General features: G+C 41.8%; 1 long non-coding RNA gene across 18 annotated transcripts; it reads right to left on the bottom strand.

The window, feature by feature from the left end:
- Positions 1–25,611: 25,611 nt before the first annotated feature.
- Positions 25,612–58,966, bottom strand: LOC126928110 (uncharacterized). 18 transcript variants are annotated; one of them, XR_007716318.1, is made up of 3 exons: positions 58,847–58,966; positions 55,876–56,316; positions 25,612–26,071 (listed from the first exon to the last, which is right to left on the bottom strand). It is a non-coding gene; the product is annotated as an uncharacterized LOC126928110 (long non-coding RNA). The 18 variants fall into 18 exon arrangements; XR_007716316.1 differs by lacking the exon at positions 55,876–56,316 and adding an exon at positions 38,470–38,910 and having other exon boundaries at positions 58,847–58,963; XR_007716319.1 differs by lacking the exons at positions 55,876–56,316; positions 58,847–58,966 and adding exons at positions 50,395–50,835; positions 53,366–53,485.
- Positions 58,967–72,089: the final 13,123 nt, after the last annotated feature.

Genomic DNA, 72,089 nt, shown 5'->3' with positions numbered 1-72,089 from the left:
ATGTGCCAAAACCGTTGGTTTGTGACGCACCTTTACGCGTGCCTCGCCCGCTGCGCTCGCTCGAAAACTATAGCTTAACCTAAGACCAATCCCCCTTGCGTTCGTTATTCGATAAGGAGGCGACTTATTTTAAATTTTCGAACGTGTAGGATCGGTTGTGTGGTTGGACTAGATTTTTTACGAGCGAGCGGAGCGAGCGAGCAACGATTACAATTTCCAAGCTATATATATACCTTATATTGCCTTGCATATAATTCCTGTTATTACCTAATTTTGTCTGCAATTTCGGACCTCACGTTGCACTGTACTATGTGGAAATATTACTATTTATGTAAAATTATTGATAAACTGTAATCTTTTGTCAGTACGCAGTTCGATAAAGACTTCCGGCTCCTGGGGCTGTTGCGAATATTTCAATGTCTCTATTTGCCCAAAACGTTGGTTTGTGACACACCTTTACGCGTCCCTCGCTCGCTGCGCTCGCTCGAAAATTATAGCCTAACCTAAAACCAATACCTCTTGCGTTCGTTATTCGATACGGAGGCGACTTATTTCAAATTTGCGAACGTGTCGGATCGATTGTGAGGTTGGACTAGATTTTTACGAGCGAGCGGAGCGAACGAGCAACGATTACAATTTCCTAGCTATACATATACCTTATATTGCCTTGCATCTATTTCCTGTTATTGCCTAATTCTGTCAGCGATTTCGGACCACACGTTTCACTGTACTATGTGGAAATATTACTATTTATGTAATACTATTGATAAAATGTAAACTTTTGTCAGTACGCAGTTCGATAAAGACTTCCGGCTCCTGGGGCTGTTGCGAATATTTCAATGTCCCTATGTGCCCAAACGTTGGTTTGTGACACACCTTTATGCGTCCCGCGCTCGCTGCGCTCGCTCGAAAACTATAGCCTAACCTAAAACCAATACCTCTTGCGTTCGTTATTCGATACGGAGGCGACTTATTTCAAATTTGCGAACGTGTCGGATCGATTGTCAGGTTGGACTAGATTTTTACGAGCGAGCGGAGCGAGCGAGCAACGCTTACAATTTCCAAGCTATACATATACCTTATATTGACTTGCATGTATTTCTTGTTATTACCTAATTTTGTCTGCGATTTCGGACCTCACGTTGCACTGTACTATGTGGAAATATTACTATTTATGTAAAACAATTGATAAACTGTAAACTTTTGTCAGTACGCAGTTCGATAAAGACTTCCGGCTCCTCGGACTGGTGCGAATATTTCAATGTCCCTATGTGCCAAACCGTTGGTTTGTGACACACCTTTACGCGTGCCTCGCTCGCTGCGCTCGCTCGAAAACTATAGCCTAACCTAAAACCAATCCCCCTTGCGTTCGTTATTCGATAAGGAGGCGACTTATTTTAAATTTTCGAACGTGTCGGGTCGGTTGTGAGGTTGGACTAGATTTTTACGAGCGAGCGGAGCGAGCGAGCGGAGAGAGCGAGCAACGATTACAATTTCCAAGCTATACATATACCTTATATTGCCTTGCATATATTTCCTGTTGTTGCCTAATTCTGTCAGCGATTTCGGACCACACGTTTCACTGTACTATGTGGAAATATTACTATTTATGTAAAACTATTGATAAACTGTAAACTTTTGTCAGTACGCAGTTCGATAAAGACTTCCGGCTCCTGGGGCTGTTGCGAATATTTCAATGTCCCTATGTGCCCAAACGTTGGTTTGTGACACATCTTTACGCGTCCCTCGCTCGCTGCGCTCGCTCGAAAACTATAGCCTATCCTAAAACAATCCCTCTTGCGTTCGTTATTACATAAGGAGGCGACTTATTTCAAATTTGCGAACGTGTCGGATCGATTGTGAGGTTGGACTAGATTTTTACGAGCGAGCGGAGCGAGCGAGCAACGCTTACAATTTCCAAGCTATACATATACCTTATATTGCCTTGCATATATTTCCTGTTATTACCTAATTTTATCTGCGATTTCGGACCTCACGTTGCGCTGTACTATGTGGAAATATTACTATTTATGTAAAACTATTGGTAAACTGTAAACTTTTGTCAGTACGCAGTTCGATGAAGACTTCCGGCTCCTCGGACTGGTGCGAATATTTCAATGGCCCTATGTGCCAAACCGTTGGTTTGTGACACACCTTTACGCGTCCCTCGCTCGCTGCGCTCGCTCGAAAATTATAGCCTAACCTAAAACCAATCCCCCTTGCGTTCGTTATTCGATACGGAGGCGACTTATTTCAAATTTGCGAACGTGTCGGATCGATTGTGAGGTTGGACTAGATTTTTACGAGCGAGCGGAGCGAACAAGCAACGCTTACAATTTCCAAGCTATACATATACCTTATATTGCCTTGCATATATTTCCTGTTATTACCTAATTTTGTCTGCGATTTCGGACCTCACGTTGCACTGTACTATGTGAAAATATTACTATTTATGTAAAACTATTGATAAACTGTAAACTTTCGTCAGTACGCAGATCGATAAAGACTTCCGGCTCCTCGGACTGGTGCGAATATTTCAATGTCCCTATGTGCCAAACCGTTGGTTTGTGACGCACCTTTACGCGTGCCTCGCCCGCTGCGCTCGCTCGAAAACTATAGCTTAACCTAAGACCAATCCCCCTTGCGTTCGTTATTCGATAAGGAGGCGACTTATTTTAAATTTTCGAACGTGTAGGATCGGTTGTGTGGTTGGACTAGATTTTTACGAGCGAGCGGAGCGAGCGAGCAACGATTACACTTTCCAAGCTATACATATACCTTATATTGCCTTGCATATATTTCCTGTTATTGCCTAATTCTGTCAGCGATTTCGGACCACACGTTTCACTGTACTATGTAGAAATGTTACAATTTATGTAAAACTATTGATAAAATGTAAACCTTTGTCAGTACGCAGTTCGATAAAGACTTCCGGCTCCTGGGGCTGTTGCGAATATTTCAATGTCCCTATGAGCCCAAACGTTGGTTTGTGACACACCTTTACGCGTCCCTCGGTCGCTGCGCTCGCTCGAAAACTATAGCCTAACCTAAAACCAATACCTCTTGCGTTCGTTATTCGATACGGAGGCGACTTATTTCAAATTTGCGAACGTGTCGGATCGATTGTGAGGTTGGACTAGATTTTTACGAGCGAGCGGAGCGAACAAGCAACGCTTACAATTTCCAAGCTATACATATACCTTATATTGCCTTGCATATATTTCCTGTTATTACCTAATTTTGTCTGCGATTTCGGACCTCACGTTGCACTGTACTATGTGGAAATATTACTATTTATGTAAAACTATTGATAAACTGTAAACTTTCGTCAGTACGCAGATCGATAAAGACTTCCGGCTCCTCGGACTGGTGCGAATATTTCAATGTCCCTATGTGCCAAACCGTTGGTTTGTGACGCACCTTTACGCGTGCCTCGCCCGCTGCGTTCGCTCGAAAACTATAGCTTAACCTAAGACCAATCCCCCTTGCGTTCGTTATTCGATAAGGAGGCGACTTATTTTAAATTTTCGAACGTGTAGGATCGGTTGTGTGGTTGGACTAGATTTTTACGAGCGAGCGGAGCGAGCGAGCAACGATTACAATTTCCAAGCTATATATATACCTTATATTGCCTTGCATATAATTCCTGTTATTACCTAATTTTGTCTGCAATTTCGGACCTCACGTTGCACTGTACTATGTGGAAATATTACTATTTATGTAAAATTATTGATAAACTGTAATCTTTTGTCAGTACGCAGTTCGATAAAGACTTCCGGCTCCTGGGGCTGTTGCGAATATTTCAATGTCTCTATTTGCCCAAACGTTGGTTTGTCACACACCTTTACGCGTCCCTCGCTCGCTGCGCTCGCTCGAAAATTATAGCCTAACCTAAAACCAATACCTCTTGCGTTCGTTATTCGATACGGAGGCGACTTATTTCAAATTTGCGAACGCGTCGGATCGATTGTGAGGTTGGACTAGATTTTTACGAGCGAGCGGAGCGAACGAGCAACGATTACAATTTCCTAGCTATACATATACCTTATATTGCCTTGCATATATTTCCTGTTATTACCTAATTTTGTCTGCGATTTCGGACCTCACGTTGCACTGTACTATGTGGAAATATTACTATTTATGTAAAATTATTGATAAACTGTAATCTTTTGTCAGTACGCAGTTCGATAAAGACTTCCGGCTCCTGGGGCTGTTGCGAATATTTCAATGTCCCTATGTGCCCAAACGTTGGTTTGTGACACACCTTTATGCGTCCCGCGCTCGCAGCGCTCGCTCGAAAACTATAGCCTAATCTAAAACCAATACCTCTTGCGTTCGTTATTCGATACGGAGGCGACTTATTTCAAATTTGCGAACGTGTCGGATCGATTGTGAGGTTGGACTAGATTTTTACGAGCGAGCGGAGCGAGCGAGCAACGCTTACAATTTCCAAGCGATACATATACCTTATATTGCCTTGCATATATTTCCTGTTATTACCTAATTTTGTCTGCGATTTCGGACCTCACGTTGCACTTTACTATGTGGAAATATTACTATTTATGTAAAACTATTGATAAACTGTAAACTTTTGTCAGTACGCAGTTCGATAAAGACTTCCGGCTCCTCGGACTGGTGCGAATATTTCAATGTCCCTATGTGCCAAACCGTTGGTTTGTGACACACCTTTACGCGTCCCTCGCTCGCTGCGCTCGCTCGAAAATTATAGCCTAACCTAACACCAATACCTCTTGCGTTCGTTATTCTATACGGAGGCGACTTATTTCAAATTTGCGAACGTGTCGGATCGATTGTGAGGTTGGATTATATTTTTACGAGCGAGCGGAGCGAGCGAGCGGAGGGAGCGAGCAACGATTACAATTTCCAAGCTATACATATACCTTACATTGCCTTGCATATATTTCCTGTTATTGCCTAATTCTGTCAGCGATTTCGGTCCACACGTTTCACTGTACTATGTGGAAATATTACTATGTATGTAAAACTATTGATAAACTGTAAACTTTTGTCAGTACGCAGTTCGATAAAGACTTCCGGCTCCTGGGGCTGTTGCGAATATTTCAATGTCCCTATGTGCCCAAACGTTGGTTTGTGACACACCTTTACGCGTCTCTCGCTCGCTGCGCTCGCTCGAAAACTATAGCCTAACCTAAAACAATCCCTCTTGCGTTCGTTATTAGATAAGGAGGCGACTTATTTCAAATTTGCGAACGTGTCGGATCGATTGCGAGGTTGGACTAGATTTTTACGAGCGAGCGGAGCGAACGAGCAACGCTTACAATTTCCAAGCTATAAATATACCTTATATTGCCTTGCATATATTTCCTGTTATTACCTAATTTTGTCTGCGATTTCGGACCTCACGTTGCACTTTACTATGTGGAAATATTACTATTTATGTAAAACTATTGATAAACTGTAAACTTTTGTCAGTACGCAGTTCGATAAAGACATCCGGCTCCTCGGACTGGTGCGAATATTTCAATGTCCCTATGTGCCAAACCGTTGGTTTGTGACACACCTTTACGCGTCCCTCGCTCGCTAAGCTCGCTCGAAAACTATAGCCTAACCTAAAACAATCCCTCTTGCGTTCGTTATTAGATAAGGAGGCGACTTATTTCAAATTTGCGAACGTGTCGGATCGATTGTGAGGTTGGACTAGATTTTTACGAGGGAGCGGAGCGAGCGATCAACGATTACAATTTCCAAGCTATACATATACCTTATATTGCCTTGCATATATTTCCTGTTATTGCCTAATTCTGTCAGCGATTTCGGACCACACGTTTCACTGTACTATGTGGAAATATTACTATTTATGTAAAACTATTGATAAACTGTAAACTTTGGTCAGTACGCAATTCGATAAAGACTTCCGGCTACTGGGGCTGTTGCGAATATTTCAATGTCCCTATGTGCCCAAACGTTGGTTTGTGACACACCTTTATGCGTCCCGCGCTCGCTGCGCTCGCTCGAGAACTATAGCCTAACCTAAAACCAATACCTCTTGCGTTCGTTATTCGATACGGAGGCGACTTATTTCAAATTTGCGAACGTGTCGGATCGATTGTGAGGTTGGACTAGATTTTTACGAGCGAGCGGAGCGAGCGAGCAACGCTTACAATTTCCAAGCTATACATATACCTTATATTGCCTTGCATCTATTTCCTGTTATTGCCTAATTCTGTCAGCGATTTCGGACCACACGTTTCACTGTACTATGTGGAAATATTACTATTTATGTAATACTATTGATAAAATGTAAACTTTTGTCAGTACGCAGTTCGATAAAGACTTCCGGCTCCTGGGGCTGTTGCGAATATTTCAATGTCCCTATGTGCCCAAACGTTGGTTTGTGACACACCTTTATGCGTCCCGCGCTCGCTGCGCTCGCTCGAAAACTATAGCCTAACCTAAAACCAATACCTCTTGCGTTCGTTATTCGATACGGAGGCGACTTATTTCAAATTTGCGAACGTGTCGGATCGATTGTGAGGTTGGACTAGATTTTTACGAGCGAGCGCAGCGAGCGAGCAACGCTTACAATTTCCAAGCTATACATATACCTTATATTGACTTGCATGTATTTCTTGTTATTACCTAATTTTGTCTGCGATTTCGGACCTCACGTTGCACTGTACTATGTGGAAATATTACTATTTATGTAAAACAATTGATGAACTGTAAACTTTTGTCAGTACGCAGTTCGATAAAGACTTCCGGCTCCTCGGACTGGTGCGAATATTTCAATGTCCCTATGTGCCAAACCGTTGGTTTGTGACACACCTTTACGCGTGCCTCGCTCGCTGCGCTCGCTCGAAAACTATAGCCTAACCTAAAACCAATCCCCCTTGCGTTCGTTATTCGATAAGGAGGCGACTTATTTTAAATTTTCGAACGTGTCGGGTCGGTTGTGAGGTTGGACTAGATTTTTACGAGCGAGCGGAGCGAGCGAGCGGAGAGAGCGAGCAACGATTACAATTTCCAAGCTATACATATACCTTATATTGCCTTGCATATATTTCCTGTTATTGCCTAATTCTGTCAGCGATTTCGGACCACACGTTTCACTGTACTATGTGGAAATATTACTATTTATGTAAAACTATTGATAAACTGTAAACTTTTGTCAGTACGCAGTTCGATAAAGACTTCCGGCTCCTGGGGCTGTTGCGAATATTTCAATGTCCCTATGTGCCCAAACGTTGGTTTGTGACACATCTTTACGCGTCCCTCGCTCGCTGCGCTCGCTCGAAAACTATAGCCTATCCTAAAACAATCCCTCTTGCGTTCGTTATTACATAAGGAGGCGACTTATTTCAAATTTGCGAACGTGTCGGATCGATTGTGAGGTTGGACTAGATTTTTACGAGCGAGCGGAGCGAGCGAGCAACGCTTACAATTTCCAAACTATACATATACCTTATATTGCCTTGCATATATTTCCTGTTATTACCTAATTTTATCTGCGATTTCGGACCTCACGTTGCACTGTACTATGTGGAAATATTACTATTTATGTAAAACTATTGGTAAACTGTAAACTTTTGTCAGTACGCAGTTCGATGAAGACTTCCGGCTCCTCGGACTGGTGCGAATATTTCAATGTCCCTATGTGCCAAACCGTTGGTTTGTGACACACCTTTACGCGTCCCTCGCTCGCTGCGCTCGCTCGAAAATTATAGCCTAACCTAAAACCAATCCCCCTTGCGTTCGTTATTCGATAAGGTGGCGACTTATTTTAAATTTTCGAACGTGTCGGATCGGTTGTGAGGTTGGACTAGATTTTTACGAGCGAGCGGAGCGAGCGAGCAACGATTACAATTTCCAAGCTATACATATACCTTATATTGCCTTGCATATATTTCCTGTTATTGCCTAATTCTGTCAGCGATTTCGGACCACACGTTTCACTGTACTATGTAGAAATGTTACAATTTATGTAAAACTATTGATAAAATGTAAACTTTTGTCAGTACGCAGTTCGATAAAGACTTCCGGCTCCTGGGGCTGTTGCGAATATTTCAATGTCCCTATGAGCCCAAACGTTGGTTTGTGACACACCTTTACGCGTCCCTCGCTCGCTGCGCTCGCTCGAAAACTATAGCCTAACCTAAAACCAATACCTCTTGCGTTCGTTATTCGATACGGAGGCGACTTATTTCAAATTTGCGAACGTGTCGGATCGATTGTGAGGTTGGACTAGATTTTTACGAGCGAGCGGAGCGAACAAGCAACGCTTACAATTTCCAAGCTATACATATACCTTATATTGCCTTGCATATATTTCCTGTTATTACCTAATTTTGTCTGCGATTTCGGACCTCACGTTGCACTGTACTATGTGGAAATATTACTATTTATGTAAAACTATTGATAAACTGTAAACTTTCGTCAGTACGCAGATCGATAAAGACTTCCGGCTCCTCGGACTGTTGCGAATATTTCAATGTCCCTATGTGCCAAACCGTTGGTTTGTGACGCACCTTTACGCGTGCCTCGCCCGCTGCGCTCGCTCGAAAACTATAGCTTAACCTAAGACCAATCCCCCTTGCGTTCGTTATTCTATAAGGAGGCGACTTATTTTAAATTTTCGAACGTGTAGGATCGGTTGTGAGGTTGGACTATATTTTTACGAGCGAGCGGAGCGAGCGAGCAACGATTACAATTTCCAAGCTATACATATACCTTATATTGCCTTGCATATATTTCCTGTTATTGCCTAATTCTGTCAGCGATTTCGGACCACACGTTTCACTGTACTATGTAGAAATGTTACAATTTATGTAAAACTATTGATAAAATGTAAACCTTTGTCAGTACGCAGTTCGATAAAGACTTCCGGCTCCTGGGGCTGTTGCGAATATTTCAATGTCCCTATGAGCCCAAACGTTGGTTTGTGACACAACTTTACGCGTCCCTCGCTCGCTGCGCTCGCTCGAAAACTATAGCCTAACCTAAAACCAATACCTCTTGCGTTCGTTATTCGATACGGAGGCGACTTATTTTAAATTTTCGAACGTGTCGGATCGATTGTGAGGTTGGATTATATTTTTACGAGCGAGCGGAGCGAGCGAGCGGAGGGAGCGAGCAACGATTACAATTTCCAAGCTATACATATACCTTACATTGCCTTGCATATATTTCCTGTTATTGCCTAATTCTGTCAGCGATTTCGGTCCACACGTTTCACTGTACTATGTGGAAATATTACTATGTATGTAAAACTATTGATAAACTGTAAACTTTTGTCAGTACGCAGTTCGATAAAGACTTCCGGCTCCTGGGGCTGTTGCGAATATTTCAATGTCCCTATGTGCCCAAACGTTGGTTTGTGACACACCTTTACGCGTATCTCGCTCGCTGCGCTCGCTCGAAAACTATAGCCTAACCTAAAACAATCCCTCTTGCGTTCGTTATTAGATAAGGAGGCGACTTATTTCAAATTTGCGAACGTGTCGGATCGATTGTGAGGTTGGACTAGATTTTTACGAGGGAGCGGAGCGAGCGATCAACGATTACAATTTCCAAGCTATACATATACCTTATATTGCCTTGCATATATTTCCTGTTATTGCCTAATTCTGTCAGCGATTTCGGACCACACGTTTCACTGTACTATGTGGAAATATTACTATTTATGTAAAACTATTGATAAACTGTAAACTTTGGTCAGTACGCAATTCGATAAAGACTTCTGGCTACTGGGGCTGTTGCGAATATTTCAATGTCCCTATGTGCCCAAACGTTGGTTTGTGACACACCTTTATGCGTCCCGCGCTCGCTGCGCTCGCTCGAGAACTATAGCCTAACCTAAAACCAATACCTCTTGCGTTCGTTATTCGATACGGAGGCGACTTATTTCAAATTTGCGAACGTGTCGGATCGATTGTGAGGTTGGACTAGATTTTTACGAGCGAGCGGAGCGAGCGAGCAACGCTTACAATTTCCAAGCTATACATATACCTTATATTGCCTTGCATCTATTTCCTGTTATTGCCTAATTCTGTCAGCGATTTCGGACCACACGTTTCACTGTACTATGTGGAAATATTACTATTTATGTAATACTATTGATAAAATGTAAACTTTTGTCAGTACGCAGTTCGATAAAGACTTCCGGCTCCTGGGGCTGTTGCGAATATTTCAATGTCCCTATGTGCCCAAACGTTGGTTTGTGACACACCTTTATGCGTCCCGCGCTCGCTGCGCTCGCTCGAAAACTATAGCCTAACCTAAAACCAATACCTCTTGCGTTCGTTATTCGATACGGAGGCGACTTATTTCAAATTTGCGAACGTGTCGGATCGATTGTGAGGTTGGACTAGATTTTTACGAGCGAGCGGAGCGAGCGAGCAACGCTTACAATTTCCAAGCTATACATATACCTTATATTGACTTGCATGTATTTCTTGTTATTACCTAATTTTGTCTGCGATTTCGGACCTCACGTTGCACTGTACTATGTGGAAATATTACTATTTATGTAAAACAATTGATAAACTGTAAACTTTTGTCAGTACGCAGTTCGATAAAGACTTCCGGCTCCTCGGACTGGTGCGAATATTTCAATGTCCCTATGTGCCAAACCGTTGGTTTGTGACACACCTTTACGCGTGCCTCGCTCGCTGCGCTCGCTCGAAAACTATAGCCTAACCTAAAACCAATCCCCCTTGCGTTCGTTATTCGATAAGGAGGCGACTTATTTTAAATTTTCGAACGTGTCGGGTCGGTTGTGAGGTTGGACTAGATTTTTACGAGCGAGCGGAGCGAGCGAGCGGAGAGAGCGAGCAACGATTACAATTTCCAAGCTATACATATACCTTATATTGCCTTGCATATATTTCCTGTTATTGCCTAATTCTGTCAGCGATTTCGGACCACACGTTTCACTGTACTATGTGGAAATATTACTATTTATGTAAAACTATTGATAAACTGTAAACTTTTGTCAGTACGCAGTTCGATAAAGACTTCCGGCTCCTGGGGCTGTTGCGAATATTTCAATGTCCCTATGTGCCCAAACGTTGGTTTGTGACACATCTTTACGCGTCCCTCGCTCGCTGCGCTCGCTCGAAAACTATAGCCTATCCTAAAACAATCCCTCTTGCGTTCGTTATTACATAAGGAGGCGACTTATTTCAAATTTGCGAACGTGTCGGATCGATTGTGAGGTTGGACTAGATTTTTACGAGCGAGCGGAGCGAGCGAGCAACGCTTACAATTTCCAAGCTATACATATACCTTATATTGCCTTGCATATATTTCCTGTTATTACCTAATTTTATCTGCGATTTCGGACCTCACGTTGCACTGTACTATGTGGAAATATTACTATTTATGTAAAACTATTGGTAAACTGTAAACTTTTGTCAGTACGCAGTTCGATGAAGACTTCCGGCTCCTCGGACTGGTGCGAATATTTCAATGGCCCTATGTGCCAAACCGTTGGTTTGTGACACACCTTTACGCGTCCCTCGCTCGCTGCGCTCGCTCGAAAATTATAGCCTAACCTAAAACCAATCCCCCTTGCGTTCGTTATTCGATAAGGTGGCGACTTATTTTAAATTTTCGAACGTGTCGGATCGGTTGTGAGGTTGGACTAGATTTTTACGAGCGAGCGGAGCGAGCGAGCAACGATTACAATTTCCAAGCTATACATATACCTTATATTGCCTTGCATATATTTCCTGTTATTGCCTAATTCTGTCAGCGATTTCGGACCACACGTTTCACTGTACTATGTAGAAATGTTACAATTTATGTAAAACTATTGATAAAATGTAAACTTTTGTCAGTACGCAGTTCGATAAAGACTTCCGGCTCCTGGGGCTGTTGCGAATATTTCAATGTCCCTATGAGCCCAAACGTTGGTTTGTGACACACCTTTACGCGTCCCTCGCTCGCTGCGCTCGCTCGAAAACTATAGCCTAACCTAAAACCAATACCTCTTGCGTTCGTTATTCGATACGGAGGCGACTTATTTCAAATTTGCGAACGTGTCGGATCGATTGTGAGGTTGGACTAGATTTTTACGAGCGAGCGGAGCGAACAAGCAACGCTTACAATTTCCAAGCTATACATATACCTTATATTGCCTTGCATATATTTCCTGTTATTACCTAATTTTGTCTGCGATTTCGGACCTCACGTTGCACTGTACTATGTGGAAATATTACTATTTATGTAAAACTATTGATAAACTGTAAACTTTCGTCAGTACGCAGATCGATAAAGACTTCCGGCTCCTCGGACTGGTGCGAATATTTCAATGTCCCTATGTGCCAAACCGTTGGTTTGTGACGCACCTTTACGCGTGCCTCGCCCGCTGCGCTCGCTCGAAAACTATAGCTTAACCTAAGACCAATCCCCCTTGCGTTCGTTATTCTATAAGGAGGCGACTTATTTTAAATTTTCGAACGTGTAGGATCGGTTGTGAGGTTGGACTATATTTTTACGAGCGAGCGGAGCGAGCGAGCAACGATTACAATTTCCAAGCTATACATATACCTTATATTGCCTTGCATATATTTCCTGTTATTGCCTAATTCTGTCAGCGATTTCGGACCACACGTTTCACTGTACTATGTAGAAATGTTACAATTTATGTAAAACTATTGATAAACTGTAAACTTTTGTCAGTACGCAGTTCGATAAAGACTTCCGGCTCCTGGGGCTGTTGCGAATATTTCAATGTCCCTATGTGCCCAAACGTTGGTTTGTGACACACCTTTACGCGTCTCTCGCTCGCTGCGCTCGCTCGAAAACTATAGCCTAACCTAAAACAATCCCTCTTGCGTTCGTTATTAGATAAGGAGGCGACTTATTTCAAATTTGCGAACGTGTCGGATCGATTGCGAGGTTGGACTAGATTTTTACGAGCGAGCGGAGCGAACGAGCAACGCTTACAATTTCCAAGCTATACATATACCTTATATTGCCTTGCATATATTTCCTGTTATTACCTAATTTTGTCTGCGATTTCGGACCTCACGTTGCACTTTACTATGTGGAAATATTACTATTTATGTAAAACTATTGATAAACTGTAAACTTTTGTCAGTACGCAGTTCGATAAAGACTTCCGGCTCCTCGGACTGGTGCGAATATTTCAATGTCCCTATGTGCCAAACCGTTGGTTTGTGACACACCTTTACGCGTCCCTCGCTCGCTAAGCTCGCTCGAAAACTATAGCCTAACCTAAAACAATCCCTCTTGCGTTCGTTATTAGATAAGGAGGCGACTTATTTCAAATTTGCGAACGTGTCGGATCGATTGTGAGGTTGGACTAGATTTTTACGAGGGAGCGGAGCGAGCGATCAACGATTACAATTTCCAAGCTATACATATACCTTATATTGCCTTGCATATATTTCCTGTTATTGCCTAATTCTGTCAGCGATTTCGGACCACACGTTTCACTGTACTATGTGGAAATATTACTATTTATGTAAAACTATTGATAAACTGTAAACTTTGGTCAGTACGCAATTCGATAAAGACTTCTGGCTACTGGGGCTGTTGCGAATATTTCAATGTCCCTATGTGCCCAAACGTTGGTTTGTGACACACCTTTATGCGTCCCGCGCTCGCTGCGCTCGCTCGAGAACTATAGCCTAACCTAAAACCAATACCTCTTGCGTTCGTTATTCGATACGGAGGCGACTTATTTCAAATTTGCGAACGTGTCGGATCGATTGTGAGGTTGGACTAGATTTTTACGAGCGAGCGGAGCGAGCGAGCAACGCTTACAATTTCCAAGCTATACATATACCTTATATTGCCTTGCATCTATTTCCTGTTATTGCCTAATTCTGTCAGCGATTTCGGACCACACGTTTCACTGTACTATGTGGAAATATTACTATTTATGTAATACTATTGATAAAATGTAAACTTTTGTCAGTACGCAGTTCGATAAAGACTTCCGGCTCCTGGGGCTGTTGCGAATATTTCAATGTCCCTATGTGCCCAAACGTTGGTTTGTGACACACCTTTATGCGTCCCGCGCTCGCTGCGCTCGCTCGAAAACTATAGCCTAACCTAAAACCAATACCTCTTGCGTTCGTTATTACATAAGGAGGCGACTTATTTTAAATTTTCGAACGTGTAGGATCGGTTGTGTGGTTGGACTAGATTTTTACGAGCGAGCGGAGCGAGCGAGCAACGATTACAATTTCCAAGCTATATATATACCTTATATTGCCTTGCATATAATTCCTGTTATTACCTAATTTTGTCTGCAATTTCGGACCTCGCGTTGCACTGTACTATGTGGAAATATTACTATTTATGTAAAATTATTGATAAACTGTAATCTTTTGTCAGTACGCAGTTCGATAAAGACTTCCGGCTCCTGGGGCTGTTGCGAATATTTCAATGTCTCTATTTGCCCAAACGTTGGTTTGTGACACACCTTTACGCGTCCCTCGCTCGCTGCGCTCGCTCGAAAATTATAGCCTAACCTAAAACCAATACCTCTTGCGTTCGTTATTCGATACGGAGGCGACTTATTTCAAATTTGCGAACGTGTCGGATCGATTGTGAGGTTGGACTAGATTTTTACGAGCGAGCGGAGCGAACGAGCAACGATTACAATTTCCTAGCTATACATATACCTTATATTGCCTTGCATATATTTCCTGTTATTACCTAATTTTGTCTGCGATTTCGGACCTCACGTTGCACTGTACTATGTGGAAATATTACTATTTATGTAAAATTATTGATAAACTGTAATCTTTTGTCAGTACGCAGTTCGATAAAGACTTCCGGCTCCTGGGGCTGTTGCGAATATTTCAATGTCCCTATGTGCCCAAACGTTGGTGTGTGACACACCTTTATGCGTCCCGCGCTCGCTGCGCTCGCTCGAAAACTATAGCCTAACCTAAAACCAATACCTCTTGCGTTCGTTATTCGATACGGAGGCGACTTATTTCAAATTTGCGAAAGTGTCGGATCGATTGTGAGGTTGGACTAGATTTTTACGAGCGAGCGGAGCGAGCGAGCCACGCTTACAATTTCCAAGCGATACATATACCTTATATTGCCTTGCATATATTTCCTGTTATTACCTAATTTTGTCTGCGATTTCGGACCTCACGTTGTACTGTACTATGTGGAAATATTACTATTTATGTAAAACTATTGATAAACTGTAAACTTTTGTCAGTACGCAGTTCGATAAAGACTTCCGGCTCCTCGGACTGGTGCGAATATTTCAATGTCCCTATGTGCCAAAACCGTTGGTTTGTGACACGCCTTTACGCGTCCCTCGCTCGCTGCGCTCGCTCGAAAATTATAGCCTAACCTAAAACCAATACCTCTTGCATTCGTTATTCGATACGGAGGCGACTTATTTCAAATTTGCGAACGTGTCGGATCGATTGTGAGGTTGGACTAGATTTTTACGAGCGAGCGGAGCGAACGAGCAACGCTTACAATTTCCATGCTATACATATACCTTATATTGCCTTGCATATATTTCCTGTTATTACCTAATTTTGTCTGCGATTTCGGATCTCACTTTGCACTGTACTATGTGGAAATATTACTATTTATGTAAAACTATTGATAAACTGTAAACTTTTGTCAGTACGCAGTTCGATAAAGACTTCCGGCTCCTCGGACTGGTGCGAATATTTCACTGTTCCTATGTGCCAAACCGTTGGTTTGTGACACACCTTTACGCGTCCCTCGCTCGCTGCGCCCGCTCGAAAACTATAGCCTAACCTAAAACCAATCCCCCTTGCGTTCGTTATTCGATAAGGAGGCGACTTATTTTAAATTTTCGAACGTGTCTGATCGGTTGTGAGGTTGGACTAGATTTTTACGAGCGAGCGGAGCGAGCGAGCGGAGAGAGCGAGCAACGATTACAATTTCCAAGCTATACATATACCTTATATTGCCTTGCATATATTTCCTGTTATTGCCTAATTCTGTCAGCGATTTCGGACCACACGTTTCACTGCACTATGTGGAAATATTACTATTTATGTAAAACTATTGATAAACTGTAAACTTTTGTCAGTACGCAGTTCGATAAAGACTTCCGGCTCCTCGGACTGGTGCGAATATTTCAATGGCCCTATGTGCCAAACCGTTGGTTTGTGACACACCTTTACGCGTCCCTCGCTCGCTGCGCTCGCTCGAAAATTATAGCCTAACCTAAAACCAATCCCCCTTGCGTTCGTTATTCGATAAGGAGGCGACTTATTTTAAATTCTCGAACGTGTCGGATCGGTTGTGAGGTTGGACTAGAGTTTTACGAGCGAGCGGAGCGAGCGAGCAACGATTACAATTTCCAAGCTATAAATATACCTTATATTGCCTTGCATATATTTCCTGTTATTGCCTAATTCTGTCAGCGATTTCGGACCACACGTTTCACTGTACTATGTGGAAATATTACTATGTATGTAAAACTATTGATAAACTGTAAACATTTGTCAGTACACAGTTCGATAAAGACTTCCGGCTCCTGGGGCAGTTGGGAATATTTCAATGTCCCTATGTGCCAAACGGTTGGTTTGTGACACACCTTTACGCGTCCCTCGCTCGCTGCGCTCGCTCGAAAATTATAGCCTAACCTAAAACTAATACCTCTTGCGTTCGTTATTCGATACGGAGGCGACTTATTTCAAATTTGCGAACGTGTCGGATCGATTGTGAGGTTAGACTAGATTTTTACGAGCGAGCGGAGCGAACGAGCAACGCTTACAATTTCCAAGCTATACATATACCTTATATTGCCTTGCATATATTTCCTGTTATTACCTAATTTTGTCTGCGATTTCGGACCGCACGTTGCACTGTACTATGTGGAAATATCACTATTTATGTAAAACTATTGATAAACTGTAAACTTCTGTCAGTACGCAGTTCGATAAAGACTTCCGGCTCCTCGGACTGGTGCGAATATTTCAATGTCCCTATGTACCAAACCGTTGGTTTGTGACACACCTTTACGCGTCCCTCGCTCGCAAGGCTCGCCCGAAAATTATAGCCTAACCTAAAACCAATACCTCTTGCGTTCGTTATTCGATACGGAGGCGACTTATTTCAAATTTTCGAACGTGTCGGATCGGTTGTGAGGTTGGACTAGAGTTTTACGAGCCAGCGGAGCGAGCGAGCAACGATTACAATTTCCAAGCTATAAATATACCTTATATTGCCTTGCATATATTTCCTGTTATTGCCTAATTCTGTCAGCGATTTCGGACCACACGTTTCACTGTACTATGTAGAAATGTTACAATTTATGTAAAACTATTGATAAAATGTAAACTTTTGTCAGTACGCAGTTCGATAAAGACTTCCGGCTCCTGGGGCTGTTGCGAATATTTCAATGTCCCTATGAGCCCAAACGTTGGTTTGTGACACACCTTTACGCGTCCCTCGCTCGCTGCGCTCGCTCGAAAACTATAGCCTAACCTAAAACCAATACCTCTTGCGTTCGTTATTCGATGCGGAGGCGACTTATTTCAAATTTGCGAACGTGTCGGATCGATTGTGAGGTTGGACTAGATTTTTACGAGCGCGCGGAGCGAACAAGCAACGCTTACAATTTCCAAGCTATACATATACCTTATAATGCCTTGCATATATTTCCTGTTATTACCTAATTTTGTCTGCGATATCGGACCTCACGTTGCACTGTACTATGTGGAAATATTACTATTTATGTAAAACTATTGATAAACTGTAAACTTTCGTCAGTACGCAGATCGATAAAGACTTCCGGCTTCTCGGACTGGTGCGAATATTTCAATGTCCCTATGTGCCAAACCGTTGGTTTGTGACCCACCTTTACGCGTGCCTCGCCCGCTGCGCTTGCTCGAAAACTATAGCTTACCCTAAGACCAATCCCCCTTGCGTTCGTTATTCGATAAGGAGGCGACTTATTTTAAGTTTTCGAACGTGTAGGATCGGTTGTGTGGTTGGACTAGACTTTTACGAGCGAGCGGAGCGAGCGAGCAACGATTACAATTTCCAAGCTATATATATACCTTATATTGCCTTGCATATATTTCCTGTTATTACCTAATTTTGTCTGCGATTTCGGACCTCACGTTGCACTGTACTATGTGGAAATATTACTATTTATGTAAAACTATTGATAAACTGTAAACTTTTGTCAGTACGCAGTTCGATAAAGACTTCCGGCTCCTCGGTCTGGTGCGAATATTTCAATGTCCCTATGTGCCAAACCGTTGGTTTGTGACACACCTTTACGCGTCCCTCCCTCGCTAAGCTCGCTCGAAAACTATAGCCTAACCTAAAACCAATCCCCCTTGCGTTCGTTATTCGATAAGGAGGCGACTTATTTTAAATTTTCGAACGTGTCGGATCGGTTGTGAGGTTGGACTAGATTTTTACGAGCGAGCGGAGCGAGAGAGCGGAGAGAGCGAGCAACGATTACAATTTCCAAGCTATACATATAACTTATATTGCCTTGCATATATTTCCTGTTATTGCCTAATTCTGTCAGCGATTTCGGACCACACGTTTCACTGTACTATGTGGAAATATTACTATTTATGTAAAACTATTGATAAACTGTAAACTTTGGTCAGTACGCAATTCGATAAAGACTTCCGGCTACTGGGGCTGTTGCGAATATTTCAATGTCCCTATGTGCCCAAACGTTGGTTTGTGACACACCTTTATGCGTCCCGCGCTCGCTGCGCTCGCTCGAGAACTATAGCCTAACCTAAAACCAATACCTCTTGCGTTCGTTATTCGATACGGAGGCGACTTATTTCAAATTTGCGAACGTGTCGGATCGATTGTGAGGTTGGACTAGATTTTTACGAGCGAGCGGAGCGAGCGAGCAACGCTTACAATTTCCAAGCTATACATATACCTTATATTGCCTTGCATCTATTTCCTGTTATTGCCTAATTCTGTCAGCGATTTCGGACCACACGTTTCACTGTACTATGTGGAAATATTACTATTTATGTAATACTATTGATAAAATGTAAACTTTTGTCAGTACGCAGTTCGATAAAGACTTCCGGCTCCTGGGGCTGTTGCGAATATTTCAATGTCCCTATGTGCCCAATCGTTGGTTTGTGACACACCTTTATGCGTCCCGCGCTCGCTGCGCTCGCTCGAAAACTATAGCCTAACCTAAAACCAATACCCCTTGCGTTCGTTATTCGATACGGAGACGACTTATTTCAAATTTGCGAACGTGTCGGATCGATTGTGAGGTTGGACTAGATTTTTACGAGCGAGCGGAGCGAGCGAGCAACGCTTACAATTTCCAAGCTATACATATACCTTAAATTGACTTGCATGTATTTCCTGTTATTACCTAATTTTGTCTGCGATTTCGGACCTCACGTTGCACTGTACTATGTGGAAATATTACTATTTATGTAAAACTATTGATAAACTGTAAACTTTTGTCAGTACGCAGTTCGATAAAGACTTCCGGTTCCTCGGGCTGGTGCGAATATTTCAATGTCCCTATGTGCCAAACCGTTGATTTGTGACACACCTTTACGCGTCCCTCGCTCGCTGCGCTCGCTCGAGAACTATAGCCTAACCTAAAACAATCCCTCTTGCGTTCGTTATTCGATACGGAGGCGACTTATTTCAAATTTGCGAACGTGTCGGATCGATTGTGAGGTTGGACTAGATTTTTACGAGCGAGCGGAGCGAGCGAGCAACGCTTACAATTTCCAAGCTATACATATACCTTAAATTGACTTGCATGTATTTCCTGTTATTACCTAATTTTGTCTGCGATTTCGGACCTCACGTTGCACTGTACTATGTGGAAATATTACTATTTATGTAAAACTATTGATAAACTGTAAACTTTCGTCAGTACGCAGTTCGATAAAGACTTCCGGCTCCTCGGACTGGTGCGAATATTTCAATGTCCCTATGTGCCAAACCGTTGGTTTGTGACACACCTTTACGCGTGCCTCGCTCGCTGCGCCCGCTCGAAAACTATAGCCTAACCTAAAACCAATCCCCCTTGCGTTCGTTATTCGATAAGGAGGCGACTTATTTTAAATTTTCGAACGTGTCGGATCGGTTGTGAGGTTGGACTAGATTTTTACGAGCGAGCGGAGAGAGCGAGCAACGATTACAATTTCCAAGCTATACATATACCTTATATTGACTTGCATATATTTCCTGTTATTGCCTAATTCTGTCAGCGATTTCGGACCACACGTTTCACTGTACTATGTGGATATATTACTATTTATGTAAAGCTATTGATAAACTGTAAACTTTTGTCAGTACGCAGTTCGATAAAGACTTCCGACTCCTCGGACTGGTGCGAATATTTCAATGTCCCTATGTGCCAAACCGTTGATTTGTGACACACCTTTACGCGTCCCTCGCTCGCTGCGCTCGCTCGAGAACTATAGCCTAACCTAAAACAATCCCTCTTGCGTTCGTTATTAGATAAGGAGGCGACTTATTTCAAATTTTCGAACGTGTCGGATCGGTTGTGAGGTTGGACTAGATTTTTACGAGCGAGCGGAGAGAGCGAGCAACGATTACAATTTCCAAGCTATACATATACCTTATATTGACTTGCATATATTTCCTGTTATTGCCTAATTCTGTCAGCGATTTCGGACCACACGTTGCACTGTACTATGTGGAAATATTACTATTTATGTAAAACTATTGATAAACTGTAAACTTTCGTCAGTACGCAGTTCGATAAAGACTTCCGTCTCCTCGGACTGGTGCGAATATTTCAATGTCCCTATGTGCCAAACCGTTGGTTTGTGACACACCTTTACGCGTGCCTCGCTCGCTGCGCCCGCTCGAAAACTATAGCCTAACCTAAAACCAATCCCCCTTGCGTTCGTTATTCGATAAGGAGGCGACTTATTTTAAATTTTCGAACGTGTCGGATCGGTTGTGAGGTTGGACTAGATTTTTACGAGCGAGCGGAGCGAGCGAGCGGAGAGAGCGAGCAACGATTACAATTTCCAAGCTATACATATACCTTATATTGACTTGCATATATTTCCTGTTATTGCCTAATTCTGTCAGCGATTTCGGACCACACGTTTCACTGTACTATGTGGATATATTACTATTTATGTAAAACTATTGATAAACTGTAAACTTTTGTCAGTACGCAGTTCGATAAAGACTTCCGGTTCCTCGGGCTGGTGCGAATATTTCAATGTCCCTATGTGCCAAACGGTTGGTTTGTGACACACCTTTACGCGTCCCTCGCTCGCTGCGCTCGCTCGACAACTATAGCCTAACCTAAAACCAATACCTCTTGCGTTCGTTATTCGATACGGAGGCGACTTATTTCAAATTTGCGAACGTGTCGGATCGATTGTGAGGTTGGACTAGATTTTTACGAGCGAGCGGAACGAGCGAGCAACGCTTACAATTTCCTAGCTATACATATACCTTATATTGCCTTGCATATATTTCCTGTTATTACCTAATTTTGTCTGCGATTTCGGACCTCACGTTGCACTGTACTATGTGGAAATATTACTATTTATGTAAAATTATTGATAAACTGTAATCTTTTGTCAGTACGCAGTTCGATAAAGACTTCCGGCTCCTGGGGCTGTTGCGAATATTTCAATGTCTCTATTTGCCCAAACGTTGGTTTGTGACACACCTTTACGCGTACCTCGCTCGCTGCGCTCGCTCGAAAATTATAGCCTAACCTAAAACCAATACCTCTTGCGTTCGTTATTCGATACGGAGGCGACTTATTTCAAATTTGCGAACGTGTCGGATCGATTGTGAGGTTGGACTAGATTTTTACGAGCGAGCGGAGCGAACAAGCAACGCTTAGAATTTCCAAGCTATACATATACCTTATATTGCCTTGCATATATTTCCTGTTATTACCTAATTTTGTCTGCGATTTCGGACCTCACGTTGCACTGTACTATGTGGAAATATTACTATTTATGTAAAACTATTGATAAACTGTAAACTTTCGTCAGTACGCAGTTCGATAAAGACTTCCGGCTCCTCGGACTGGTGCGAATATTTCAATGTCCCTATGTGCCAAACCGTTGGTTTGTGATACACCTTTACGCGTGCCTCGCTCGCTGCGCCCGCTCGAAAACTATAGCCTAACCTAAAACCAATCCCCCTTGCGTTCGTTATTCGATAAGGAGGCGACTTATTTTAAATTTTCGAACGTGTCGGATCGGTTGTGAGGTTGGACTAGATTTTTACGAGCGAGCGGAGCGAGCGAGCGGAGAGAGCGAGCAACGATTACAATTTCCAAGCTATACATATACCTTATATTGACTTGCATATATTTCCTGTTATTGCCTAATTCTGTCAGCGATTTCGGACCACACGCTTCACTGTACTATGTGGATATATTACTATTTATGTAAAACTATTGATAAACTGCAAACTTCTGTCAGTACGCAGTTCGATAAAGACTTCCGGCTCCTCGGACTGGTGCGAATATTTCAATGTCCCTATGTGCCAAACCGTTGGTTTGTGACACACCTTTACGCGTCCCTCGCTCGCAAGGCTCGCCCGAAAATTATAGCCTAACCTAAAACCAATCCCCCTTGCGTTCGTTATTCGATAAGGAGGCGACTTATTTTAAATTTTCGAACGTGTCTGATCGGTTGTGAGATTGGACTAGATTTTTACGAGCGAGCGGAGCGAGCGAGCGGAGAGAGCGAGCAACGATTACAATTTCCAAGCTATACATATACCTTATATTGCCTTGCATATATTTCCTGTTATTGCCTAATTCTGTCAGCGATTTCGGACCACACGTTTCACTGTACTATGTGGAAATATTACTATTTATGTAAAACTATTGATAAACTGTAAACTTTTGTCAGTACGCAGTTCGATAAAGACTTCCGGCTCCTGGGGCTGTTGCGAATATTTCAATGTCCCTATGTGCCCAAACGTTGGTTTGTGACACATCTTTACGCGTCCCTCGCTCGCTGCGCTCGCTCGAAAACTATAGCCTATCCTAAAACAATCCCTCTTGCGTTCGTTATTACATAAGGAGGCGACTTATTTTAAATTTGCGAACGTGTCGGATCGATTGTGAGGTTGGACTAGATTTTTACGAGCGAGCGGAGCGAACGAGCAACGCCTACAATTTCCAAGCTATACATATACCTTATATTGCCTTGCATATATTTCCTGTTATTACCTAATTTTGTCTGCGATTTCGGATCTCACTTTGCACTGTACTATGTGGAAATATTACTATTTATGTAAAACTATTGATAAACTGTAAACTTTTGTCAGTACGCAGTTCGATAAATACTTCCGGCTCCTCGAACTGGTGCGAATATTTCACTGTTCCTATGTGCCAAACCGTTGGTTTGTGACACACCTTTACGCGTCCCTCGCTCGCTGCGCCCGCTCGAAAACTACAGCCTAACCTAAAACCAATCCCCCTTGCGTTCGTTATTCGATAAGGAGGCGACTTATTTTAAATTTTCGAACGTGTCGGATCGGTTGTGAGGTTGGACTAGATTTTTACGAGCGAGCGGAGCGAGCGAGCGGAGAGAGCGAGCAACGATTACAATTTCCAAGCTATACATATACCTTATATTGACTTGCATATATTTCCTGTTATTGCCTAATTCTGTCAGCGATTTCGGACCACACGCTTCACTGTACTATGTGGATATATTACTATTTATGTAAAACTATTGATAAACTGCAAACTTCTGTCAGTACGCAGTTCGATAAAGACTTCCGGCTCCTCGGACTGGTGCGAATATTTCAATGTCCCTATGTGCCAAACCGTTGGTTTGTGACACACCTTTACGCGTGCCTCGCTCGCTGCGCTCGCTCGAAAACTATAGCCTAACCTAAAACCAATCCCCCTTGCGTTCGTTATTCGATAAGGAGGCGACTTATTTTAAATTTTCGAACGTGTCGGATCGGTTGTGAGGTTGGACTAGATTTTTACGAGCGAGCGGAGCGAGCGAGCGGAGAGAGCGAGCAACGATTACAATTTCCAAGCTATACATATACCTTATATTGACTTGCATATATTTCCTGTTATTGCCTAATTCTGTCAGCGATTTCGGACCACACGTTTCACTGTACTATGTGGATATATTACTATTTATGTAAAACTATTGATAAACTGTAAACTTTTGTCAGTACGCAGTTCGATAAAGACTTCCGGCTCCTCGGACTGGTGCGAATATTTCAATGTCCCTATGTGCCAAACCGTTGGTTTGTGACACGCCTTTACGCGTCCCTCGCTCGCTGCGCTCGCTCGAAAATTATAGCCTAACCTAAAACCAATACCTCTTGCGTTCGTTATTCGATACGGAGGCGACTTATTTCAAATTTGCGAACGTGTCGGATCGATTGTGAGGTTGGACTAGATTTTTACGAGCGAGCGGAGCGAGCGAGCAACGCTTACAATTTCCAAGTTATACTGGTACCAAAATTTTTATCTAATATATATATATTGTTACGTTTCGCTATTCAAATTTTGAAATTTTAAACAATGTAGTAGTCGCTGCCACCAGAAACAGTCTAGGGACTGTTTCAATTAGATATTTCTTGTTAGAGTATGTAGCGATGATCGGAGTTTAGGACACTGGTCAACAATCTCCACGTTTCGGCTAACCTGCTATGCGCAGGAATACTAGCACGGGAGAGGATTGTTTGGAATAAACAATTATATTATAAATAATTATTACAGGCGGAATTAATGACGAATTATACTAATCATTGATATTATTTATTATTTTAATTATTAGTTATTAATAATAATTGAAGTTGACTCACCTGACGTTGGTCTCCGCTGATGAACGGGCAGGCCGCTGGGGTGATTCCGGTTTTAGAAAGATCGACACTTCTATAATTTTTCGTTTTAATCTTTATTTAATTTGAACAGTGTAAACAACAGTGTGTCCAGACGTGTTTAACAAGTCGAAATTCTAACACAAAAACTTGAGCCAACTATTGTTTTAATTCTAACTGACTAATAACAATTATTTTATAATTCGAACTGACTAATAACATTTATATCTCGTAATTCTTAAACTCGAACTGGAACGAACAATTATTCTCTAATCCTAACTTAAATTCTAATTAAATCAACTGAACGAACTGATATCAGACTCACTCAAATTCAATTGAACGACTAACAATTACTCTCCTTATTTTCGCTAAATTCTCCTGAACCAACTAATCACAATTGCTCTATCCTATTTCTTTATTCTAACTGAATTACTCTTCTTTAATTTCGTTAAATTCTCCCGAACGCTAACAATTTCTCTGACTATATCCTAACTGAACCAACTAATGGCAGTTACTCTCTTTTCACAATTACTCTGACTGTTCTAACTGAACCACTAACAATTAATCGCTAACGCTAACGCTAACAATTAATCTGACTCTTCTTTATTTTTCGCTAAATTCTCCCGAACCGCTAACAATTACTCTCTTACTCTTTTATTCAAATGGTAACAATTACTCCCTTTTATTCTAACTGGTAACGATTACTCCCTTTTATTCTAACTGGTATAAGCTTCATAAGGTATATACCTTATATTGCCTTGCATGTATTTCCTGTTATTACCTAATTTTGTCTGCGATTTCGGACCTCACGTTGCACTGTACTAAGTGGAAATATTACTATTTATGTAAAACTATTGATAAACTGTAAACTTTTGTCAGTACGCAGTTCGATAAAGACTTCCGGTTCCTCGGGCTGGTGCGAATATTTCAATGTCCCTATGTGCCAAACCGTTGGTTTGTGACACACCTTTACGCGTCCCTCGCTCGCTGCGCTCGCTCGACAACTATAGCCTAACCTAAAACCAATACCTCTTGCGTTCGTTATTCGATACGGAGGCGACTTATTTCAAATTTGCGAACGTGTCGGATCGATTGTGAGGTTGGACTAGATTTTTACGAGCGAGCGGAGCGAGCGAGCAACGATTACAATTTCCTAGCTATACATATACCTTATATTGCCTTGCATATATTTCCTGTTATTGCCTAATTATGTCAGCGATTTCGGACCACACGTTTCACTGTACTATGTGGAAATATTACTATTTATGTAAAACTATTGATAAAATGTAAACTTTTGTCAGTACGCAGTTCGATAAAGACTTCCGGCTCCTGGGGCTGTTGCGAATACTTCAATGTCCCTATGTGTCCAAACGTTGGTTTGTGACACACCTTTACGCGTCCATTGCTCGCTGCGCTCGCTAGAAAACTATAGCCTAACCTAAAACCATGCCCTCTTGCGTTCGTTATTCGATAAGGAGGCGACTTATTTCCAATTTGCTAACGTGTCGGATCGGTTGTGAGGTTGGAATAGATTTTTACGAGCGAGCGGAGCGAGCGAGCAACGATTACAATTTCCAAACTATACATTTGCGATATATTACCTTGCATATATTTCCTGTTATTACCTAATTTTGTCTGCGAATTCGGACATCACGTTGCACTGTACTATGTGGAGATATCACTATTTATGTGAAACTATTGATGAACTGTAAACTTTTGTCAGTACGTAATTCGATAAAGACTTCCGGCACCTCGGGCTGGTGCGAATATTTCAATATCCCTATGTGCCAAACCGTTGCTTTGTGACACACCCTTACGCGTCCCTCGCTCGCTGCGCTCGCTAGAAAACTATAGCCTATCCTAAAACCATGCCCTCTTGCGTTCGTTATTCGATTAGGAGGCGACTTATTTCCAATTTACTAACGTGTCGGATCGGTTGTGAGGTTGGACTAGATTTTTACGAGCGAGCGGAGCGAGCGAGCAACGATTACAATTTCCAAACTATACATTTGCGATATATTACCTTGCATATATTTCCTGTTATTACCTAATTTGAAATGCGATTTTGGACCTCACGTTGCACTGTACTATGTGGAGATATTACTATTTATGTAAAACTATTGATAAACTGTAAACTTTTGTCAGTACGCAATTCGATAAAGACTAGCGGCTCCTCGGGCTGGTGCGAATATTTCAATGTCCCTATTTGCCCAAACGTTGGTTTGTGACACACCTTTACGCGTCCCTCGCTCGCCGCGCTCGCTCGAAAATTATAGCCTAACCTAAAACCAATACCTCTTGCGTTCGTTATTCGATACGGAGGCGACTTATTTCAAATTTGCGAACGTGTCGGATCGATTGTGAGGTTGGACTAGATTTTTACGAGCGAGCGGAGCGAACGAGCAACGCTTACAATTTCCAAGCTATACATATACCTTATATTGCCTTGCATATATTTCCTGTTATTACCTAATTTTGTCTGCGATTTCGGACCTCACGTTGCACTGTACTATGTGGAAATATTACTATTTATGTAAAACTATTGATAAACTGTAAACTTTCGTCAGTACGCAGTTCGATAAAGACTTCCGGCTCCTCGGACTGGTGCGAATATTTCAATGTCCCTATGTGCCAAACCGTTGGTTTGTGACACACCTTTACGCGTGCCTCGCTCGCTGCGCTCCCTCGAAAACTATAGCCTAACCTAAAACCAATCCCCCTTGCGTTCGTTATTCGATAAGGAGGCGACTTATTTTAAATTTTCGAACGTGTCTGATCGGTTGTGAGATTGGACTAGATTTTTACGAGCGAGCGGAGCGAGCGAGCGGAGAGAGCGAGCAACGATTACAATTTCCAAGCTATACATATACCTTATATTGCCTTGCATATATTTCCTGTTATTGCCTAATTCTGTCAGCGATTTCGGACCACACGTTTCACTGTACTATGTGGAAATATTACTATTTATGTAAAACTATTGATAAACTGTAAACTTTTGTCAGTACGCAGTTCGATAAAGACTTCCGGCTCCTGGGGCTGTTGCGAATATTTCAATGTCCCTATGTGCCCAAACGTTGGTTTGTGACACATCTTTACGCGTCCCTCGCTCGCTGCGCTCGCTCGAAAACTATAGCCTATCCTAAAACAATCCCTCTTGCGTTCGTTATTACATAAGGAGGCGACTTATTTTAAATTTGCGAACGTGTCGGATCGATTGTGAGGTTGGACTAGATTTTTACGAGCGAGCGGAGCGAACGAGCAACGCCTACAATTTCCAAGCTATACATATACCTTATATTGCCTTGCATATATTTCCTGTTATTACCTAATTTTGTCTGCGATTTCGGATCTCACTTTGCACTGTACTATGTGGAAATATTACTATTTATGTAAAACTATTGATAAACTGTAAACTTTTGTCAGTACGCAGTTCGATAAATACTTCCGGCTCCTCGAACTGGTGCGAATATTTCACTGTTCCTATGTGCCAAACCGTTGGTTTGTGACACACCTTTACGCGTCCCTCGCTCGCTGCGCCCGCTCGAAAACTACAGCCTAACCTAAAACCAATCCCCCTTGCGTTCGTTATTCGATAAGGAGGCGACTTATTTTAAATTTTCGAACGTGTCGGATCGGTTGTGAGGTTGGACTAGATTTTTACGAGCGAGCGGAGCGAGCGAGCGGAGAGAGCGAGCAACGATTACAATTTCCAAGCTATACATATACCTTATATTGACTTGCATATATTTCCTGTTATTGCCTAATTCTGTCAGCGATTTCGGACCACACGCTTCACTGTACTATGTGGATATATTACTATTTATGTAAAACTATTGATAAACTGCAAACTTCTGTCAGTACGCAGTTCGATAAAGACTTCCGGCTCCTCGGACTGGTGCGAATATTTCAATGTCCCTATGTGCCAAACCGTTGGTTTGTGACACACCTTTACGCGTGCCTCGCTCGCTGCGCTCGCTCGAAAACTATAGCCTAACCTAAAACCAATCCCCCTTGCGTTCGTTATTCGATAAGGAGGCGACTTATTTTAAATTTTCGAACGTGTCGGATCGGTTGTGAGGTTGGACTAGATTTTTACGAGCGAGCGGAGCGAGCGAGCGGAGAGAGCGAGCAACGATTACAATTTCCAAGCTATACATATACCTTATATTGACTTGCATATATTTCCTGTTATTGCCTAATTCTGTCAGCGATTTCGGACCACACGTTTCACTGTACTATGTGGATATATTACTATTTATGTAAAACTATTGATAAACTGTAAACTTTTGTCAGTACGCAGTTCGATAAAGACTTCCGGCTCCTCGGACTGGTGCGAATATTTCAATGTCCCTATGTGCCAAACCGTTGGTTTGTGACACGCCTTTACGCGTCCCTCGCTCGCTGCGCTCGCTCGAAAATTATAGCCTAACCTAAAACCAATACCTCTTGCGTTCGTTATTCGATACGGAGGCGACTTATTTCAAATTTGCGAACGTGTCGGATCGATTGTGAGGTTGGACTAGATTTTTACGAGCGAGCGGAGCGAGCGAGCAACGCTTACAATTTCCAAGTTATACTGGTACCAAAATTTTTATCTAATATATATATATTGTTACGTTTCGCTATTCAAATTTTGAAATTTTAAACAATGTAGTAGTCGCTGCCACCAGAAACAGTCTAGGGACTGTTTCAATTAGATATTTCTTGTTAGAGTATGTAGCGATGATCGGAGTTTAGGACACTGGTCAACAATCTCCACGTTTCGGCTAACCTGCTATGCGCAGGAATACTAGCACGGGAGAGGATTGTTTGGAATAAACAATTATATTATAAATAATTATTACAGGCGGAATTAATGACGAATTATACTAATCATTGATATTATTTATTATTTTAATTATTAGTTATTAATAATAATTGAAGTTGACTCACCTGACGTTGGTCTCCGCTGATGAACGGGCAGGCCGCTGGGGTGATTCCGGTTTTAGAAAGATCGACACTTCTATAATTTTTCGTTTTAATCTTTATTTAATTTGAACAGTGTAAACAACAGTGTGTCCAGACGTGTTTAACAAGTCGAAATTCTAACACAAAAACTTGAGCCAACTATTGTTTTAATTCTAACTGACTAATAACAATTATTTTATAATTCGAACTGACTAATAACATTTATATCTCGTAATTCTTAAACTCGAACTGGAACGAACAATTATTCTCTAATCCTAACTTAAATTCTAATTAAATCAACTGAACGAACTGATATCAGACTCACTCAAATTCAATTGAACGACTAACAATTACTCTCCTTATTTTCGCTAAATTCTCCTGAACCAACTAATCACAATTGCTCTATCCTATTTCTTTATTCTAACTGAATTACTCTTCTTTAATTTCGTTAAATTCTCCCGAACGCTAACAATTTCTCTGACTATATCCTAACTGAACCAACTAATGGCAGTTACTCTCTTTTCACAATTACTCTGACTGTTCTAACTGAACCACTAACAATTAATCGCTAACGCTAACGCTAACAATTAATCTGACTCTTCTTTATTTTTCGCTAAATTCTCCCGAACCGCTAACAATTACTCTCTTACTCTTTTATTCAAATGGTAACAATTACTCCCTTTTATTCTAACTGGTAACGATTACTCCCTTTTATTCTAACTGGTATAAGCTTCATAAGGTATATACCTTATATTGCCTTGCATGTATTTCCTGTTATTACCTAATTTTGTCTGCGATTTCGGACCTCACGTTGCACTGTACTAAGTGGAAATATTACTATTTATGTAAAACTATTGATAAACTGTAAACTTTTGTCAGTACGCAGTTCGATAAAGACTTCCGGTTCCTCGGGCTGGTGCGAATATTTCAATGTCCCTATGTGCCAAACCGTTGGTTTGTGACACACCTTTACGCGTCCCTCGCTCGCTGCGCTCGCTCGACAACTATAGCCTAACCTAAAACCAATACCTCTTGCGTTCGTTATTCGATACGGAGGCGACTTATTTCAAATTTGCGAACGTGTCGGATCGATTGTGAGGTTGGACTAGATTTTTACGAGCGAGCGGAGCGAGCGAGCAACGATTACAATTTCCTAGCTATACATATACCTTATATTGCCTTGCATATATTTCCTGTTATTGCCTAATTATGTCAGCGATTTCGGACCACACGTTTCACTGTACTATGTGGAAATATTACTATTTATGTAAAACTATTGATAAAATGTAAACTTTTGTCAGTACGCAGTTCGATAAAGACTTCCGGCTCCTGGGGCTGTTGCGAATACTTCAATGTCCCTATGTGTCCAAACGTTGGTTTGTGACACACCTTTACGCGTCCATTGCTCGCTGCGCTCGCTAGAAAACTATAGCCTAACCTAAAACCATGCCCTCTTGCGTTCGTTATTCGATAAGGAGGCGACTTATTTCCAATTTGCTAACGTGTCGGATCGGTTGTGAGGTTGGAATAGATTTTTACGAGCGAGCGGAGCGAGCGAGCAACGATTACAATTTCCAAACTATACATTTGCGATATATTACCTTGCATATATTTCCTGTTATTACCTAATTTTGTCTGCGAATTCGGACATCACGTTGCACTGTACTATGTGGAGATATCACTATTTATGTGAAACTATTGATGAACTGTAAACTTTTGTCAGTACGTAATTCGATAAAGACTTCCGGCACCTCGGGCTGGTGCGAATATTTCAATATCCCTATGTGCCAAACCGTTGCTTTGTGACACACCCTTACGCGTCCCTCGCTCGCTGCGCTCGCTAGAAAACTATAGCCTATCCTAAAACCATGCCCTCTTGCGTTCGTTATTCGATTAGGAGGCGACTTATTTCCAATTTGCTAACGTGTCGGATCGGTTGTGAGGTTGGACTAGATTTTTACGAGCGAGCGGAGCGAGCGAGCAACGATTACAATTTCCAAACTATACATTTGCGATATATTACCTTGCATATATTTCCTGTTATTACCTAATTTGAAATGCGATTTTGGACCTCACGTTGCACTGTACTATGTGGAGATATTACTATTTATGTAAAACTATTGATAAACTGTAAACTTTTGTCAGTACGCAATTCGATAAAGACTAGCGGCTCCTCGGGCTGGTGCGAATATTTCAATGTCCCTATGTGCCAAACCGTTGCTTTGTGACACACCCTTACGCGTCCCTCGCTCGCTGCGCTCGCTCGACAACTATAGCCTAACCTAAAACCAATACCTCTTGCGTTCGTTATTCGATACGGAGGCGACTTATTTCAAATTTGCGAACGTGTCGGATCGATTGTGAGGTTGGACTAGATTTTTACGAGCGAGCGGAGCGAGCGAGCAACGCTTACAATTTCCTAGCTATACATATACCTTATATTGCCTTGCATATATTTCCTGTTGTTACCTAATTTTGTCTGCGATTTCGGACCTCACGTTGCACTGTACTATGTGGAAATATTACTATTTATGTAAAATTATTGATAAACTGTAATCTTTTGTCAGTACGCAGTTCGATAAAGACTTCCGGCTCCTGAGGCTGTTGCGAATACTTCAATGTCTCTATTTGCCCAAACGTTGGTTTGTGACACACCTTTACGCGTCCCTCGCTCGCCGCGCTCGCTCGAAAATTATAGCCTAACCTAAAACCAATACCTCTTGCGTTCGTTATTCGATACGGAGGCGACTTATTTCAAATTTGCGAACGTGTCGGATCGATTGTGAGGTTGGACTAGATTTTTACGAGCGAGCGGAGCGAACGAGCAACGCTTACAATTTCCAAGCTATACATATACCTTATATTGCCTTGCATATATTTCCTGTTATTACCTAATTTTGTCTGCGATTTCGGACCTCACGTTGCACTGTACTATGTGGAAATATTACTATTTATGTAAAACTATTGATAAACTGTAAACTTTCGTCAGTACGCAGTTCGATAAAGACTTCCGGCTCCTCGGACTGGTGCGAATATTTCAATGTCCCTATGTGCCAAACCGTTGGTTTGTGACACACCTTTACGCGTGCCTCGCTCGCTGCGCTCCCTCGAAAACTATAGCCTAACCTAAAACCAATCCCCCTTGCGTTCGTTATTCGATAAGGAGGCGACTTATTTTAAATTTTCGAACGTGTCGGATCGGTTGTGAGGTTGGACTAGATTTTTACGAGCGAGCGGAGCGAGCGAGCGGAGAGAGCGAGCAACGATTACAATTTCCAAGCTATACATATACCTTATATTGACTTGCATATATTTCCTGTTATTGCCTAATTCTGTCAGCGATTTCGGACCACACGTTTCACTGTACTATGTGGATATATTACTATTTATGTAAAACTATTGATAAACTGTAAACTTTTGTCAGTACGCAGTTCGATAAAGACTTCCGGCTCCTCGGACTGGTGCGAATATTTCAATGTCCCTATGTGCCAAACCGTTGGTTTGTGACACGCCTTTACGTGTCCCTCGCTCGCTGCGCTCGCTCGAAAATTATAGCCTAACCTAAAACCAATACCTCTTGCGTTCGTTATTCGATACGGAGGCGACTTATTTCAAATTTGCGAACGTGTCGGATCGATTGTGAGGTTGGACTAGATTTTTACGAGCGAGCGGAGCGAACGAGCAACGCTTACAATTTCCATGCTATACATATACCTTATATTGCCTTGCATATATTTCCTGTTATTACCTAATTTTGTCTGCGATTTCGGACCTCACGTTGCACTGTACTATGTGGAAATATTACTATTTATGTAAAACTATTGATAAACTGTAAACTTCTGTCAGTACGCAGTTCGATAAAGACTTCCGGCTCCTCGGACTGGTGCGAATATTTCAATGTCCCTATGTGCCAAACCGTTTGTTTGTGACACACCTTTACGCGTCCCTCGCTCGCAAGGCTCGCCCGAAAATTATAGCCTAACCTAAAACCAATACCTCTTGCGTTCGTTATTCGATACGGAGGCGACTTATTTCAAATTTGCGAACGTGTCGGATCGATTGTGAGGTTGGACTAGATTTCTACGAGCGAGCGGAGCGAACGAGCAACGCCTACGATTTCCAAGCTATACATATACCTTATATTGCCTTGCATATATTTCCTGTTATTACCTAATTTTGTCTGCGATTTCGGATCTCACTTTGCACTGTACTATGTGGAAATATTACTATTTATGTAAAACTATTGATAAACTGTAAACTTTTGTCAGTACGCAGTTCGATAAAGACTTCCGGCTCCTCGGACTGGTGCGAATATTTCACTGTTCCTATGTGCCAAACCGTTGGTTTGTGACACGCCTTTACGCGTCCCTCGCTCGCTGCGCTCGCTCGAAAATTATAGCCTAACCTAAAACCAATACCTCTTGCGTTCGTTATTCGATACGGAGGCGACTTATTTCAAATTTGCGAACGTGTCGGATCGATTGTGAGGTTGGACTAGATTTTTACGAGCGAGCGGAGCGAGCGAGCAACGCTTACAATTTCCAAGTTATACTGGTACCAAAATTTTTATCTAATATATATATATTGTTACGTTTCGCTATTCAAATTTTGAAATTTTAAACAATGTAGTAGTCGCTGCCACCAGAAACAGTCTAGGGACTGTTTCAATTAGATATTTCTTGTTAGAGTATGTAGCGATGATCGGAGTTTAGGACACTGGTCAACAATCTCCACGTTTCGGCTAACCTGCTATGCGCAGGAATACTAGCACGGGAGAGGATTGTTTGGAATAAACAATTATATTATAAATAATTATTACAGGCGGAATTAATGACGAATTATACTAATCATTGATATTATTTATTATTTTAATTATTAGTTATTAATAATAATTGAAGTTGACTCACCTGACGTTGGTCTTCGCTGATGAACGGGCAGGCCGCTGGGGTGATTCCGGTTTTAGAAAGATCGACACTTCTATAATTTTTCGTTTTAATCTTTATTTAATTTGAACAGTGTAAACAACAGTGTGTCCAGACGTGTTTAACAAGTCGAAATTCTAACACAAAAACTTGAGTCAACTATTGTTTTAATTCTAACTGACTAATAACAATTATTTTATAATTCGAACTGACTAATAACATTTATATCTCGTAATTCTTAAACTCGAACTGGAACGAACAATTATTCTCTAATCCTAACTTAAATTCTAATTAAATCAACTGAACGAACTGATATCAGACTCACTCAAATTCAATTGAACGACTAACAATTACTCTCCTTATTTTCGCTAAATTCTCCTGAACCAACTAATCACAATTGCTCTATCCTATTTCTTTATTCTAACTGAATTACTCTTCTTTAATTTCGTTAAATTCTCCCGAACGCTAACAATTTCTCTGACTATATCCTAACTGAACCAACTAATGGCAGTTACTCTCTTTTCACAATTACTCTGACTGTTCTAACTGAACCACTAACAATTAATCGCTAACGCTAACGCTAACAATTAATCTGACTCTTCTTTATTTTTCGCTAAATTCTCCCGAACCGCTAACAATTACTCTCTTACTCTTTTATTCAACTGGTAACGATTACTCCCTTTTATTCTAACTGGTAACGATTACTCCCTTTTATTCTAACTGGTATAAGCTTCATAAGGTATATACCTTATATTGCCTTGCATGTATTTCCTGTTATTACCTAATTTTGTCTGCGATTTCGGACCTCACGTTGCACTGTACTAAGTGGAAATATTACTATTTATGTAAAACTATTGATAAACTGTAAACTTTTGTCAGTACGCAGTTCGATAAAGACTTCCGGTTCCTCGGGCTGGTGCGAATATTTCAATGTCCCTATGTGCCAAACCGTTGGTTTGTGACACACCTTTACGCGTCCCTCGCTCGCTGCGCTCGCTCGACAACTATAGCCTAACCTAAAACCAATACCTCTTGCGTTCGTTATTCGATACGGAGGCGACTTATTTCAAATTTGCGAACGTGTCGGATCGATTGTGAGGTTGGACTAGATTTTTACGAGCGAGCGGAGCGAGCGAGCAACGATTACAATTTCCTAGCTATACATATACCTTATATTGCCTTGCATATATTTCCTGTTATTGCCTAATTATGTCAGCGATTTCGGACCACACGTTTCACTGTACTATGTGGAAATATTACTATTTATGTAAAACTATTGATAAAATGTAAACTTTTGTCAGTACGCAGTTCGATAAAGACTTCCGGCTCCTGGGGCTGTTGCGAATACTTCAATGTCCCTATGTGTCCAAACGTTGGTTTGTGACACACCTTTACGCGTCCATTGCTCGCTGCGCTCGCTAGAAAACTATAGCCTAACCTAAAACCATGCCCTCTTGCGTTCGTTATTCGATAAGGAGGCGACTTATTTCCAATTTGCTAACGTGTCGGATCGGTTGTGAGGTTGGACTAGATTTTTACGAGCGAGCGGAGCGAGCGAGCAATGATTACAATTTCCAAACTATACATTTGCGATATATTACCTTGCATATATTTCCTGTTATTACCTAATTTTGTCTGCGAATTCGGACATCACGTTGCACTGTACTATGTGGAGATATCACTATTTATGTGAAACTATTGATGAACTGTAAACTTTTGTCAGTACGTAATTCGATAAAGACTTCCGGCACCTCGGGCTGGTGCGAATATTTCAATATCCCTATGTGCCAAACCGTTGCTTTGTGACACACCCTTACGCGTCCCTCGCTCGCTGCGCTCGATAGAAAACTATAGCCTATCCTAAAACCATGCCCTCTTGCGTTCGTTATTCGATTAGGAGGCGACTTATTTCCAATTTGCTAACGTGTCGGATCGGTTGTGAGGTTGGACTAGATTTTTACGAGCGAGCGGAGCGAGCGAGCAACGATTACAATTTCCAAACTATACATTTGCGATATATTACCTTGCATATATTTCCTGTTATTACCTAATTTGAAATGCGATTTTGGACATCACGTTGCACTGTACTATGTGGAGATATTACTATTTATGTAAAACTATTGATAAACTGTAAACTTTTGTCAGTACGCAATTCGATAAAGACTAGCGGCTCCTCGGGCTGGTGCGAATATTTCAATGTCCCTATGTGCCAAACGGTTGCTTTGTAACACACCTTTACGCGACGCACGCTCGCTGCGCTCGCTCGAAAACTATAGCCTATCCTAAAACCAATCCCTCTTGCGTTGGTTATTCGATAAGTAGGCGACTTATTTTAAATTTTCGAACGTGTCGGATCGGTTGTGAGGTTGAACTAGATTTTTACGAGCGAGCGGTACGAGCGAGCAACGATTACAATTTCCACTCTATACATATACCTTATACTGCCTTGCATGTATTTCCTGTTATTGCCTAATTTTGTCAGCGATTTCGGACCTCACGTTGCACTGTACTATGTGGAAGTATTACTATTTATATAAAACTATTGATAAACTGTAAACTTTTGTCAGTACGCAGTTCGATAAAGATTTTCGGCTCCTCGGGCTGATGCGAATATTTCAATGTCCCTATGTGCCAAACCGTTGCTTTGTGACACACCTTTACGCGTCCCTCGCTCGCTGCGCTCGCTCGAAAACGATAGCCTAACCTAAAACCATCCCTCTTGCGTTGGTTATTCGATAAGTAGGCGACTTATTTTAAATTTTCGAACGTGTCGGATCGATTGTGAGGTTGGACTAGATTTTTACGAGCGAGCGGAGTGAGAGAGCAACGATTACAATTTCCAAGCTATACATATGCGATAAATTACCTTGCATGAATTTCCTGTTATTGCCTAATTTTGTTAGCGATTTCGGACCTCACGTTGCATTGTACTATGTGGAAATATTACTATTTATGTAAAACTATTGATAAACTGTAAACTTCTGTCAGTACGCAGTTCGATAAAGATTTTCGGCTCCTCGGGCTGGTGCGAATATTTCAATATCCCTATGTGCCAAACCGTTGCTTTGTGACACACCTTTACGCGTCCCTCGGTCGCTGCGCCCGCTCGAAAGCGATAGCATAACCTAAAACCATCCCTCTTTCGTTCGTTATGCGATAAGGAGGCGACTTATTTTAAATTTTCGAACGTGTCGGATCGGTTGTGAGGTTGAACTAGATTTTTACGAGCGAGCGGTACGAGCGAGCAACGATTACAATTTCCACTCTATACATATACCTTATACTGCCTTGCATGTATTTCCTGTTATTGCCTAATTTTGTCAGCGATTTCGGACCTCACGTTGCACTGTACTATGTGGAAGTATTACTATTTATATAAAACTATTGATAAACTGTAAACTTTTGTCAGTACGCAGTTCGATAAAGATTTTCGGCTCCTCGGGCTGATGCGAATATTTCAATGTCCCTATGTGCCAAACCGTTGCTTTGTGACACACCTTTACGCGTCCCTCGCTCGCTGCGCTCGCTCGAAAACGATAGCCTAACCTAAAACCATCCCTCTTGCGTTCGTTATTCGATAAGGAGGCGACTTATTTCGAATTTGGTCACGTGTCGGTTCGGTTATGAGGTTGGACTAGATTTTTACGAGCGTGCGGTACGAGCGAGCAACGATTACAATTTCCAAACTATACATTTGCGATATATTACCATGAATATATTTTCTGTTATTACCTAATTTGAAATGCGATTTTGGACCTCACGTTGCACTGTACTATGTGGAAATATTACTATTTATGTAAACCTATTGATAAACTGTAAACTTTTGTCAGTACGCAATTCGATAAATACTTGCGGCTCCTCAGGCTGGTGCGAATATTTCAAGGTCCCTATGTGCCAAACCGTTGGTTTGTGACGCAACTTTACGCGTCCCTCGCTCGCTGCGCTCGCTCGAAAACTATAGCCTAACCTAAAACCAATCCCTCTTGCGTTCGTTATTCGATAAGGAGGCGACTTATTTCGAATTTGGTCACGTGTCGGTTCGGTTGTGAGGTTGGACTAGATTTTTACGAGCGAGCGGTACGAGCGAGCAACGATTACAATTTCCACTCTATACATATACCTTATACTGCCTTGCATGTATTTCCTGTTATTGCCTAATTTTGTCAGCGATTTCGGACCTCACGTTGCACTGTACTATGTGGAAATATTACTATTTATGTAAAACTATTGATAAACTGTAAACCTCTGTTAGTACGCAATTCGATAAATACTTGCGGCTCCTCGGGCTGGTGCGAATATTTCAATGTCCCTATGTGCCAAACCGTTGGTATGTGACAAACCTTTACGCGTCCCTCGCTCGCTACGCTCGCTCGACAACTATAGCCTAACCTAAAACCAATCCCTCTTGCGTTCGTTATTCGATAAGGAAGCGACTTATTTCAACTTTGCGAACGTGTCGGATCGATTGTGAGGTTGGACTAGATTTTTACGAGCGAGCGGAGTGAGAGAGCAACGATTACAATTTCCAAGCTATACATATGCGATAAATTACCTTGCATGAATTTCCTGTTATTGCCTAATTTTGTTAGCGATTTCGGACCTCACGTTGCATTGTACTATGTGGAAATATTACTATTTATGTAAAACTATTGATAAACTGTAAACTTCTGTCAGTACGCAGTTCGATAAAGATTTTCGGCTCCTCGGGCTGGTGCGAATATTTCAATATCCCTATGTGCCAAACCGTTGCTTTGTGACACACCTTTACGCGTCCCTCGGTCGCTGCGCCCGCTCGAAAACTATAGCCTAACCTAAAACCTATCCCCCTTGCGTTCGTTATTCGATAAGGAGGCGACTTATTTTAAATTTTCGAACGTGTCTGATCGGTTGTGAGGTTGGACTAGATTTTTACGAGCGAGCGGAGCGAGCGAGCAACGCTTACAATTTCCAAGTTATACTGGTACCAAAATTTTTATCTAATATATATATATTGTTACGTTTCGCTATTCAAATTTTGAAATTTTAAACAATGTAGTAGTCGCTGCCACCAGAAACAGTCTAGGGACTGTTTCAATTAGATATTTCTTGTTAGAGTATGTAGCGATGATCGGAGTTTAGGACACTGGTCAACAATCTCCACGTTTCGGCTAACCTGCTATGCGCAGGAATACTAGCACGGGAGAGGATTGTTTGGAATAAACAATTATATTATAAATAATTATTACAGGCGGAATTAATGACGAATTATACTAATCATTGATATTATTTATTATTTTAATTATTAGTTATTAATAATAATTGAAGTTGACTCACCTGACGTTGGTCTTCGCTGATGAACGGGCAGGCCGCTGGGGTGATTCCGGTTTTAGAAAGATCGACACTTCTATAATTTTTCGTTTTAATCTTTATTTAATTTGAACAGTGTAAACAACAGTGTGTCCAGACGTGTTTAACAAGTCGAAATTCTAACACAAAAACTTGAGCCAACTATTGTTTTAATTCTAACTGACTAATAACAATTATTTTATAATTCGAACTGACTAATAACATTTATATCTCGTAATTCTTAAACTCGAACTGGAACGAACAATTATTCTCTAATCCTAACTTAAATTCTAATTAAATCAACTGAACGAACTGATATCAGACTCACTCAAATTCAATTGAACGACTAACAATTACTCTCCTTATTTTCGCTAAATTCTCCTGAACCAACTAATCACAATTGCTCTATCCTATTTCTTTATTCTAACTGAATTACTCTTCTTTAATTTCGTTAAATTCTCCCGAACGCTAACAATTTCTCTGACTATATCCTAACTGAACCAACTAATGGCAGTTACTCTCTTTTCACAATTACTCTGACTGTTCTAACTGAACCACTAACAATTAATCGCTAACGCTAACGCTAACAATTAATCTGACTCTTCTTTATTTTTCGCTAAATTCTCCCCCCAACCGCTAACAATTACTCTCTTACTCTTTTATTCAACTGGTAACGATTACTCCCTTTTATTCTAACTGGTAACGATTACTCCCTTTTATTCTAACTGGTATAAGCTTCATAAGGTATATACCTTATATTGCCTTGCATGTATTTCCTGTTATTACCTAATTTTGTCTGCGATTTCGGACCTCACGTTGCACTGTACTAAGTGGAAATATTACTATTTATGTAAAACTATTGATAAACTGTAAACTTTTGTCAGTACGCAGTTCGATAAAGACTTCCGGTTCCTCGGGCTGGTGCGAATATTTCAATGTCCCTATGTGCCAAACCGTTGGTTTGTGACACACCTTTACGCGTCCCTCGCTCGCTGCGCTCGCTCGACAACTATAGCCTAACCTAAAACCAATACCTCTTGCGTTCGTTATTCGATACGGAGGCGACTTATTTCAAATTTGCGAACGTGTCGGATCGATTGTGAGGTTGGACTAGATTTTTACGAGCGAGCGGAGCGAGCGAGCAACGATTACAATTTCCTAGCTATACATATACCTTATATTGCCTTGCATATATTTCCTGTTATTGCCTAATTATGTCAGCGATTTCGGACCACACGTTTCACTGTACTATGTGGAAATATTACTATTTATGTAAAACTATTGATAAAATGTAAACTTTTGTCAGTACGCAGTTCGATAAAGACTTCCGGCTCCTGGGGCTGTTGCGAATACTTCAATGTCCCTATGTGTCCAAACGTTGGTTTGTGACACACCTTTACGCGTCCATTGCTCGCTGCGCTCGCTAGAAAACTATAGCCTAACCTAAAACCATGCCCTCTTGCGTTCGTTATTCGATAAGGAGGCGACTTATTTCCAATTTGCTAACGTGTCGGAACGGTTGTGAGGTTGGACTAGATTTTTACGAGCGAGCGGAGCGAGCGAGCAATGATTACAATTTCCAAACTATACATTTGCGATATATTACCTTGCATATATTTCCTGTTATTACCTAATTTTGTCTGCGAATTCGGACATCACGTTGCACTGTACTATGTGGAGATATCACTATTTATGTGAAACTATTGATGAACTGTAAACTTTTGTCAGTACGTAATTCGATAAAGACTTCCGGCACCTCGGGCTGGTGCGAATATTTCAATATCCCTATGTGCCAAACCGTTGCTTTGTGACACACCCTTACGCGTCCCTCGCTCGCTGCGCTCGATAGAAAACTATAGCCTATCCTAAAACCATGCCCTCTTGCGTTCGTTATTCGATTAGGAGGCGACTTATTTCCAATTTGCTAACGTGTCGGATCGGTTGTGAGGTTGGACTAGATTTTTACGAGCGAGCGGAGCGAGCGAGCAACGATTACAATTTCCAAACTATACATTTGCGATATATTACCTTGCATATATTTCCTGTTATTACCTAATTTGAAATGCGATTTTGGACATCACGTTGCACTGTACTATGTGGAAATATTACTATTTATGTAAAACTATTGATAAAATGTAAACTTTTGTCAGTACGCAGTTCGATAAAGACTTCCGGCTCCTGGGGCTGTTGCGAATACTTCAATGTCCCTATGTGTCCAAACGTTGGTTTGTGACACACCTTTACGCGTCCATTGCTCGCTGCGCTCGCTAGAAAACTATAGCCTAACCTAAAACCATGCCCTCTTGCGTTCGTTATTCGATAAGGAGGCGACTTATTTCCAATTTGCTAACGTGTCGGAACGGTTGTGAGGTTGGACTAGATTTTTACGAGCGAGCGGAGCGAGCGAGCAATGATTACAATTTCCAAACTATACATTTGCGATATATTACCTTGCATATATTTCCTGTTATTACCTAATTTTGTCTGCGAATTCGGACATCACGTTGCACTGTACTATGTGGAGATATCACTATTTATGTGAAACTATTGATGAACTGTAAACTTTTGTCAGTACGTAATTCGATAAAGACTTCCGGCACCTCGGGCTGGTGCGAATATTTCAATATCCCTATGTGCCAAACCGTTGCTTTGTGACACACCCTTACGCGTCCCTCGCTCGCTGCGCTCGATAGAAAACTATAGCCTATCCTAAAACCATGCCCTCTTGCGTTCGTTATTCGATTAGGAGGCGACTTATTTCCAATTTGCTAACGTGTCGGATCGGTTGTGAGGTTGGACTAGATTTTTACGAGCGAGCGGAGCGAGCGAGCAACGATTACAATTTCCAAACTATACATTTGCGATATATTACCTTGCATATATTTCCTGTTATTACCTAATTTGAAATGCGATTTTGGACATCACGTTGCACTGTACTATGTGGAGATATTACTATTTATGTAAAACTATTGATAAACTGTAAACTTTTGTCAGTACGCAATTCGATAAAGACTAGCGGCTCCTCGGGCTGGTGCGAATATTTCAATGTCCCTATGTGCCAAACGGTTGCTTTGTAACACACCTTTACGCGACGCACGCTCGCTGCGCTCGCTCGAAAACTATAGCCTATCCTAAAACCAATCCCTCTTGCGTTGGTTATTCGATAAGTAGGCGACTTATTTTAAATTTTCGAACGTGTCGGATCGGTTGTGAGGTTGAACTAGATTTTTACGAGCGAGCGGTACGAGCGAGCAACGATTACAATTTCCACTCTATACATATACCTTATACTGCCTTGCATGTATTTCCTGTTATTGCCTAATTTTGTCAGCGATTTCGGACCTCACGTTGCACTGTACTATGTGGAAGTATTACTATTTATATAAAACTATTGATAAACTGTAAACTTTTGTCAGTACGCATTTCGATAAAGATTTTCGGCTCCTCGGGCTGATGCGAATATTTCAATGTCCCTATGTGCCAAACCGTTGCTTTGTGACACACCTTTACGCGTCCCTCGCTCGCTGCGCTCGCTCGAAAACGATAGCCTAACCTAAAACCATCCCTCTTGCGTTGGTTATTCGATAAGTAGGCGACTTATTTTAAATTTTCGAACGTGTCGGATCGATTGTGAGGTTGGACTAGATTTTTACGAGCGAGCGGAGTGAGAGAGCAACGATTACAATTTCCAAGCTATACATATGCGATAAATTACCTTGCATGAATTTCCTGTTATTGCCTAATTTTGTTAGCGATTTCGGACCTCACGTTGCATTGTACTATGTGGAAATATTACTATTTATGTAAAACTATTGATAAACTGTAAACTTCTGTCAGTACGCAGTTCGATAAAGATTTTCGGCTCCTCGGGCTGGTGCGAATATTTCAATATCCCTATGTGCCAAACCGTTGCTTTGTGACACACCTTTACGCGTCCCTCGGTCGCTGCGCCCGCTCGAAAGCGATAGCCTAACCTAAAACCATCCCTCTTTCGTTCGTTATGCGATAAGGAGGCGACTTATTTTAAATTTTCGAACGTGTCGGATCGGTTGTGAGGTTGAACTAGATTTTTACGAGCGAGCGGTACGAGCGAGCAACGATTACAATTTCCACTCTATACATATACCTTATACTGCCTTGCATGTATTTCCTGTTATTGCCTAATTTTGTCAGCGATTTCGGACCTCACGTTGCACTGTACTATGTGGAAGTATTACTATTTATATAAAACTATTGATAAACTGTAAACTTTTGTCAGTACGCAGTTCGATAAAGATTTTCGGCTCCTCGGGCTGATGCGAATATTTCAATGTCCCTATGTGCCAAACCGTTGCTTTGTGACACACCTTTACGCGTCCCTCGCTCGCTGCGCTCGCTCGAAAACGATAGCCTAACCTAAAACCATCCCTCTTGCGTTCGTTATTCGATAAGGAGGCGACTTATTTCGAATTTGGTCACGTGTCGGTTCGGTTATGAGGTTGGACTAGATTTTTACGAGCGTGCGGTACGAGCGAGCAACGATTACAATTTCCAAACTATACATTTGCGATATATTACCATGAATATATTTTCTGTTATTACCTAATTTGAAATGCGATTTTGGACCTCACGTTGCACTGTACTATGTGGAAATATTACTATTTATGTAAACCTATTGATAAACTGTAAACTTTTGTCAGTACGCAATTCGATAAATACTTGCGGCTCCTCAGGCTGGTGCGAATATTTCAAGGTCCCTATGTGCCAAACCGTTGGTTTGTGACGCAACTTTACGCGTCCCTCGCTCGCTGCGCTCGCTCGAAAACTATAGCCTAACCTAAAACCAATCCCTCTTGCGTTCGTTATTCGATAAGGAGGCGACTTATTTCGAATTTGGTCACGTGTCGGTTCGGTTGTGAGGTTGGACTAGATTTTTACGAGCGAGCGGTACGAGCGAGCAACGATTACAATTTCCACTCTATACATATACCTTATACTGCCTTGCATGTATTTCCTGTTATTGCCTAATTTTGTCAGCGATTTCGGACCTCACGTTGCACTGTACTATGTGGAAATATTACTATTTATGTAAAACTATTGATAAACTGTAAACCTCTGTTAGTACGCAATTCGATAAATACTTGCGGCTCCTCGGGCTGGTGCGAATATTTCAATGTCCCTATGTGCCAAACCGTTGGTATGTGACAAACCTTTACGCGTCCCTCGCTCGCTACGCTCGCTCGACAACTATAGCCTAACCTAAAACCAATCCCTCTTGCGTTCGTTATTCGATAAGGAAGCGACTTATTTCAACTTTGCGAACGTGTCGGATCGATTGTGAGGTTGGACTAGATTTTTACGAGCGAGCGGAGTGAGAGAGCAACGATTACAATTTCCAAGCTATACATATGCGATAAATTACCTTGCATGAATTTCCTGTTATTGCCTAATTTTGTTAGCGATTTCGGACCTCACGTTGCATTGTACTATGTGGAAATATTACTATTTATGTAAAACTATTGATAAACTGTAAACTTCTGTCAGTACGCAGTTCGATAAAGATTTTCGGCTCCTCGGGCTGGTGCGAATATTTCAATATCCCTATGTGCCAAACCGTTGCTTTGTGACACACCTTTACGCGTCCCTCGGTCGCTGCGCCCGCTCGAAAGCGATAGCCTAACCTAAAACCATCCCTCTTTCGTTCGTTATGCGATAAGGAGGCGACTTATTTTAAATTTTCGAACGTGTCGGATCGCTTGTGAGGTTGAACTTGATTTTAACGAGCGAGCGGAGCGATCGAGCAACGATTACTATTTCCACGCTATACATATACCTTATATTGCCTTGCATGTATTTCCTGTTATTGCCTAATTTTGTCAGCGATTTCGGACCTCACGTTGCACTGTACTATGTGGAAGTATTACTATTTATATAAAACTATAGATAATCTGTAAACTTTTGTCAGTACGAGGTTCGATAAAGATTTTAGGCTCCTCGGGCTGGTGCGAATATTTCAACGTCCCTATGTGCCAAACCGTTGGTTTGTGACACACCTTTACGCGTCCCTCGCTCGCCGCGCTCGCTCGAAAACGATAGCCTAACCTAAAACCATCCCTCTTGCGTTCGTTATTCGATAAGCAGGCGACTTATTTCGAATTTGGTCACGTGTCGGTTCGGTTGTGAGGTTGGACTAGATTTTTACGAGCGAGCGGTACGAGCGAGCAACGATTACAATTTCCACTCTATACATATACCTTATATTGCCTTGCATGTATTTAATGTTATTACCTAGTTTTGTCTGCGAATTCGGACATCACGTTGCACTGTACTATGTGGAAATATTACTATTTATGTAAAACAATTGATAAACTGTAAACTTTTGTCAGTACGCAGTTCGATAAAGACTTCCGGCTCCTCGGACTGGTGCGAATATTTCAATGTCCCTATGTGCCAAACCGTTTGTTTGTGACACACCTTTACGCGTCCCTCGCTCGCAAGGCTCGCCCGAAAATTATAGCCTATCCTAAAACCAATCCCTCTTGCGTTCGTTATTCGATAAGGAGGCGACGTATTTCAAATTTGCTAACGTGTCGGATCGGTTGTGAGGTTGGACTAGATTTTTACGACCGAGCGGAACGAGCGAGCAACGATTACAATTTCCACTCTATACATATACCTTATACTGCCTTGCATGTATTTCCTGTTATTGCCTAATTTTGTCAGCGATTTCGGACCTCACGTTGCATTGTACTATGTGGAAATATTACTATTTATGTAAAACTATTGATAAACTGTAAACTTTTGTCAGTACGCAGTTCGATAAAGACTTCCGGCTCCTCGGACTGGTGCGAATATTTCACTGTTCCTATGTGCCAAACCGTTGGTTTGTGACACACCTTTACGCGTCCCTCGCTCGCTGCGTCCGCTCGAAAACTATAGCCTAACCTAAAACCTATCCCCCTTGCGTTCGTTATTCGATAAGGAGGCGACTTATTTTAAATTTTCGAACGTGTCTGATCGGTTGTGAGGTTGGACTAGATTTTTACGAGCGAGCGGAGCGAGCGAGCAACGCTTACAATTTCCAAGTTATACTGGTACCAAAATTTTTATCTAATATATATATATTGTTACGTTTCGCTATTCAAATTTTGAAATTTTAAACAATGTAGTAGTCGCTGCCACCAGAAACAGTCTAGGGACTGTTTCAATTAGATATTTCTTGTTAGAGTATGTAGCGATGATCGGAGTTTAGGACACTGGTCAACAATCTCCACGTTTCGGCTAACCTGCTATGCGCAGGAATACTAGCACGGGAGAGGATTGTTTGGAATAAACAATTATATTATAAATAATTATTACAGGCGGAATTAATGACGAATTATACTAATCATTGATATTATTTATTATTTTAATTATTAGTTATTAATAATAATTGAAGTTGACTCACCTGACGTTGGTCTTCGCTGATGAACGGGCAGGCCGCTGGGGTGATTCCGGTTTTAGAAAGATCGACACTTCTATAATTTTTCGTTTTAATCTTTATTTAATTTGAACAGTGTAAACAACAGTGTGTCCAGACGTGTTTAACAAGTCGAAATTCTAACACAAAAACTTGAGCCAACTATTGTTTTAATTCTAACTGACTAATAACAATTATTTTATAATTCGAACTGACTAATAACATTTATATCTCGTAATTCTTAAACTCGAACTGGAACGAACAATTATTCTCTAATCCTAACTTAAATTCTAATTAAATCAACTGAACGAACTGATATCAGACTCACTCAAATTCAATTGAACGACTAACAATTACTCTCCTTATTTTCGCTAAATTCTCCTGAACCAACTAATCACAATTGCTCTATCCTATTTCTTTATTCTAACTGAATTACTCTTCTTTAATTTCGTTAAATTCTCCCGAACGCTAACAATTTCTCTGACTATATCCTAACTGAACCAACTAATGGCAGTTACTCTCTTTTCACAATTACTCTGACTGTTCTAACTGAACCACTAACAATTAATCGCTAACGCTAACGCTAACAATTAATCTGACTCTTCTTTATTTTTCGCTAAATTCTCCCCCCAACCGCTAACAATTACTCTCTTACTCTTTTATTCAACTGGTAACGATTACTCCCTTTTATTCTAACTGGTAACGATTACTCCCTTTTATTCTAACTGGTATAAGCTTCATAAGGTATATACCTTATATTGCCTTGCATGTATTTCCTGTTATTACCTAATTTTGTCTGCGATTTCGGACCTCACGTTGCACTGTACTAAGTGGAAATATTACTATTTATGTAAAACTATTGATAAACTGTAAACTTTTGTCAGTACGCAGTTCGATAAAGACTTCCGGTTCCTCGGGCTGGTGCGAATATTTCAATGTCCCTATGTGCCAAACCGTTGGTTTGTGACACACCTTTACGCGTCCCTCGCTCGCTGCGCTCGCTCGACAACTATAGCCTAACCTAAAACCAATACCTCTTGCGTTCGTTATTCGATACGGAGGCGACTTATTTCAAATTTGCGAACGTGTCGGATCGATTGTGAGGTTGGACTAGATTTTTACGAGCGAGCGGAGCGAGCGAGCAACGATTACAATTTCCTAGCTATACATATACCTTATATTGCCTTGCATATATTTCCTGTTATTGCCTAATTATGTCAGCGATTTCGGACCACACGTTTCACTGTACTATGTGGAAATATTACTATTTATGTAAAACTATTGATAAAATGTAAACTTTTGTCAGTACGCAGTTCGATAAAGACTTCCGGCTCCTGGGGCTGTTGCGAATACTTCAATGTCCCTATGTGTCCAAACGTTGGTTTGTGACACACCTTTACGCGTCCATTGCTCGCTGCGCTCGCTAGAAAACTATAGCCTAACCTAAAACCATGCCCTCTTGCGTTCGTTATTCGATAAGGAGGCGACTTATTTCCAATTTGCTAACGTGTCGGAACGGTTGTGAGGTTGGACTAGATTTTTACGAGCGAGCGGAGCGAGCGAGCAATGATTACAATTTCCAAACTATACATTTGCGATATATTACCTTGCATATATTTCCTGTTATTACCTAATTTTGTCTGCGAATTCGGACATCACGTTGCACTGTACTATGTGGAGATATCACTATTTATGTGAAACTATTGATGAACTGTAAACTTTTGTCAGTACGTAATTCGATAAAGACTTCCGGCACCTCGGGCTGGTGCGAATATTTCAATATCCCTATGTGCCAAACCGTTGCTTTGTGACACACCCTTACGCGTCCCTCGCTCGCTGCGCTCGATAGAAAACTATAGCCTATCCTAAAACCATGCCCTCTTGCGTTCGTTATTCGATTAGGAGGCGACTTATTTCCAATTTGCTAACGTGTCGGATCGGTTGTGAGGTTGGACTAGATTTTTACGAGCGAGCGGAGCGAGCGAGCAACGATTACAATTTCCAAACTATACATTTGCGATATATTACCTTGCATATATTTCCTGTTATTACCTAATTTGAAATGCGATTTTGGACATCACGTTGCACTGTACTATGTGGAAATATTACTATTTATGTAAAACTATTGATAAACTGTAAACTTCTGTCAGTACGCAGTTCGATAAAGATTTTCGGCTCCTCGGGCTGGTGCGAATATTTCAATATCCCTATGTGCCAAACCGTTGCTTTGTGACACACCTTTACGCGTCCCTCGGTCGCTGCGCCCGCTCGAAAGCGATAGCCTAACCTAAAACCATCCCTCTTTCGTTCGTTATGCGATAAGGAGGCGACTTATTTTAAATTTTCGAACGTGTCGGATCGGTTGTGAGGTTGAACTAGATTTTTACGAGCGAGCGGTACGAGCGAGCAACGATTACAATTTCCACTCTATACATATACCTTATACTGCCTTGCATGTATTTCCTGTTATTGCCTAATTTTGTCAGCGATTTCGGACCTCACGTTGCACTGTACTATGTGGAAGTATTACTATTTATATAAAACTATTGATAAACTGTAAACTTTTGTCAGTACGCAGTTCGATAAAGATTTTCGGCTCCTCGGGCTGATGCGAATATTTCAATGTCCCTATGTGCCAAACCGTTGCTTTGTGACACACCTTTACGCGTCCCTCGCTCGCTGCGCTCGCTCGAAAACGATAGCCTAACCTAAAACCATCCCTCTTGCGTTCGTTATTCGATAAGGAGGCGACTTATTTCGAATTTGGTCACGTGTCGGTTCGGTTATGAGGTTGGACTAGATTTTTACGAGCGTGCGGTACGAGCGAGCAACGATTACAATTTCCAAACTATACATTTGCGATATATTACCATGAATATATTTTCTGTTATTACCTAATTTGAAATGCGATTTTGGACCTCACGTTGCACTGTACTATGTGGAAATATTACTATTTATGTAAACCTATTGATAAACTGTAAACTTTTGTCAGTACGCAATTCGATAAATACTTGCGGCTCCTCAGGCTGGTGCGAATATTTCAAGGTCCCTATGTGCCAAACCGTTGGTTTGTGACGCAACTTTACGCGTCCCTCGCTCGCTGCGCTCGCTCGAAAACTATAGCCTAACCTAAAACCAATCCCTCTTGCGTTCGTTATTCGATAAGGAGGCGACTTATTTCGAATTTGGTCACGTGTCGGTTCGGTTGTGAGGTTGGACTAGATTTTTACGAGCGAGCGGTACGAGCGAGCAACGATTACAATTTCCACTCTATACATATACCTTATACTGCCTTGCATGTATTTCCTGTTATTGCCTAATTTTGTCAGCGATTTCGGACCTCACGTTGCACTGTACTATGTGGAAATATTACTATTTATGTAAAACTATTGATAAACTGTAAACCTCTGTTAGTACGCAATTCGATAAATACTTGCGGCTCCTCGGGCTGGTGCGAATATTTCAATGTCCCTATGTGCCAAACCGTTGGTATGTGACAAACCTTTACGCGTCCCTCGCTCGCTACGCTCGCTCGACAACTATAGCCTAACCTAAAACCAATCCCTCTTGCGTTCGTTATTCGATAAGGAAGCGACTTATTTCAACTTTGCGAACGTGTCGGATCGATTGTGAGGTTGGACTAGATTTTTACGAGCGAGCGGAGTGAGAGAGCAACGATTACAATTTCCAAGCTATACATATGCGATAAATTACCTTGCATGAATTTCCTGTTATTGCCTAATTTTGTTAGCGATTTCGGACCTCACGTTGCATTGTACTATGTGGAAATATTACTATTTATGTAAAACTATTGATAAACTGTAAACTTCTGTCAGTACGCAGTTCGATAAAGATTTTCGGCTCCTCGGGCTGGTGCGAATATTTCAATATCCCTATGTGCCAAACCGTTGCTTTGTGACACACCTTTACGCGTCCCTCGGTCGCTGCGCCCGCTCGAAAGCGATAGCCTAACCTAAAACCATCCCTCTTTCGTTCGTTATGCGATAAGGAGGCGACTTATTTTAAATTTTCGAACGTGTCGGATCGCTTGTGAGGTTGAACTTGATTTTAACGAGCGAGCGGAGCGATCGAGCAACGATTACTATTTCCACGCTATACATATACCTTATATTGCCTTGCATGTATTTCCTGTTATTGCCTAATTTTGTCAGCGATTTCGGACCTCACGTTGCACTGTACTATGTGGAAGTATTACTATTTATATAAAACTATAGATAATCTGTAAACTTTTGTCAGTACGAGGTTCGATAAAGATTTTAGGCTCCTCGGGCTGGTGCGAATATTTCAACGTCCCTATGTGCCAAACCGTTGGTTTGTGACACACCTTTACGCGTCCCTCGCTCGCCGCGCTCGCTCGAAAACGATAGCCTAACCTAAAACCATCCCTCTTGCGTTCGTTATTCGATAAGCAGGCGACTTATTTCGAATTTGGTCACGTGTCGGTTCGGTTGTGAGGTTGGACTAGATTTTTACGAGCGAGCGGTACGAGCGAGCAACGATTACAATTTCCACTCTATACATATACCTTATATTGCCTTGCATGTATTTAATGTTATTACCTAGTTTTGTCTGCGAATTCGGACATCACGTTGCACTGTACTATGTGGAAATATTACTATTTATGTAAAACAATTGATAAACTGTAAACTTTTGTCAGTACGCAGGACGATAAATATTTTCGGCTCCTCGGGCTGGTGCGAATATTTCAATATCCCTATGTGCCAAACCGTTGCTTTGTGACACACCTTTACGCGAACCTCGCTCGCTGCGCTCGCTCGAAAATTATAGCCTATCCTAAAACCAATCCCTCTTGCGTTCGTTATTCGATAAGGAGGCGACGTATTTCAAATTTGCTAACGTGTCGGATCGGTTGTGAGGTTGGACTAGATTTTTACGACCGAGCGGAACGAGCGAGCAACGATTACAATTTCCACTCTATACATATACCTTATACTGCCTTGCATGTATTTCCTGTTATTGCCTAATTTTGTCAGCGATTTCGGACCTCACGTTGCATTGTACTATGTGGAAATATTACTATTTATGTAAAACTATTGATAATCTGTAAACTTTTGTCAGTACGAGGTTCGATAAAGATTTTGGGCTCCTCGGGCTGGTGCGAATATTTCAATGTCCCTATGTGCCAAACCGTTGGTTTGTGACACGCCTTTACGCGTCCGTCGCTCGCTGCCCTCGCTCGAAAACGATAGCCTAACATAAAACCAAGCACTCTTGCTTTCGTTATTCGATAAGGAGACGACTTATTTCAAATTTGCTAACGTGTCGGATGGGTTGTGAGGTTGGACTAGATTTTTACGAGCGAGCGGTGCGAGCGAGCAACGATTACTATTTCCACGCTATACATATACCTTACATTGCATTGCATGTACTTCCTGTTATTGCCTAATTTTGTCAGCGATTTCGGACCTCACGTTGCACTGTACTATGTGGAAATATTACTATTTATGTAAAACTATTGATAAACACTAAACTTTCGTTAGTACGCAGTTCGATAAAGATTTTCGGCTCCTCGGGCTGGTGCGAATATTTCAATGTCCCTATGTGCCAAACCGTTGGTTTGTGACACACCTTTACGCGTCCCTCACTCGCTGCGCTCGCTCGAAAACTATAGCCTAACCTAAAACCAATCCCTCTTGCGTTCGTTATTCGATAAGGAGGCGACTTATTTCAAATTTGCGATCGTGTCGGATCGGATGTGTGGTAGGACTAGATTTTCACGAGCGAGCGGAGCGAGCGAGCAACGATTACGATTTCAGCGCTATACATATACCTTATATTGCCTTGCATATATTTCCAGTTATTACCTAATTTTGTCTGCGAATTCGGACCTCACGTTGCACTGTAGTATGTGGAGATATTACTATTTATGTAAAACTATTGACAAACTGTAAACTTTCGTCAGTACGCAATTCGATAAAGACTTCCGGCTCCTCGGGCTGGTGCGAATATTTCAATGTCCCTATATGCCAAACCGTTGGTTTGTGACACGCCTTTACGCGTCCCTCTCTCGCTGCGCTCGCTCGAAAACTATAGCCTAACCTAAAACCATCCCTCTTTCTTTCGTTATTCGATAAGGAGGCGACTTATTTCGAATTTGGTCACGTGTCGGTTCGGTTGTGAGGTAGGACTAGATTTTCACGAGCGAGCGGAGCGAGCGAGCAACGATTACAATTTCCAAACTATACATTTGCGATATATTACCTTGCATATATTTCCTGTTATTACCTAATTTGAAATGCGATTTCGGACCTCACGTTGCACTGTACTATGTGGAAATATTACTATTTATGTAAAACTATTGATAAACTGTAAACTTTTGTCAGTACGCAATTCGATAAATACTTGCGGCTCCTCGGGCTGGTGCGAATATTTCAATATCCCTATGTGCCAAACCGTTGGTTTGTGACACACCTTTACGCGTCCCTCGCTCGCTGCGCTCGCTCGACAACTATAGCCTAACCTAAAACCAATACCTCTTGCGTTCGTTATTCGATACGGAGGCGACTTATTTCAAATTTGCGAACGTGTCGGATCGATTGTGAGGTTGGACTAGATTTTTACGAGCGAGCGGAGCGAGCGAGCAACGATTACAATTTCCTAGCTATACATATACCTTATATTGCCTTGCATATATTTCCTGTTATTGCCTAATTATGTCAGCGATTTCGGACCACACGTTTCACTGTACTATGTGGAAATATTACTATTTATGTAAAACTATTGATAAAATGTAAACTTTTGTCAGTACGCAGTTCGATAAAGACTTCCGGCTCCTGGGGCTGTTGCGAATACTTCAATGTCCCTATGTGTCCAAACGTTGGTTTGTGACACACCTTTACGCGTCCATTGCTCGCTGCGCTCGCTAGAAAACTATAGCCTAACCTAAAACCATGCCCTCTTGCGATCGTTATTCGATAAGGAGGCGACTTATTTCCAATTTGCTAACGTGTCGGAACGGTTGTGAGGTTGGACTAGATTTTTACGAGCGAGCGGAGCGAGCGAGCAATGATTACAATTTCCAAACTATACATTTGCGATATATTACCTTGCATATATTTCCTGTTATTACCTAATTTTGTCTGCGAATTCGGACATCACGTTGCACTGTACTATGTGGAGATATCACTATTTATGTGAAACTATTGATGAACTGTAAACTTTTGTCAGTACGTAATTCGATAAAGACTTCCGGCACCTCGGGCTGGTGCGAATATTTCAATATCCCTATGTGCCAAACCGTTGCTTTGTGACACACCCTTACGCGTCCCTCGCTCGCTGCGCTCGATAGAAAACTATAGCCTATCCTAAAACCATGCCCTCTTGCGTTCGTTATTCGATTAGGAGGCGACTTATTTCCAATTTGCTAACGTGTCGGATCGGTTGTGAGGTTGGACTAGATTTTTACGAGCGAGCGGAGCGAGCGAGCAACGATTACAATTTCCAAACTATACATTTGCGATATATTACCTTGCATATATTTCCTGTTATTACCTAATTTGAAATGCGATTTTGGACATCACGTTGCACTGTACTATGTGGAAATATTACTATTTATGTAAAACTATTGATAAACTGTAAACTTCTGTCAGTACGCAGTTCGATAAAGATTTTCGGCTCCTCGGGCTGGTGCGAATATTTCAATATCCCTATGTGCCAAACCGTTGCTTTGTGACACACCTTTACGCGTCCCTCGGTCGCTGCGCCCGCTCGAAAGCGATAGCCTAACCTAAAACCATCCCTCTTTCGTTCGTTATGCGATAAGGAGGCGACTTATTTTAAATTTTCGAACGTGTCGGATCGGTTGTGAGGTTGAACTAGATTTTTACGAGCGAGCGGTACGAGCGAGCAACGATTACAATTTCCACTCTATACATATACCTTATACTGCCTTGCATGTATTTCCTGTTATTGCCTAATTTTGTCAGCGATTTCGGACCTCACGTTGCACTGTACTATGTGGAAGTATTACTATTTATATAAAACTATTGATAAACTGTAAACTTTTGTCAGTACGCAGTTCGATAAAGATTTTCGGCTCCTCGGGCTGATGCGAATATTTCAATGTCCCTATGTGCCAAACCGTTGCTTTGTGACACACCTTTACGCGTCCCTCGCTCGCTGCGCTCGCTCGAAAACGATAGCCTAACCTAAAACCATCCCTCTTGCGTTCGTTATTCGATAAGGAGGCGACTTATTTCGAATTTGGTCACGTGTCGGTTCGGTTATGAGGTTGGACTAGATTTTTACGAGCGTGCGGTACGAGCGAGCAACGATTACAATTTCCAAACTATACATTTGCGATATATTACCATGAATATATTTTCTGTTATTACCTAATTTGAAATGCGATTTTGGACCTCACGTTGCACTGTACTATGTGGAAATATTACTATTTATGTAAACCTATTGATAAACTGTAAACTTTTGTCAGTACGCAATTCGATAAATACTTGCGGCTCCTCAGGCTGGTGCGAATATTTCAAGGTCCCTATGTGCCAAACCGTTGGTTTGTGACGCAACTTTACGCGTCCCTCGCTCGCTGCGCTCGCTCGAAAACTATAGCCTAACCTAAAACCAATCCCTCTTGCGTTCGTTATTCGATAAGGAGGCGACTTATTTCGAATTTGGTCACGTGTCGGTTCGGTTGTGAGGTTGGACTAGATTTTTACGAGCGAGCGGTACGAGCGAGCAACGATTACAATTTCCACTCTATACATATACCTTATACTGCCTTGCATGTATTTCCTGTTATTGCCTAATTTTGTCAGCGATTTCGGACCTCACGTTGCACTGTACTATGTGGAAATATTACTATTTATGTAAAACTATTGATAAACTGTAAACCTCTGTTAGTACGCAATTCGATAAATACTTGCGGCTCCTCGGGCTGGTGCGAATATTTCAATGTCCCTATGTGCCAAACCGTTGGTATGTGACAAACCTTTACGCGTCCCTCGCTCGCTACGCTCGCTCGACAACTATAGCCTAACCTAAAACCAATCCCTCTTGCGTTCGTTATTCGATAAGGAAGCGACTTATTTCAACTTTGCGAACGTGTCGGATCGATTGTGAGGTTGGACTAGATTTTTACGAGCGAGCGGAGTGAGAGAGCAACGATTACAATTTCCAAGCTATACATATGCGATAAATTACCTTGCATGAATTTCCTGTTATTGCCTAATTTTGTTAGCGATTTCGGACCTCACGTTGCATTGTACTATGTGGAAATATTACTATTTATGTAAAACTATTGATAAACTGTAAACTTCTGTCAGTACGCAGTTCGATAAAGATTTTCGGCTCCTCGGGCTGGTGCGAATATTTCAATATCCCTATGTGCCAAACCGTTGCTTTGTGACACACCTTTACGCGTCCCTCGGTCGCTGCGCCCGCTCGAAAGCGATAGCCTAACCTAAAACCATCCCTCTTTCGTTCGTTATGCGATAAGGAGGCGACTTATTTTAAATTTTCGAACGTGTCGGATCGCTTGTGAGGTTGAACTTGATTTTAACGAGCGAGCGGAGCGATCGAGCAACGATTACTATTTCCACGCTATACATATACCTTATATTGCCTTGCATGTATTTCCTGTTATTGCCTAATTTTGTCAGCGATTTCGGACCTCACGTTGCACTGTACTATGTGGAAGTATTACTATTTATATAAAACTATAGATAATCTGTAAACTTTTGTCAGTACGAGGTTCGATAAAGATTTTAGGCTCCTCGGGCTGGTGCGAATATTTCAACGTCCCTATGTGCCAAACCGTTGGTTTGTGACACACCTTTACGCGTCCCTCGCTCGCCGCGCTCGCTCGAAAACGATAGCCTAACCTAAAACCATCCCTCTTGCGTTCGTTATTCGATAAGCAGGCGACTTATTTCGAATTTGGTCACGTGTCGGTTCGGTTGTGAGGTTGGACTAGATTTTTACGAGCGAGCGGTACGAGCGAGCAACGATTACAATTTCCACTCTATACATATACCTTATATTGCCTTGCATGTATTTAATGTTATTACCTAGTTTTGTCTGCGAATTCGGACATCACGTTGCACTGTACTATGTGGAAATATTACTATTTATGTAAAACAATTGATAAACTGTAAACTTTTGTCAGTACGCAGGACGATAAATATTTTCGGCTCCTCGGGCTGGTGCGAATATTTCAATATCCCTATGTGCCAAACCGTTGCTTTGTGACACACCTTTACGCGAACCTCGCTCGCTGCGCTCGCTCGAAAATTATAGCCTATCCTAAAACCAATCCCTCTTGCGTTCGTTATTCGATAAGGAGGCGACGTATTTCAAATTTGCTAACGTGTCGGATCGGTTGTGAGGTTGGACTAGATTTTTACGACCGAGCGGAACGAGCGAGCAACGATTACAATTTCCACTCTATACATATACCTTATACTGCCTTGCATGTATTTCCTGTTATTGCCTAATTTTGTCAGCGATTTCGGACCTCACGTTGCATTGTACTATGTGGAAATATTACTATTTATGTAAAACTATTGATAATCTGTAAACTTTTGTCAGTACGAGGTTCGATAAAGATTTTGGGCTCCTCGGGCTGGTGCGAATATTTCAATGTCCCTATGTGCCAAACCGTTGGTTTGTGACACGCCTTTACGCGTCCGTCGCTCGCTGCCCTCGCTCGAAAACGATAGCCTAACATAAAACCAAGCACTCTTGCTTTCGTTATTGGATAAGGAGACGACTTATTTCAAATTTGCTAACGTGTCGGATGGGTTGTGAGGTTGGACTAGATTTTTACGAGCGAGCGGTGCGAGCGAGCAACGATTACTATTTCCACGCTATACATATACCTTACATTGCATTGCATGTACTTCCTGTTATTGCCTAATTTTGTCAGCGATTTCGGACCTCACGTTGCACTGTACTATGTGGAAATATTACTATTTATGTAAAACTATTGATAAACACTAAACTTTCGTTAGTACGCAGTTCGATAAAGATTTTCGGCTCCTCGGGCTGGTGCGAATATTTCAATGTCCCTATGTGCCAAACCGTTGGTTTGTGACACACCTTTACGCGTCCCTCACTCGCTGCGCTCGCTCGAAAACTATAGCCTAACCTAAAACCAATCCCTCTTGCGTTCGTTATTCGATAAGGAGGAGACTTATTTCAAATTTGCGATCGTGTCGGATCGGATGTGTGGTAGGACTAGATTTTCACGAGCGAGCGGAGCGAGCGAGCAACGATTACGATTTCAGCGCTATACATATACCTTATATTGCCTTGCATATATTTCCAGTTATTACCTAATTTTGTCTGCGAATTCGGACCTCACGTTGCACTGTAGTATGTGGAGATATTACTATTTATGTAAAACTATTGACAAACTGTAAACTTTCGTCAGTACGCAATTCGATAAAGACTTCCGGCTCCTCGGGCTGGTGCGAATATTTCAATGTCCCTATATGCCAAACCGTTGGTTTGTGACACGCCTTTACGCGTCCCTCTCTCGCTGCGCTCGCTCGAAAACTATAGCCTAACCTAAAACCATCCCTCTTTCTTTCGTTATTCGATAAGGAGGCGACTTATTTCGAATTTGGTCACGTGTCGGTTCGGTTGTGAGGTAGGACTAGATTTTCACGAGCGAGCGGAGCGAGCGAGCAACGATTACAATTTCCAAACTATACATTTGCGATATATTACCTTGCATATATTTCCTGTTATTACCTAATTTGAAATGCGATTTCGGACCTCACGTTGCACTGTACTATGTGGAAATATTACTATTTATGTAAAACTATTGATAAACTGTAAACTTTTGTCAGTACGCAATTCGATAAATACTTGCGGCTCCTCGGGCTGGTGCGAATATTTCAATATCCCTATGTGCCAAACCGTTGGTTTGTGACACACCTTTAGTCATCCCGCGCTCGCTCGAAAACTGTAGTCTAACCTAAAACCAAGCCCCCTTGCGTTCGTTATTCGATAAGGAGGCGACTTATTTTAAATTTTCGAACGTGTCGGATCGGTTGTGAGGTTGGACTAGATTTTTACGAGCGAGCGGAGCGAGCGTGCAACGATTACAATTTCCACTCAATACATATACCTTATACTGCCTTGCATGTATTTCCTGTTATTGCCTAATTTTGTCAGCGATTTCGGACTTCACGTTGCACTGTACTATGTGGAAATATTACTATTTATGTAAAACTATTGATAAACTGTAAACTTTTGTCAGTACGCAGTTCGATAAAGATTTTCGGCTCCTCGGGCTGGTGCGAATATTTCAATGTCCCTATGTGCCAAACCGTTGGTTTGTGACACACCTTTACGCGTCCGTCGCTCGCTGCCCTCGCTCGAAAACGATAGCCAAACCTAAAACCAAGCACTCCTGCTTTCGTTATTCGATAAGGAGACGAATTATTTCAAATTTGCTAACGTGTCGGATAGGTTGTGAGGTTGGACTAGATTTTTACGAGCGAGCGGAGCGAGCGAGCAACGATTACAATTTCCAAACTATACATTTGCGATATATTACCTTGCATATATTCCCTGTTATTACCTAATTTTGTCAGCGATTTCGGACATCACGTTGCACTGTACTATGTGGAAATATTACTATTTATGTAAAACTATTGACAAACTGTAAACTTTCGTCAGTACGCAATTCGATAAAGGCTTCCGGCTCCTTGGGCTGGTGCGAATATTTCAATGTCCCTATGAGCCAAACCGTTGGTTTGTGACACTACTTTAGTCATCCCGCGCTCGCTGCGCTCGCTCGAAAACTGTAGCCTAACCTAAAACCAAGCCCCCTTGCGTTCGTTATTCGATAAGGAGGCGACATATTTTAAATTTTCGAAAGTGTCGGATCGGATGTGAGGTTGGACTAGATTTTTACGAGCGAGCGGAGCGAGCGAGCAATGATTACAATTTCCACTCTATACATATACCTTATACTGCCTTGCATGTATTTCCTGTTATTGCCTAATTTTGTCAGCGATTTCGGACCTCACGTTGCATTGTACTATGTGGAAATATTACTATTTATGTAAAACTATTCATAAACTGTAAACTTTTGTCAGTACGCAATTCGATAAATACTTGCGGCTCCTCGGGCTGGTGCGAATATTTCAAGGTCCCTATGTGCCAAACCGTTGGTTTGTGACACACCTTTACGCGTCCCTCGCTCTCTGCGCTCGCTCGAAAACAATAGCCTAACCTAAAACCAATACCTCTTGCGTTCGTTATTCGATAAGGAGGCGACTTAATTCAAATTTGCTAACGTGTCGGATCGGTTGTGAGGTTGGACTACATTTTTACGAGCGAGCGGAGCGAGCGAGCAACGATTGCAATTTCCACTCTATACGTATACCTTATACTGCCTTGCATGTATTTCCTGTTATTACCTAATTTTGTCAGCGATTTCGGACATCACGTTGCATTGTACTATCTGGAAATATGACTATTTATGTATAACTCTTGATAAACTGTAAACTTTTGTCAGTACGAGGTTCGATAAAGGTTTTAGGCTCCTCGGGCTGGTGCGAATATTTCAATATCCCTATGTGCCAAACCGTTGCTTTGTGACACACCTTTACGCGAACCTCGCTCGCTGCGCTCGCTCAAAAACTATAGCCTATCCTAAATCCAATCCCTCTTGCGTTCGTTATTCGATAAGGAGGCGACTTAATTCAAATTTGCTAACGTGTCGGATCGGTTGTGAGGTTGGACTACATTTTTACGAGCGAGCGGAGCGAGCGAGTAACGATTACAATTTCCACGCTATACATATACCTTATATTGCCTTGCATATATTTCCAGTTATTACCTAATTTTGGCTGCGAATTCGGACATCACGTTGCACTGTACTATGTGGAAATATTACTATTTATGTAAAACTATTGATAAACTGTATAAACTTTTTTCAGTACGCAGTTCGATAAAGATTTTCGGCTCCTCATGCTGGTGCGAATATTTCAATGTCCCTATGTGCCAAACCGTTGGTTTGTGACACACCTTTACGCGTCCCTCGCTCGCTGCGCTCGCTCGAAAACGATAGCCTAACCTAAGACCATCCCTTTTTGCGTTCGTTATTCGATAAGGAGGCGACTTATTTCCAATTTGCGAACGTGTCGGATCGGTTGTGAGGTTGGGCTAGATTTTTACGAGCAAGCGGAGCGAGCGAGCAACGATTACAATTTCCAAACTATACATTTGCGATAATATTACCTTGCATATATTTCCTGTTATTACCTAATTTGAAATGCGATTTTGGACCTCACGTTGCACTGTACTATGTGGAAATATTACTATTTATGTAAACCTATTGATAAACTGTAAACATTTGTCAGTACGCAGTTCGATATATACTTGCGGCTCCTCGGGCTGGTGCGAATATTTCAAGGTCCCTATGTGCCAAACCGTTGGGTTTGTGACACACCTTTACGCGTCCGTCGCTCGCTGCCCTCGCTCGAAAACGATAGCCTAACCTAAAAACCAAGCACTCCTGCTTTCGTTATTCGATAAGGAGAACGAATTATTTCAAATTTGCTAACGTGTCGGATAGGTTGTGAGGTTGGACTAGATTTTTTCGAGCGAGCGGAGCGAGCGTGCAACGATTACAATTTCCAAACTATACATTTTGCGATATATTACCTTGCATATATTCCCTGTTATTACCTAATTTGAAATGCGATTTTGGACCTCACGTTGCACTGTACTATGTGGAAATATTACTATTTATGTAAACCTATTGATAAACTGTAAACATTTGTCAGTACGCAGTTCGATAAATACTTGCGGCTCCTCGGGCTGGTGCGAATATTTCAAGGGTCCTATGTGCCAAAACCGTTGGTTTGTGGACACACCTTTAGTCATCCCGCGCTCGCTGCGCTCGCTCGAAAACTGTAGCCTAACCTAAAGCCAAGCCCCCTTGCGTTCGTTATTCGATAAGGAGGCGACTTATTTTAAATTTCGAACGTGTCGGATCGGTTGTGAGGTTGGACTAGATTTTTACGAGCGAGCGGAGCGAGCGAGCAACGATTACAATTTCCACTCAATACATATACCTTATACTGCCTTGCATGTATTTCCTGTTATTGCCTAATTTTGTCAGCGATTTCGGACATCACGTTGCACTGTACTATGTGGAATTATTACTATTTATGTAAAACTATTGACGAACTGTAAACTTTCGACAGTACGCAATTCGATAAAGACTTCCGGCTCCTCGGGCTGGTGCGAATATTTCAATGTCCCTATGTGCCAAACCGTTGGTTTGTGACACACATTTACGCGTCCCTCGCTCGCTGCGCTCGCTCGAAAACTATAGCCTAACCTAAAACCAATCCCTCTTGCGTTCGTTATTCGATAAGGAGGCGACTTATTTCAAATTTGCGATCGTGTCGGGATGTGAGGTAGGACTAGATTATCACGAGCGAGCGGAGCGAGCGAGCAACGATTACAATTTCCGCGCTATACATATACCTTATATTGCCTTGCATATATTTCCAGTTATTACCTAATTTTGTCTGCGAATTCGGACATCACGTTGTACTGTACTATGTGGAAATATTACTATTTATGTAAAACTATTGATAAACTGTAAACTTTTGTCAGTACGCAGTTCGATAAAGATTTTTCGGCTCCTCGGGCTGGTGCGAATATTTCAATGTCCCTATGTGACAAACCGTTGGTTTGTGACACACCTTTACGCGTCCGTCGCTCGCTGCCCTCGCTAGAAAACGATAGCCTAACCTAAAACCAAGCACTCCTGCTTTCGTTATTCGATAAGGAGACGAATTATTTCAAATTTGCTAACGTGTCGGATAGGTTGTGAGGTTGGACTAGATTTTTTCGAGCGAGCGGAGCGAGCGAGCAACGATTACAATTTCCAAACTATACATTTGCGATATATTACCTTGCATATATTCCCTGTTATTACCTAATTTGAAATGCGATTTTGGACCTCACGTTGCACTGTACTATGTGGAAATATTACTATTTATGTAAACCTATTGATAAACTGTAAACATTTTGTCAGTACGCAGTTCGATAAATACTTGCGGCTCCTCGGGCTGGTGCGAATATTTCAAGGTCCCTATGTGCCAAACCGTTGGATTGTTACACACCTTTACGCGTCCCTCGCTCGCTGCGCTCGCCCGAAAACTATTAGCCTAACCTAAAACCAATACCTCTTGCGTTCGTTATTCGATACGGAGGCGACTTATTTCAAATTTGCGAACGTGTCGGATCGATTGTGAGGTTGGACTAGATTTTTACGAGCGAGCGGAGCGAACGAGCAACGATTACAATTTCCAAGCTATACATATACCTTATATTGCCTTGCATATATTTCCTGTTATTACCTAATTCTGTCAGCGATTTCGGACCACACGTTTCACTGTACTATGTGGAAATATTACTATTTATGTAAAACTATTGATAAACTGTAAACTTTTGTCAGTACGCAGTTCGATAAAGACTTCCGGCTCCTGGGGCTGTTGCGAATATTTCAATGTCCCTATGTGCCAAACCGTTGGTTTGTGACACACCTTTACGCGTCCCTCGCTCTCTGCGCTCGCTCGAAAACAATAGCCTAACCTAAAACCAATACCTCTTGCGTTCGTTATTCGATAAGGAGGCGACTTATTTCAAATTTGCGATCGTGTCGGATCGGATGTGAGGTAGGACTAGATTTTCACGAGCGAGCGGAGCGAGCGAGCAACGATTACAATTTCCGCGCTATACATATACCTTATATTGCCTTGCATATATTTCCAGTTATTACCTAATTTTGTCTGCGAATTCGGACATCACGTTGCACTGTACTATGTGGAAATATTACTATTTATGTAAAACTATTGATAAACTGTAAACTTTTGTCAGTACGCAGTTCGATAAAGACTTCCGGCTCCTGGGGCTGGTGCGAATATTTCAAGGTCCCTATGTGCCAAACCGTTGGTTTGTGACACACCTTTACGCGTCCCTTGCTCGCTGCGCTCGGTCGAAAACTATAGCCTAACATAAACCAATCCCTCTTGCGTTCGTTATTCGATAAGGAGGCGACTTATTTCAAATTTGCTAACGTGTCGGATAGGTTGTGAGGTTGGACTAGATTTTTACGAGCGAGCGGAGCGAGCGAGCAACGATTACAATTTCCAAACTATACATTTGCGATATATAACCTTGCATATTCCCTGTTATTACCTAATTTTGTCAGCGATTTCGGACATCACGTTGCACTGTACTATGTAGAAATATTACTATTTATGTAAAACTATTGATAAACTGTAAACTTTTGTCAGTACGCAGTTCGATAAAGACTTCCGGCTCCTGGGGCTGTTGCGAATATTTCAATGTCCCTATGTGCCCAAACGTTGGTTTGTGACACACCTTTACGCGTCCCTCGCTCGCTGCGCTCGCTCGAAAATTATAGCCTAACCTAAAACCAATACCTCTTGCGTTCGTTATTCGATACGGAGGCGACTTATTTCAAATTGCGAACGTGTCGGATCGATTGTGAGGTTGGACTAGATTTTTACGAGCGAGCGGAGCGAACGAGCAACGCTTACAGTTTCCAAGCTATACATATACCTTATATTGCCTTGCATATATTTCTGGTTATTACCTAATTTTGTCTGCGATTTCGGACCTCACGTTGCACTGTACTATGTGGAAATACTACTATTTATGTAAAACTATTGATAAACTGTAAACTTTTGTCAGTTCGATAAAAACTTCCGGCTCCTCGGACTGGTGCGAATATTTCAATGTCCCTATGTGCCAAACCGTTGGATTGTTACACACCTTTACGCGTCCCTCGCTCGCTGCGCTCGCCCGAAAACTATAGCCTAACCTAAAACCAATACCTCTTGCGTTCGTTATTCGATACGGAGGCGACTTATTTCAAATTTGCGAACGTGTCGGATCGATTGTGAGGTTGGACTAGATTTTTACGAGCGAGCGGAGCGAACGAGCAACGATTACAATTTCCAAGCTATACATATACCTTATATTGCCTTGCATATATTTTCCTGTTATTACCTAATTCTGTCAGCGATTTCGGACCACCACGTTTCACTGTACTATGTGGAAATATTACTATTTATGTAAATCTATTGATAAACTGTAAACTTTTGTCAGTACGCAGTTCGATAAAGACTTCCGGCTCCTGGGGCTGGTGCGAATATTTCAAGGTCCCTATGTGCCAAAACCGTTGGTTTGTGACACACCTTTACGCGTCCCTTGCTCGCTGCGCTCGGTCGAAAACTATAGCCTAACATAAAACCAATCCCTCTTGCGTTCGTTATTCGATAAGGAGGCGACTTATTTCAAATTTGCTAACGTGTCGGATAGGTTGTGAGGTTGGACTAGATTTTTACGAGCGAGCGGAGCGAGCGAGCCAACGATTACAATTTCCAAACTATACATTTGCGATATATTACCTTGCATATATTCCCTGTTATTACCTAATTTTGTCAGCGATTTCGGACATCACGTTGCACTGTACTATGTAGAAATATTACTATTTATGTAAAACTATTGATAAACTGTAAACTTTTGTCAGTACGCAGTTCGATAAAGACTTCCGGCTCCTGGGGCTGTTGCGAATATTTCAATGTCCCTATGTGCCCAAAACGTTGGTTTGTGACACACCTTTACGCGTCCCTCGCTCGCTGCGCTCGCTCGAAAATTATAGCCTAACCTAAAACCAATACCTCTTGCGTTCGTTATTCGATACGGAGGCGACTTATTTCAAATTTGCGAACGTGTCGGATCGATTGTGAGGTTGGACTAGATTTTTACGAGCGAGCGGAGCGAAACGAGCAACGCTTACAGTTTCCAAGCTATACATATACCTTATATTTGCCTTGCATATATTTCTGGTTATTACCTAATTTTGTCTGCGATTTCGGACCTCACGTTGCACTGTACTATGTGGAAATACTACTATTTATGTAAAACTATTGATAAACTGTAAACTTTTGTCAGTTCGATAAAAACTTCCGGCTCCTCGGACTGGTGCGAATATTTCAATGTCCCTATGTGCCAAACCGTTGGATTGTTACACACCTTTACGCGTCCCTCGCTCGCTGCGCTCGCCCGAAAACTATAGCCTAACCTAAAACCAATACCTCTTGCGTTCGTTATTCGATACGGAGGCGACTTATTTCAAATTTGCGAACGTGTCGGATCGATTGTGAGGTTGGACTAGATTTTTACGAGCGAGCGGAGCGAACGAGCAACGCTTACAGTTTCCAAGCTATACATATACCTTATATTGCCTTGCATATATTTCTGGTTATTACCTAATTTTTGTCTGCGATTTCGGACCTCACGTTGCACTGTACTATGTGGAAATACTACTATTTATGTAAAACTATTGATAAACTGTAAAATTTTGTCAGTTCGATAAAGACTTCCGGCTCCTGGGGCTGTTGCGAATATTTCAATGTCCCTATGTGCCCAAACGTTGGTTTGTGACACACCTTTACGCGTCCCTCGCTCGCTGCGCTCGCTCGAAAATTATAGCCTAACCTAAAACCAATACCTCTTGCGTTCGTTATTCGATACGGAGGCGACTTATTTCAAATTTGCGAACGTGTCGGATCGATTGTGAGGTTGGACTAGATTTTTACGAGCGAGCGGAGCGAACGAGCAACGCTTACAGTTTCCAAGCTATACATATACCTTATATTGCCTTGCATATATTTCTGGTTATTACCTAATTTTGTCTGCGATTTCGGACCTCACGTTGCACTGTACTATGTGGAAATACTACTATTTATGTAAAACTATTGATAAACTGTAAAATTTTGTCAGTTCGATAAAGACTTCCGGCTCCTCGGACTGGTGCGAATATTTCAATGTCCCTATGTGCCAAACCGTTGGATTGTGACACACCTTTACGCGTCCATCGCTCGCTGCGCTCGCTCGAAAACTATAGCCTAACCTAAAACCAATACCTCTTGCGTTCGTTATTCGATACGGAGGCGACTTATTTTAAATTTTCGAACGTGTAGGATCGGTTGTGTGGTTGGACTATATTTTTACGAGCGAGCGGAGCGAGCGAGCGGAGAGAGCGAGCAACGATTACAATTTCCAAGCTATACATATAACTTATATTGCCTTGCATATATTTCCTGTTATTGCCTAATTCTGTCAGCGATTTCGGACCACACGTTTCAATGTACTATGTGGAAATATTACTATTTATGTAAAACTATTGATAAACTGTAAACTTTGGTCAGTACGCAGTTCGATAAAGACTTTCCGGCTCCTCGGACTGGTGCGAATATTTCAATGTCCCTATGTGCCAAACCGTTGGTTTGTGACACACCTGTACGCGTCCCTCGCTCGCTGCGCTCGCTCGAAATTATAGCCTAACCTAAAACCAATACCTCTTGCGTTCGTTATTCGATACGGAGGCGACTTATTTCAAATTTGCGAACGTGTCGGATCGATTGTGAGGTTGGACTAGATTTTTACGAGCGAGCGGAGCGAACGAGCAACGCTTACAATTTCCAAGCTATACATATACCTTATATTGCCTTGCATATATTTCCTGTTATTACCTAATTTTGTCTGCGCTTTCGGACCTCACGTTGCACTGTACTATGTGGAAATATTACTATTTATGTAAAACTATTGATAAACTGTAAACTTTTGTCATTACGCAGTTCGATAAAGACTTCCGGCTCCTCGGACTGGTGCGAATATTTCAATGTCCCTATGTGCCAAACCGTTGGTTTGTGACACGCCTTTACGCGTCCCTCGCTCGCTGCGCTCGCTCGAAAGCTATAGCCTAACCTAAAACCAATCCCCCCTGCGTTCGTTATTCGTTAAGGAGGCGACTTATTATAAATTTTCTTACGTGTCTGATCGGTTGTGAGGTTGGACTATATTTCTACGAGCGAGCGGAGGGAGCGAGCAACGATTACAATTTCCAAGCTGTACAAATACCTTATATTGCCTTGCATATATTTCCTGTTATTGCCTAATTCTGTCAGCGATTTCGGTCCACACGTTTCACTGTACTATGTGGAAATATTACTATGTATGTAAAACTATTGATGAACTGTAAACTTTTGTCAGTACGCAGTTCGATAAAGACTTCCGGCTCCTGGGGCTGTTGGGAATATTTCAATGTCCCTATGTGCCAAACCGATGGATTGTGACACACCTTTACGCGTCTCTCGCTCGCTGCGCTCGCTCGAAAACTATAGCCTAACCTAAAACAGTCCCTCTTGCGTTCGTTATTAGATAAGGAGGCGACTTATTTCAAATTTGCGAACGTGTCGGATCGATTGTGAGGTTGGACTAGATTTTTACGAGCGAGCGGAGCGAGCGAGCAACGATTACAATTTCCTAGTTATACATATACCTTATATTGCCTTGCATATATTTCCTGTTATTACCTAATTTTGTCTGCGATTTCGGACCTCACGTTGCACTGTACTATGTGGAAATATTACTATTTATGTAAAATTATTGATAAACTGTAATCTTTTGACAGTACGCAGTTCGATAAAGACTTCCGGCTCCTCGGACTGGTGCGAATATTTCAATGTCCCTATGTGCCAAACCGTTGGTTTGTGACACACCTTTACGCGTCCCTCGCTCGCTGCGCTCGCTCGAAAAACTATAGCCTAACCTAAAACCAATCCCCCTTGCGTCCGTTATTCGATAAGGAGGCGACTTATTTTAAATTTTCGAACGTGTAGGACCGGTTGTGAGGTTGGACTAGATTTTTACGAGCGAGCGGAGCGAGCGAGCAACGATTACAATTTCCAAGCTATACATATACCTTATATTGCCTTGCATATATTTCCTGTTATTGCCTAATTCTGTCAGCGATTTCGGACCACACGTTTCACTGTACTATCTGGAAATATTACTATTTTATGTAAAACTATTGATAAACTGTAAACTTTTGTCAGTACGCAGTTCGATAAAGACTTCCGGCTCCTGGGGCTGTTGCGAATATTTCAATGTCCCTATGTGCCCAAACGTTGGTTTGTGACACACCTTTACGCGTCCCTCGCTCGCTGCGCTCGCTCGAAAATTATAGCCTAACCTAAAACCAATACCTCTTGCGTTCGTTATTCGATACGGAGGCGACTTATTTCAAATTTGCGAACGTGTCGGATCGATTGTGAGGTTGGACTAGATTTTTACGAGCGAGCGGAGCGAACGAGCAACGCTTACAGTTTCGAAGCTATACATATACCTTATATTGCCTTGCATATATTTCTGGTTATTACCTAATTTTGTCTGCGATTTCGGACCTCACGTTGCACTGTACTATGTGGAAATACTACTATTTATGTAAAACTATTGATAAACTGTAAAATTTTGTCAGTTCGATAAAGACTTCCGGCTCCTCGGACTGGTGCGAATATTTCAATGTCCCTATGTGCCAAACCGTTGGATTGTGACACACCTTTACGCGTCCATCGCTCGCTGCGCTCGCTCGAAAACTATAGCCTAACCTAAAACCAATACCTCTTGCGTTCGTTATTCGATACGGAGGCGACTTATTTTAAATTTTCGAACGTGTAGGATCGGTTGTGTGGTTGGACTATATTTTTACGAGCGAGCGGAGCGAGCGAGCGGAGAGAGCGAGCAACGATTACAATTTCCAAGCTATACATATAACTTATATTGCCTTGCATATATTTCCTGTTATTGCCTAATTCTGTCAGCGATTTCGGACCACACGTTTCACTGTACTATGTGGAAATATTACTATTTATGTAAAACTATTGATAAACTGTGAACTTTGGTCAGTACGCAATTCGATAAAGACTTCCGGCTCCTGGGGCTGTTGGGAATATTTCAATGTCCCTATATGTCAAACCGTTGGTTCGTGACACACCTTTACGCGTCCCTCGCTCGCTGCGCTCGCTCGAAAACTATAGCCTAACCTAAAACCAATACCTCTTGCGTTCGTTATTCGATACGGAGGCGACTTATTTCAAAATTTGCGAACGTGTCGGATCGATTGTGAGGTTGACTAGATTTTTACGAGCGAGCGGAGCGAACGAGCAACGCTTACAGTTTCCAAGCTATACATATACCTTATATTGCCTTGCATATATTTCCTGTTATTACCTAATTTTGTCTGCGATTTCGGACCACACGTTGCACTGCACTATGTGGAAATATTTCTATTTATGTAAAACTATTGATAAACTGTAAACTTTTGTCAGTACGCAGTTCGATAAAGACTTCCGGCTCCTCGGACTGGTGCGAATATTTCAATGTCCATATGTGCCAAACCGTTGGTTTGTGACACACCTTTACGCGTCCATCGCTCGCTGCGCTCGCTCGAAAACTATAGCCTAACCTAAAACCAATCCCCCTTGCGTTTGTTATTCGATAAGGAGGTGACTTATTTTAAATTTTCGAACGTGTAGGATCGGTTTGTGTGGTTGGACTAGATTTTTACGAGCGAGCGGAGCGAGCGAGCAACCATTACAATTTCCAAGCTATACATATACCTTATATTGCCTTGCATATATTTCCTGTTATTGCCTAATTCTGTCAGCGATTTCGGACCACACGTTTCACTGTACTATGTGGAAATATTACTATTTATGTAAAACTATTGATAAACTGTAAACTTTTGTCATTACGCAGTTCGATAAAGACTTCCGGCTCCTCGGACTGGTGCGAATATTTCAATGTCCCTATGTGCCAAACCGTTGGTTTGTGACACGCCTTTACGCGTCCCTCGCTCGCTGCGCTCGCTCGAAAACTATAGCCTAACCTAAAACCAATCCCCCTTGCGTTCGTTATTCGATAAGGAGGCGACATATTATAAATTTTCTTACGTGTCTGATCGGTTCTGAGGTTGGACTATATTTCTACGCGCGAGCGGAGGGAGCGAGCAACGATTACAATTTCCAAGCTATACATATACCTTATATTGCCTTGCATGTATTTCCTGTTATTGCCTAATTTTGTCAGCGATTTCGGACCTCACGTTGCACTGTACTATGTGGAAATATTACTATGTATGGTAAAACTATTGATAAACTGTAAGCTTTTGTCAGTACGCAGTTCGATAAAGACTTCCGGCTCCTGGGGCTGTTGCGAATATTTCCATGTCCCCTATGTGCCCAAACGTTGGTTTGTGACACACCCTTTACGCGTCTCTCGCTCGCTGCGCTCGCTCGAAAACTATAGCCTAACCTAAAACAGTCCCTCTTGCGTTCGTTATTAGATAAGGAGGCGACATATTTCAAATTTGCGAACGTGTCGGATCGATTGTGAGGTTGGACTAGATTTTTACGAGCGAGCGGAGCGATCGATCAACGATTACAATTTCCAAGCTATACATATACCTTATATTGCCTTGCATATATTTCCTGTTATTGCCTAATTCTGTCAGCGATTTCGGACCACACGGTTCACTGTACTATGTGGAAATATTACTATTTATGTAAAACTATTGATCAAATGTAAACTTTTGTCAGTACGCAGTTCGATAAAAACTTCCGGCTCCTGGGGCTGTTGCGAATACTTCAATGTCCCTATGTGCCCAAACGTTGGTTTGTGACACACCTTTACGCGTCCCTCGCTCGCTGCGCCCTCGCTCGAAAAATTATAGCCTAACCTAAAAACCAATACCT

The sequence above is a fragment of the Bombus affinis genome, unplaced genomic scaffold (genome assembly GCF_024516045.1).
Source record: "Bombus affinis isolate iyBomAffi1 unplaced genomic scaffold, iyBomAffi1.2 ctg00000577.1, whole genome shotgun sequence".
Classification (NCBI taxonomy): domain Eukaryota; kingdom Metazoa; phylum Arthropoda; class Insecta; order Hymenoptera; family Apidae; genus Bombus; species Bombus affinis.
The sequence above is the reverse complement of the archived record's forward strand: the minus strand, read 5'-3'. Positions and strand labels throughout refer to the sequence as shown.